We start from the raw sequence: 69,517 nt of genomic DNA, 5'->3' as shown, positions 1-69,517 counted from the left end.
GATTTCCTAACAATGTACACAACTTTTGTTAAAAGGTGAAATACTTTGCATAAAACACAACCAGGTACACACCTGTGGCCTAAAGCTAAAAATAGAGACCATGACAAGATAGCCAACTTTGGTTGGCAAAGGTATATACTGTTGGTACAGAAGGTACACAAGTTTGGTTGGGCACAAATCTTTCACACTCTGTCATCCTGCCAGTGTACTCTGCCTTGAGGTGACATAAAGTATAGTGCAAAATTGTCCCTCATTACTGAAACCGTCACAGAACTTCTAGTGGTAATGTCATGGTAATCTTGCAAGGTGGTTTCTTCAGAGGTGTCCTCAATGGAAATGGGTTCCTTGCAGATAACAAAATTGTGGAGTACCACGCACGCTTTGATCACCTCGTCCACAGTTTCTGTCTTGAGGTTGATCGCAGTCAATAGGACCCGCCATTTGGCTGTCAGAATACCAAAGGTACATTCAACCATTCTTCTTGCTCTTGTGAGGCGGTAATTAAAAATGCGTTTTGGACTTGTCAATCCTCTGCTAGAGTACGGTTTCAAAAGGTGTTCTGACAGCTGGAAGGCTTCATCCCCTACACAGACAAATGGCATAGGTGGACCAGATGTTTGCGGCAGCGGTCTAGGTGGTGGGAACTGGAAGGTGTTTCCATACAGTTTACGCCCCATGGCAGACAGTTTGAAAACTTGAGAGTCATTGGAGCGGCCATAGGCCCCAATATCAACCGCAATAAATTTGTATTCCGCGTCAGCGATGGCCATGAGGACAATTGAAAAATATTTCTTGTAATTGAAATATTCCGATCCCGATCCAGCTGGCTTTACAATGTGGATATGTTTCCCGTCCACAGCGTCCAAGCAGTTTGGAAACTGACATATCTGTTGAAACTTGTCAGCAACTTCAATCCACCTCTCTGTTGTGGGCTCTGGTAAAAACTCTTCAGCTAAGGAGTCCCACAGTGCACGGCATGTGTACTTCACAATTCCAGATATGGTGGAAATCCCGAGTCTGTACTGGAAATGCAGTGACGAAAGGGATTCTCCAGTTGCAAGAAATCTGTGGGGAATTAAAAAACAATAAATTAGTTTTAAATCACAGCATTACATACCAAAACTGAGCTATAACACTTGGAGATACAAACTACCACCAACAAGATTGCAGCGAAAGTGTGCTCTGATGCGAGCATATCCAATAAATGTGGCTTACCTTAAAGTCACCATCAGACGCTCTGCGGGTGAAACAGAGAAGCGGCAATAGGTGTCCGCTTTTCTTATGAGGTGTGCAATGCGCTCCACCAAGTAATCAAAATTCTCCATTTTCATCCTAACATATCCAAAAAATTTATCCGGGTTTCGTCGAAGGTCCATGCATAGTGTAGAATAGACCCCACGCGTCATTCTCTTGGCTGTGATGGGGTGGATCCACAAACGTCGTCTACGATGCCTGATGCGCTGCTGTCTCGCTCTCTCCTTCTCCAGAACAATCACCCTCAAACGATTTGCCTCCGCTGTAAAATCCGCCAAATTCTTCAAAATATTTCCAATGACAACATCCATCTTCGCCAGTAACTTGCTCTTCTCTCCAACCTGCACTTTCTCCTCTACAACCTGTCAAAGAAGGGCTGTAGGAACATGCTATATATAGTTTTCCAGTAGCCAATCCCGTTCGGAAGGCCACAAGGGTCAATTTTAAAAACCGGATCCGGCGTAATCCGTCGAAAAACGGATAGAAAAACGGATGAACCGGATGAGACGGATCCGGTTTTGTCTGTCAAGAAAAAGACGGATCCGGCACGACGCCGGATCGCGCCTGACGCCGAAAACCTGATGTGTGAAAGTAGCCTTAATCAACTTTGGCGGACATTTTCTCACAGGGGCATGTGTCATGTGATGAAGCTAGATTTGCATTTGTGCTGTGGGTTACGCTTTAAGAGCTGATATTATGTGGCAGAAGCTCTGTCCTCGGGGTGTCATGTGACATTCGTAGGCGTTGGCATAGTAACTGGGTGTGCCTGCGCATATCAATGAGCTCAACTGCCATTTCAATCGCCTCAGGGCACGTTTTGCCATTTACCATTGAAAAGCATTGGAGACAGTGCATTCCAATGACGGGAAAAAAAATTTTCAAATGCAAATTGCGCAAAAACTAAAAATCCGATCGACACGAAAAATACTTAGCACACCTCTCGTGGAAGCTGGCTTCGAAACGACACCTCAATGGAGTCTGTGCGTGTAGCGGTTCGGGCCGCATTAATTGCGGAAATCAACTTAATAATAATAACTAGATGTGTATTTCCTGAAGGAAGTACAGATAGTGGTTTGAAATGCTGCCCAGGCTGCCCCTTTAAGAGAGACTTGCCTGCTGCACCTGCAAGACTTTCAACTCAGGATCCGTTTTAACTGTGGGTGCCTCTCAGGGGCCACTTTGGTCTCAGGGTCCGATTTTGTGGGTGGGGCCACTCTGGGTCCGATTTCGAGGCCTGGGTGGCTCAGCCTCCGATTTGTAGGCCACGGTCGATCAGATTTGCATTTGTGCTTGGGTTTCCCTTTAAGAGCTGATATTATTTGGCAAAAATGCTGTCCTGCTGGGGTCATGCAAAGTTCGTAGGCGTTGGCATAGTAACTGGGTGTGCCTGTGCATATCAATGAGCTTAACTGCCACCTCACCACTGCCCCATGTTTTCCCTATGGCAAAATTGTCCCATTGAAATGCATTGACACAGTGCATTCCAATGACAGGAAAATGTTTTTTCAAATGCAAATTGCGCAAAAACTACAAATCTGATCGACACGAAAAATACTTAGCACACCACTCGTGGATGCTGGCTTCGAAACGACGCCTCAACGGAGTCTGTGCGTGTAGCGGTGCGGGCCGCATTAATTGCGGAAATCAACTGAATAATAATACTAGATGTGTATTTCCTGAAGGAAGTACAGATAGTGGTTTGAAATGGTGCCCGGGCTGCTCCTTTAAGAGAGACTTGTTTGCTGCCCCTGCAAAACTTTCAACTCGCGATCTGTTTTAACTGTGGGTGCCTCCCAGGGGTCACTTTGGCCTGTGGGGCCCTCAGGGTCCATTTTGGTGGGCGGGGCCACTCTGGGTCCGATTTGGTGGGCGGGGCCCCTCAGGGTCAGATTTGGTGGGCGGGGCACCTCTGGGTCCGATTTGTTGAGCGGGGCCCCTCAGGTTCCGATTTGTTGAGCGGGGCCCCTCAGGTTCCGATTTGGTGGGCGGGGCCCCTCAGGGTCCGAATTGGTGAGCGTGGACCCTCAAGGTCCAATTTGGTGGGCGGGGGCCCCTCAGGGTCTGATTTTGTGGCTGGGGCCCCTCGGGGTCCGATTTTGTGGCCGGGGCCCCTCGGGGTCCGAATTGGTGGGCTGGGCTTCTCAGGGACCGATTTTGTGGCCGGGGCCCCTCAGGGTCCGATTTTGAGTTTGGGGCCACTCTGGGTCTAAATTGGTGGGCGGGGCCCTTCAGGGTCCGATTTGGTGTGCGGGGCCACTCTAGGTCTGATTTTGTGGGCGGGGCCCCTCAGGGTCCTATTTGGTGGGCGGGGCCACGCTGGGTCCGATTTGGAGGCCTTGGTGGCTCAGCCTCCGATTTGTAGGCCAGGGTCGATCAGCCTCTGATTTGGAGCCTGGGGTCACTCAGCTTTCGATTTGGCGCGCCGGCCCTTTAAAGCTCATTTTGGTGCGCCGGCCCTTTAAGAATCACTTAGGCGCATTGGCCGTTTAAGAGCTAGTTTGGCGCACTGGGCATCTAAATCCACTTTGGCGTACTTTCTCTCTCAGGGGCATGTGTCATGTGATGAAGCTAGATTTGCATTTGTGCTGTGGGTTTCGCTTTAAGAGCTGATATCTGCCAGAAACTGTGTCCTGGGAGCGTCATGTAAAGTTCGTAGGCGTTGGCATAGTAACTGGGTCTGCCTGTGCATATCAATGAGCTTAACTGATATTTGCATCGTCTCAGGGCATGTTTTCTCTATGGCAAAATTTCCCCATTGAAAAGCATTGAGACAATACATTCCAATGACGGGAAAAAAAATTCTAGCGCAAATTGCGCAAAAACTACAAATTCGATCGACACGAAAATTACTTAGCACACCTCTCGTGGATGCTGGCTTCAAAACGACACCTCAACGGAGTCTGTGCGTGTAGCGCTTCGGGCCGCATTAATTGCGGAAATCAACTGAATAATAAGAATAAGTTAGCAGCGTTCGGATTACAACATTAATACTAGATGTGTATTTCCTGAAGGAAGTACAGATAGTGGTTTGAAATGCTGCCCAGGCTGCCCCTTTAAGAGAGACTTGCCTGCTGCACCTGCAAGACTTTCAACTCAGGATCCGTTTTAACTGTGGGTGCCTCTCAGGGGCCACTTTGGCCTCAGGGTCCGATTTTGTGGGTGGGGCCCTCAGGGTCCGATTTGGTGGCCGGGTCCCCTCAGGGGCTGATTTCATGGGTGGGGCCCCTAAGGGTCCGATTTGGTGAGCGGGGCCCCTCAGAGTCCAATCTTGTGGCCAGGGCCCCTCAGGGTCCGATTTTGTGGGTGGGGCCCCTCAGGGTCCGATTTTGTGGCCGGGGCCCCTCAGGGTCCGATTTGGTGGGTGGGGCCCCTCAGGGTCCGATTTGGTGAGCGGGGCCCCTCAGGGTCCGATTTGGTGAGCGGGGCCCCTCAGGGTCCAATTTGGTGGGCGGGGACACTCAGGGTCCGATTTGGTGGGCGGGATCCCTCGGGGTCCGATTTGGTGGGCGGGGCCCCTCAGGGTCTGATTTTGTGGGTGGGGCCCATCAGGGTCCGATTCTGTGGGTGGGGCCCCTCAGGGTCCAATTTTGTGACCGGGGACCCTCAGGGTCTGATTTTGTGGGTGGGGCCCCTCAGGGTCCGATTTTGTGGCTGGGGTCCCTCAGGGTCTGATTTTGTGGGTGGGGCCCCTCAGGGTCCGATTTTGTGGCCGGGGCCCCTTAGGGTCTGATTTTGTGACTGAGGCCCCTCTGGGTTCGATTTTGTGGCCGGGGTCTCTCAGGGTCCGATTTTGTGGGTGGGGCCCCTCAGTGACCGATTTTGAGGGTGGGGCCCCTCAGGGTCTAATTTGGTGGGCGGGGCCCCTCAGGGTCCGATTTTGTGGGTGTGGTCCCTCATGGTTTGATTTTGTGGGTGGGGCCCCTCAGGTTCTGATTTTGTGGTTGGGGCCACTCAAGTTCTGATTTTGTGGGTGGGGCCCATCAGGGTCCGATTCTGTGGGTGGGGCCCCTCAGGGTCCAATTTTGTGACCGGGGACCCTCAGGGTCTGATTTTGTGGGTGGGGCCCCTCAGGGTCCGATTCTGTGGCCGGGGCCCCTCAGGGTCTGATTTTGTGACTGAGGCCCCTCTGGGTTCGATTTTGTGGCCGGGGTCTCTCAGGGTCCGATTTTGGGGGTGGGGCCCCTCAGCGACCGATTTTGAGGGTGGGGCCCCTCAGGGTCTAATTTGGTGGGTGGGGCCCCTTAGGGTCCGATTTTGTGGGTGGGGCCCCTCAGGTTCTGATTTTGTGGTTGGGGCCCCTCAAGTTCTGATTTTGTGGCTGGGGTCCCTCAGGGTCTGATTTTGTGGGTGGGGCCCCTCAGGGTCCGATTTTGTGACTGGGGCCCCTCAGGGTCTGATTTTGTGGTTGGGGCCCCTCAGGGTCCGATTTTGTGGCCGGGGTCTCTCAGGGTCCGATTTTGTGGCCGGGTCCCCTCAGGGTCTGGATTTGTGGGTGGGGCCCCTCAGGGTCCGATTTTGTGGCCGAGGCCCCTCAGGGTCCGATTATGTGGCCGGGGCCCCTCAGGGACCAATTTTGAGGGTGGGGCCCCTCAGGGTCTAATTTGGTGGGCATGGCCCCTCAGGGTCCGATTTTGTGGGTGGGGCCCCTCAGGGTCCGATTTTGTGGGTGGGGCCCCTCAGGGTCCGATTTTGTGGGTGGGGCCCCTCAGGGTCTGATTTTGTGGGTGGGGTCCCTCAGGGTCTGATTTTGTTGGTGGGGCCCCTCAGGGTCCGATTTTGTGACCAGGGCCCCTCAGGGTCTGATTTTGTGGTTGGGGCCCCTCAGGGTCCGATTTTGTGGCCGGGGTCTCTCAGGGTCCGATTTTGTGGCTGGGGCCCCTCAGGGTCTGGATTTGTGGGTGGGGCCCATCAGGGTCCGATTTTGTGGGTGGGGCCCATCAGGGTCCGATTTTGTGGCTGGGGCCCCTCATGGTCTGATTTTGTGGCTGTGGCCCCTCAGGGTCTGATTTTGAGGGTGGGGCCCCTCAGGGTCTAATTTGGTGGGCGGGGCCCCTCAGGGTCTGATTTTGAGGGTGGGGCCCCTCAGGGTCCAATTTTGTGACCGGGGACCTTCAGGGTCTGATTTTGTGGGTGGGGTCCCTCAGGGTCCGATTTTGTGGCCGGGGCCACTTAGGGTCTGATTTTGTGACTGAGGCTCCTCTGTGTTCGATTTTGTGGCTGGGGTCTCTCAGGGTCCGATTTTGTGGGTGGGGCCCCTCAGGGTCTAATTTTGTGGCCGGGCCCACTCAGGATCTGATTTTGTGGCCGGGGTCTCTCAGGGTCCGATTTTGTGGTTGGGGCCCCTCAGGGTCTGATTTTGTGGCCGGGCCCACTCAGGGTCCGATTTTGTGGGTGGGGTCCCTTAGGGTCTGATTTTGTGATTGGGGACCCTCAGGGTCCGATTTTGTGGGTGGGGCCCCTCAGATTCCGATTTGGTTGGCGGGGCCCCTCAGGGTCCGATTTGGTGGGCGGGGCCTCTCAGGGTCCGATTTTGAGGGCGGGGCCCCTCAGGGTCCGATTTGGTGGGCGGGGCCCCTCAGGGTCGAATTTTGTGGGTGGGGCACCTCTGGGTTCGATTTTGTGGCCGGGGTCTCTCAGGGTCCGATTTTGTGGTTGGGGCCCCTTAGGGTCCGATTTTGTGATTGGGGCCCCTCAGGGTCCGATTTTGTGGTTGGGGCCCCTCAGGGTCCGGTTTTGTTGTTGGGGGCCCTCAGGGTCCGATTTTGTGGCCGGGGCCCCTCAGGGTCTGATTTCGTGGTTGGGGCCCCGCAGGGTCCCATTTTGTGGCCAGCGCCCCTCAGTGTCCGATTTCGTGGCCGGGGCCCCTCAGGGTCCGATTTTGTGGATGGGCCGCTCAGGGTCCGATTTTGTGGCCAGGGCCCTTCAGGTTCCGATTTTGTGGCCGGGGCCCCTCAGGGTCCGATTTTGTGGGTGGGGCCCTCAGGGTCCGATTTTGTGGCCGGGGCCCCTCAGGGTCCGATTTTGTGGTTGGGGACCCTCAAGGGTCCGATTTTGTGGCCTGGGCCCCTTAGGGTCCGATTTTGTAGGCGGGGCCCCTCAGGGTCCAATTTTGTGGGTGGGGCCCTTCAGGGTTCGATTTGGTGGGCGGGGCCTCTCAGGGTCTGATTTTGAGGGCGGGGCCCCTCATTGTCCGATTTTGAGGGCGGGGCCCCTCAGGGTCCGATTTTGTGGGCGGGGCCCCTCAGGGTCCAATTTTGTGGGTGGGGCCCCTCTGGGTTCAATTTGGTGGCCGGGGTCTCTCAGGGTACGATTTTGTGGCCGGGGCCCCTCAGGGTCCGATTTTGTGGTTGGGCCCCTCAGTGTCCGATTTGGTGTGCTGTGCCACTCTGGGTCCGTTTTTGGTGGGCGGGGCCACTCTGGGTCCGATTTGGAGGCCAGGGTGGCTCAGCCTCCGATTTTAAGGCCGGGGTGGCTCAGCCTCCGATTTGGAGTCTTGGGTCACTCAGCTTTCGATTTGGCGCGTCGGCCCTTTAAGACTCATTTCGGTGTGGCGGCCCTTTAAGAATCACTTTTGCACTTCGGCCCTTTAAGAGCCAGTTTGGGTCACTGGGCTTCTAAATACACTTTGGCGCACATTCTCTCTCAGGTGCATGTGTCATGTGATGAAGCTAGATTTGCATTTGTGCTGTGGGTTTCGCTTTAAGAGCTGATATTATGTGGCAGAAGCTCTGTTCTGGAGATGTCATGTGACGTTCGTAGGCATTGGCATAGTAACTGGTTCTGCCTGCGCATATCAATGAGCTCAACTGCCATTTCAATCGCCTCAGGGCACGTTTTGCCATTTCCCCATTCAAATGCATTGGAGACAGTGCATTCCAATGACGGGAAAAAAAATTTTCTAACGCAAATTGCGCAAAAACTACAAATCTGATCGACACGAAAAATACTTAGCACACCTCTCGTGGACGCTGGCTTCGAAACAACACCTCAACGGAGACTGTGCGTGTAGCGGTTCGGGCTGTATTAATTGCGGAAATCAACTTAATAATAATAATAATAAGAAGAATAAGTTAGCAGCGTTCGGATAACAATATAGTGGTTTTTTCAAACCACTATAACTAGATGTGTATTTCCTGAAGGAAGTACAGATAGTGGTTTGAAATGGTGCCCGGGCTGCCCCTTTAAGAGAGACTTGTCTGCTGCCCCTGCAAGACTCTCAACTCAGGATCCGTTTTAACTGTGGGTGCCTCTCAGGGGCCACTTTGGCCTCAGGGTCCGATTTTGAGGGTGGGGCCCCTCAGGGCCCGATTTTGTGGGTGGGGTACCTCAGGGTCTGATTTGGTGGGTGGGGCCCCTCAGGGTCTGATTTGGTGGCCGGGGCCCCTCAGGGGCTGATTTGGTGGGTGGGGCCCCTCAGGGTCCGATTTTGTGGTCGGGTCCCCTCAGGGTCCGATTTTGTGGTCGGGTCCCCTCAGGGTTCGATTGTGTGGGTGGGGCCCCTGGGTCTGATTTGGTGGGCGGGGCCACTCTGGGTCCAATTTGGTGGGGGCCCCTCAGGGTCCGATTTGGTGGGCGGGGCCCCTTAAGGTCCGATTTTGTGGCCAGGTCCCCTCAGGGTCTGATTTTGTGATTGGGTCCCCACAGGTTCCGATTTTGTGGGTGGGGCCACTCTGGGTCTGATTTGGTGGGCGGGGCCCCTCAGGGTCCGATTTTCTGGCCGGGGCCCCTCAGGGTCCGATTTTGTGGGTTGGGCCCCTCAGGGTCTGATTTTGTGGCCGGGGCCCCTCAGGGTCCGATTTTGTGGTTGGGACCCCTCAGGGTCCGATTTTGTGGTTGGGGCCCCTCAGGGTCCGATTTTGTCGCCGGTGCCCCTCAGGGTCTGATTTTGTGACTGGGGCCCATCAGGGTCCGATTTTGTGGCCGAGGCCCCTCAGGGTCTGATTTTGTTGGGGCCCCTCAGGGTCCGATATTGTGGGTGGGGCCCCTTAGGGTCTGATTTTGTGGGCGGAGCCCCTCTGGGTCCAATTTGGTGGGCGGGACCACTCTGGGTCCGTTTTGGTAGGCGGGACAACTCTGGGTCTAATTTGGTGGGCGGGGCCACTCGGGGGCCGATTTGGTGGGCGGGGCTACTCGGGGGTCGATTTGGTGGGCGTGGCCACTCGGGAGTCGATTTGGTGGGCGGGGCCACTCGGGAGTCGATTTGGTGGGCGGGGCCACTCGGGAGTCATTTGGTGGGCGGGGCCACTCGGGGCCCGATATGGTGGGTGGGGCCACTTGGGGGCCGATTTAGTGGGTGGGGCCACTCGGTGGGCCGATTTGGTGGGCGGGGTCACTCGGGGGCCGATTTGGTGGGCGGGGCTACTCTGGGTCCGATTTTCTGGGTGGGGCCACTCTGGGTCTGATTTGGTGAGCCTAGCCCCTCTGGGTCCGATTTCTTGAGCGGGGCCACGCTGGGTCCGATTTGGAGGCCCGGGTCGATCAGCCTTCAATTTGGAGGCCGGGGTGGCTAAGCCTCCGATTTGGAGCCTGGGGTCACTCAGTTTTCGATTTGGCGCGCAGGCCCTTTAAGAATCACTTTTGCGCGTCGGCCGTTTTAGAGACAGGGTGGCTCACTGGGCTTCTAAATCCACTTTGGCGCACATTCTCTCTCAGTGGCATGCGTCATGTGATGAAGCTAGATTTGCATTTATGCTGTTGGTTTCGCTTTAAGAGCTGAAATTATCTGCCAGAAACGCTGTGCTAGAGAGGTCATGTGAAGTTCGTAGGCGTTGGCATAGTAACTTGGTGAGCCTGCGCATATCAATGAGCTTAACTGCCACCTCACGACTGTCCCATGTTTTCCCTATGGCAACATTTTCCCATTGAAATGCATTGAGGAAAATGTTTTTTTCAAACGCAAATTGTGCAAAAACTCTAAATCCGATCTACATGAAAAATACTTAACACACCTCTCATGGACGCTGGCTTCGAAACGAGGCCTCAACGGAGTCTGTGCGTGTAGCGGTTAAGGCCGCATTAATTGCGGAAATCAACTGAATAGTAATAATAATACTAGATGTGTATTTCCTGAAGGAAGTACAGATAGTGGTTTGAAATGGTGCCCGGGCTGCCCCTTTAAGAGAGACTTGCCTGCTGCCCCTGCAAGACTTTCAACTCAGTATTCATTTTAACTGTGGGTGCCTCTCAGGGGACACTTTTGGCCTCAGGGTCTGATTTGGTGGGTGGGGCCCTCAGGGCCCGATTTTGTGGGTGGGGCACCTCAGGGTCAGATTTGGTGGGTGGGGCCCCTCAGGGTCCGATTTGGTGGCCGGGTCCCCTCAGGGGCTGACTTGGTGGGTGGGGCCCGTAAGGGTCCGATTTTGTGGCCGGGGCCCCTCAGGGTCTGATTTGGTGGTTGGGGCCCCTCAGGGTCCAATCTTGTGGCTGGGGCCCCTCAGGGTCCAATTTTGTGGGTGGGGCCCCTCAGGGTCCGATTTTGTGGCCGGGGCCCCTCAGGGTCCGATTTGGTGAGTGGGGCCCCTCAGGGTCTGATTTGGTGAGCGGGGCCCCTCAGGGTCCGATTTGGTGAGCGGGGCCCCTCAGGGTCTGATTTGGTGGGCGGGATCTATCAGAGTCCGATTTGGTGGGCGGGGCCCCTCAGGGTCCAATTTGGTGGGCGGGGACCCTCGGGGTCCGATTTGGTGGGCGGGATCCCTCGGGGTCCGATTTGGTGGGCGGGGCCCCTCGGGGTCCGATTTGGTGGGCGGGGACCCTTGGCGTCCGATTTGGTGGGTGGGGCCCCTCGGGGTCCGATTTGGTGAGCGGGGCCACTTTAGGTCTGATTTGGTAGGCGGGCCACTCTGGGTCCGATTTGGTGGGCGGGGTCCCTCAGAGTTCAATTTGGTCAGCGGGGCCCCTCAGGGTCCGATTTTGTGGTTGGGGCCTTTCAGAATGCGATTTAGTGGGCGGGGCCCCTCAGGGTCCGATTTGGTGGGCGGGGCCCCTCAGGGTCCGATTTTGTGGCCGGGTCCCCTCAGGGTCCAATTTGGTGGGCGGGGCCCCTCAGGGTCCAATTTGGTGGGCGGGGACCCTCGGGGTCCGATTTGGTGGGCGGGATCCCTCGGGGTCCGATTTGGTGGGCGGGGCCCCTCGGGGTCCGATTTGGTGGGCGGGGACCCTCGGGGTCCGATTTGGTGGGTGGGGCCCCTCGGGGTCCGATTTGGTGAGCGGGGCCACTCTAGGTCTGATTTGGTAGGCGGGCCACTCTGGGTCCGATTTGGTGGGCGGGGCCCCTCAGTTTAATTTGGTCAGCGGGGCCCCTCAGGGTCCGATTTTGTGGTTGGGGCCTTTCAGAATCCGATTTAGTGGGCGGGGCCCCTCAGGGTCCGATTTGGTGGGCGGGGCCCCTCAGGGTCCGATTTTGTGGCCGGGTCCCCTCAGGGTCTGGATTTGTGGGTGGGGCCCCTCAGGGTCTGATTTTGTGGGTGGGGCTCCTTAGAGTCCGATTTTGTGGTTGGGGCCCCTCAGGGTCCGATTTTGCGGCCGGAGCCTCTCTGGGTCCGATTTTATGGTTGGGGCCCCTCAGGATCTGATTTTGTGGCCGGGGTCCCTCAGGGTCCGATTTTGTGGCCGGGCCCCTGAGGGTCCAATTTTGTGGGTGGGGCCCCTCAGGGTCCGATTTTGTGGTTGGGTCCCCTTAGGGTTCAATTTTGTAGGTGGGGTCCCTCAGGGTCCGATTTTATGGCCGGGGCCCGTCAGGGTCCGATTTTGTGGTTGGGGCCTCTCAGGGTCCGATTTTGTGGGTAGGGCCCCTCAGGGTCCGATTTTGTGAGTGGGGCCACTCAGGGTCCGATGTTGTGGCCGGATCCCTTCAGGGTCCGATTTTGTGGGTGGGGCCCCTCAGGGTCCAATTTTGTGGCTGGGGCCCCTCAGGGTCCAATTTTGTGGGTGGGGCCCCTCAGGGTCCGATTTTGTGAGTGGGGCCACTCTGGGTCTGATTTGGTGGGCGGGGCCACTCTGGGTCTGATTTGGTGGGCGGGGCCACTCTGGGTCCGATTTGGTGAGCTGGGCCCCTCAGGGTCTGATTTGGTGGGCGGGATCTATCAGAGTCCGATTTGGTGGGCGGGGCCCATCAGGGTCCAATTTGGTTGGCGGGGACCCTCGGCGTCCGATTTGGTGGGCGGGATCCCTCGGGGTCCGATTTGGTGGGCCGGGCCCCTCAGGGTCCGATTTGGTGGGCGGGGCCTCTCGGGGTCCGATTTGGTGGGCGGGGCCCCTCAGAGTTCAATTTGGTCAGCGGGGCCCCTCAGGGTCCGATTTTGTGGGTGGGGCCCCTCAGGGTCCGATTTTGTGGTTGGGGCCTTTCAGAATCCGATTTAGTGGGCGGGGCCCCTCAGGGTCCGATTTGGTGGGCGGGGCCCCTCAGGGTCCGATTTGGTGGGCGGGGCCACTCTGGGTCTGATTTGGTGGGCGGGGCCACTTTGGGTTCGATTTGGTGGACGGGGCCCTTCAGGGTCCAACTTGGTGGGCGGGGACACTGAGTCTGATTTTGTGGGTTGGGCCCCTCAGGGTCCGATTTTGTGGCCAGGGCCCCTCAGGGTCCGATTTTGTGTCCGGGGCCCCTCAGGGTCCGATTTTGTAGCCGGTGCCTCTCAGGGTCCGATTTTGTGGTTGCGGCCCCTCAGGGTCCGATTTTGCGGGTGGAGCCCCTCAGGGTCCGATTTTGCGGGTGGGGCCCCTCAGGGTCCGATTTTGCGGGTGGGGCCCCCCAGGGTCCAATTTTGCGGGTGGGGCCCCTTAGGGTCCGATTTTGCGGGTGGGGCCCCTCAGGGTCCGATTTTGTGGCCGGGGCCCCTTAGGGTCCGATTTTGCGGGTGGGGCCCCTCAGGGTCCGATTTTGTGGCCGGGGCCCCTCAGGGTCCGATTTTGTGGCCGGGGCCCCTCAGGGTCTGATTTTGTGGCCGGGGCCCCTTAGGGTCTGATTTTGTGACTGAGGCCCCTCTGGGTTCGATTTTGTGGCCGGGGTCTCTCAGGGTCCGATTTTGTGGGTGGGCCCCTCAGTGACCGATTTTGAGGGTGGGGCCCCTCAGGGTCTAATTTGGTGGGCGTGGCCCCTCAGGGTCCAATTTTGTGGGTGGGGTCCCTCATGGTCTGATTTTGTGGGTGGGGCCCCTCAGGTTCTGATTTTGTGGTTGGGGCCCCTCAGGTTCTGATTTTGTGGCTGGGGTCCCTCAGGGTCTGATTTTGTGGGTGGGGCCCCTCAGGGTCCGATTTTGTGACTGGGGCCCCTCAGGGTCTGATTTTGTGGTTGGGGCCCCTCAGGGTCCGATTTTGTGGCCGGGGTCTCTCATGGTCCGATTTTGTGGCCGGGTCCCCTCAGGGTCTGGATTTGTGGGTGGGGCCCCTCAGGGTCCGATTTTGTGGGTGGGGCCCCTCAGAGTCCGATTTTGTGGCTGGGGCCCCTCAGGGTCTGATTTTGAGGGTGGGGCCCCTCAGGGTCTAATTTGGTGGGCGGGGCCCCTCAGGGTCTGATTTTGTGGGTGGGGCCCCTCAGGGTCCGATTTCGTGACCTGGGCCCCTTAGGGTCTGATTTTGTGACTGGGGCCCCTCTGGGTTCGATTTTGTGGCCGGGGTTTCTCAGGGTCCGATTTTGTGGGTGGGGCCCCTCAGGGTCTTATTTTGCGGCTGGGGCCCCTCAGGGTCTGGATTTGTGGGTGGGGCCCCTCAGGGTCTGATTTTGTGGGTGGGGCCCCTCAGGGTCCGATTTTGTGACCGGGGCACCTCAGGGTCTGATTTTGTGGTTGGGGCCCCTGAGGATCCTATTTTGTGACTGGGGCCCCTCTAGGTTCGATTTTGTGGCCGGGGTCTCTCAGGGTCCAATTTTGTGGTTGGGGCCCCTCAGGGTCTGATTTTGTGGCCGGGCCCACTCATTGTCCGATTTTGTGGGTGGGGCCCGTTAGGGTCTGATTTTGTGGGTGGAGCCCCCTGGGTCCATTTTGGTGGGCGGGGCCACTCTGGGTCCGATTTAGTGGGCGGTGCCCCTCATGGTCCGATTTGGTGGGCGGGGCCCCTCATGGTCCGATTTGGTGGACGGGGCCCCCTGGGTCAGATTTGGTGGGCGGGGCCCCTCTGGGTCCGATTTGGTGGGCGGGGCCCTTCAGGGTACAATTTGGTGGGCGGGGCACCTCTGGGTCCGATTTGGTGGGCGGGGCCCTTCAGGGTCCGATTTGGTGGGCGGGGTCAATCTGGGTCCGATTTGGTGGGCTGGGCTCCTCTGGGTCCGATTTGGTGGGCGGGGTCAATCTGGGTCCAATTTGGTGGGTGGGGCGCCTCAGGTTCCGATTTGGTGGGCGGGGCCCCTCAGGGTCCGATTAGATGGGCAGGGCCCCTCTGGGTCCGATTTGGTGGGCGGGGCCACTTTGGGTCCGATTTGATGGGCGGGGCCCTTCAGGGTCCGATTTGGTGGGTGGGGTCACTCTGGGTCCGATTTGGTGGGCGGGGCTTCTCAGGGTCTGATTTGGTGGGCGGGGCTCCTCAGGGTCCGATTTGGTGGACGGGGCCCTTCAGGGTCCGATTTGGTGGGCGGGGCCACTCCGAGTCTGATTTGGTGGGTGGGGCCCCTCAGGATACGATTTGGTGGGCTGTGCTACTCTGGGTCTGATTTTTTGAGCGGGGCCACACTGGGTCCGATTTGGAGGCCATGGTGGCTCAGCCTCCGATTTGGAGGCCGGGGTGGTTCAGCCTACGATTTGGAGGCCGGGGTGGCTCAGCCTCCGATTTGGAGGCCGGGGTCACTCAACTTTCGATTTGGCGTGCCGGCCCTTTAAGACTCATTTCGGTGCGCTGGCCCTTTAAGATTCACTGTGGCACGTCAGCCGTTTAAGAGCCAGGGTGGCTCACTGGGCTTCTAAATCCACTTTGTCGCACATTCTATCTCAGGGGCATGTGTTATGTGATGAAGCTAGATTTGCATTTGTGCTGTGGGTTTCACTTTAAGAGCTGATATTATGTGGCAGAAGCTCTGTCCTTGGGATGTCATGTGACGTTCGTAGGCGTTGGCATAGTAACTGGGTCTGCCTGCGCATATCAATGAGCTCAACTGCCATTTCAATCGCCTCAGGGCACGTTTTGCCATTACCCATTGAAAAGCATTGGAGACAGTGCATTCCAATGACGGGAAAAAAAAAATTCAAATGCAAATTGCGCAAAAACTACAAATCCGATCGACACGAAAAATACTTAGCACACCTCTCGTGGACGCTGGCTTCGAAACAACACCTTAACGGCGTCTGTGCGTGTAGCGGTTCGGGCTGTATTAATTGCGGAAATCAACTTAATAATAATAATAAGAAGAAGAAGAATCAGTTAGCAGCGTTCGGATTACAATATAGTGTTTTTTTCAAACCACTATAATAATAAGAAGAATAAGTTAGCAGCGTTCGGATTACAATATAGTGGTTTTTTCAAACCACTATAACTAGATGTGTATTTCCTGAAGGAAGTACAGATAGTGGTTTGAAATGGTGCTCGGGCTACCCCTTTAAGAGAGACTTGCCTGCTGCCCCTGCAAGACTTTCAACTCAGGATCCGTTTTAACTGTGGGTGCCTCTCAGGGGCCACTTTGGCCTCAGGGTCCGATTTTGTGGGTGGGGCCCCTTAGGGCCCGATTTTGTGGGTGGGGCCCCTCAGGGTCCGATTTTGTCGCTGGGGCACCTCAGGATCCGATTTGGTGGGTGGGGCCCCTCAGGGTCTGATTTGGTGGCCGGGGCCCCTCAGGAGCTGATTTGGTGGGTGGGGCCCCTCAGGGTCCGATTTTGTGGCCGGGGCCCCTCAGGGTCTGATTTGGTGGTTGGGGCCCGGGCTACCCCTTTAAGAGAGACTTGCCTGCTGCCCCTGCAAGACTTTCAACTCAGGATCCATTTTAACTGTGAGTGCCTCTCATGGGCCACTTTGGCCTCAGTGTCTGATTTTGTAGGTGTGGCCCCTCAGGGTCTGATTTTCTGGGTGGGACCCCTCAGGTTCCGATTTTGTGAGTGGGGGCCCTCAGGGTCCGATTTTGTGGCTGGGGCCCCTCAGGGTCTGATTTTGTGGCCGGATCCCCTCAGGATCTGATTTTGTGGGTGGGGCCCCTCATGGTCCAATTTTGTGGGTGGGGCCCTTCAGGGCCCGATTTTGTAGCCAGGGTTCATCAGGGTCCAATTTTGTGGTTGGGGCCCCTCAGGGTCTGATTTTGTAAGTGGGGCCACTCTGGGTCCGATTTGGTGGGTGGGGCCACTCTGGGTCCGATTTGGTGGGCGGGGCCACTCTGGGTCCGATTTGGTGGGCGGGGCCACTCAGGGTCCGATTTGGTGGGCGGGGCCCCTCAGGGTCAGATTTGGCAGGCGGGTCCCCTCAGGGTCCGATTTGGTGGGCGGGGCCCCTCAGGGTCCAATTTGGTGGGCGGGGCCCCTCAGTGTCCAATTTGGTGGGCGGGGCCCCTTGGGGTCCGATTTTCTGGCCGTGGCCCCTCAGGGTCCGATTATGTGGGTTGGGCCCCTCAGGGTCCGATTTTGTGGCCGGGGCCCCTCAGGGACCGATTTTGTGTCCGAGGCCCCTCAGGGTCCGATTTTGTGGTTGGGGCCCCTCAGGGTCCGATTTTGTGGTTGGGACCAATCAGGGTCCGATTTTGTGGTTGGGGCCCCTCAGGGTCAGATTTTGTGGGTGGGGCCCCTTAGGGTATGATTTTGTGGGCGGAGACCCTCTGGGTCCAATTTGGTGGGCGGGACCACTCTGGGTCCGATTTGGTGGGCGGGGCCTCTCAGGGTCCGATTTGGTGGGCGGGGCCTCTCAGGGTCCGATTTGGTGGGCGGGGCCTCTCCGGGTCCGATTTGGTGGGCGGGGCCTCTCAGGGTCCGATTTGGTGGGCGGGGCCTCTCAGGGTCTGATTTGGTGGGCGGGGCCACTCTGGGTCCGATTTGGTTGGCGGGACCACTCTGGGTCCGATTTAGTGGGCGGGGCCCCACAGGGTCCGATTTGTTGGGTGGGGCCCCTCAGGGTCCGGTTTGGTGGGCAGGGCCTCTCTGGGTAAGATTTGGAGGCTGGGGTCGCTCAGCCTCCAATTTGGAGGCCGGGGTTGATGACCTTCCGATTTGGAGGCCGAGGTCAAAGAGCCTCCGATTTGGAGGCCGGGGTGGCTCAGCCTCCGATTTGGAGGCCGGGGTGGCTTAGCCTCCGATTTGGAGGCCGGGGTCGATCAGCCTCCGATTTGGAGGCAGGGGTGGCTCAGCCTCCGATTCGGAGGCCGGGGTGGCTCAGCCTCCGATTTGGAGGCCGGGGTGGCTCAGCCTCCGATTTGGAGGCCAGGGTGGCTCAGCCTCCGATTTGAAGGCCGAGGTGGCTCAGCCTCCGATTTTGGAGGCCGGGGTCGCTAAGCCTCCGATTTGGAGGCCGGGGTGGCTCAGCATCCTATTTGGAGGCCGGGGTGGCTCAGCCTCCGATTTGGAGGCCGGGGTGGCTCAGCCTCCGATTTGGAGGCCGGGGTGGCTCAGGCTCCGATTTGGAGGCCGGGGTGGCTCAGCCTCCGATCTGGAGGCCGGGGTGGCTCAGCCTCCGATCTGGAGGCCGGGGTGGATCAGCCTCCGATTTGGAGGCCGGGGTGGCTCAGCCTCCGATTTGGAGGCCGGGGTGGCTCATCCTCCGATTTGGAGGCCGGGGTGGCTCAGCCTCCTATTTGGAGGCCGGGGGGTCAATCAGCCTCCCATTTTGAGCCTGGGGGGTCGATCAGCCTCCCATTTGGAGCCTGTGGTCACTCAGCTTTCGATTTGGCGTGTCGGCCCTTTAAGACTCATTTCGGTGCGCTGGCCCTTTAACAATCATCTTGGCGCGTCGGCCCTTTAAGAGCTAGTTTGGCTCACTGGCCTTCTTCTAAATCCACTTTGGCGGACATTCTCTCTCAGGGGCATGTGTCATGTGATGAAGCTAGATTTGCATTAGTGCTGTGGGTTTCGCTTTAAGAGCTGATGTTATGTGGCAGAAGCTCTGTCCTCGGGGCGTCATGTGACGTTCGTAGGCGTTGGCATAGTAACTAGGTGTGCCTGCGCATATCAATGAGCTTAACTGCCATTTCAATCACCTCAGGGCACGTTTTGACATTTCCCATTGAAAAGCATTGGAGACAGTGCATTCCAATGACGGGAAAAAAAAATTTCAAACGCAAATTGCGCAAAAACTACAAATCCGATCGACACGAAAAATACTTAGCACACCTCTCATGGATGCTGGCTTCGAAACGACACCTCAACGGAGTCTGTGCGTGTAGCGGTTCGGGCCGCATTAATTGCGGAAATCAACTTAATAACTAGATGTGTATTTCCTGAAGGAAGTACAGATAGTGGTTTGAAATGGTACCCGGCTGCCTCTTTAAGAGAGACTTGCCTGCTGCCCCTTCAAGACTTTCAACTCAAGATCCGTTTTAACTGTGGGTGCCTCTCAGGGGCCACTTTGGCCTCAGAGTCCGATTTTGTGGCCGGGGCCCCTCTGGGTCCGATTTGGTGGTTGGGGCCACTCAGGGTCCGACTTTGTGGCCGGGGCTCCTCAGGGTCCGTTTTTGTGGCCGGAACGCCTCAGGGTACGATTCTGTGGCCGGGGCCCCTCAGGGTCCAATTTGGTGGGTGGGGCCCCTCAGGGTCCGATTTTGTGGCCGGGGCCCCTCAGGGTCCGATTTTGTGGGTGGGGCCCCTCAGGGTCCGATTTGGTGGGTGGGGCACCTCAGGGTCCGATTTGGTGGGTGGGGCCTCTCAGGGTCCAATTTTGTGGTCGGGGCCCCTCAGGGTCCGATTTGGTGAGTGGGGCCCCTCAGGGTCCGATTTTGTGGGTGGGGCCCCTCAGGGATGGATTTGGTGGGCGGGGCCCTCAGGGTCCAATTTGGTGGGCGGGGCCCCTTAGGGTCCGATTTGGTGGGCGGGGCCCCTTGGGGTCCGATTTGGTGGGTGGGGCTTCCTAGGGTCCGATTTTGTGGTTGGGGCCCTTCAGAATCCGATTTGGTGGGCGAGGCCCCTCTGGGTCCGATTTGCTGGGCGGGGCCCCTCATGGTCCGATTTGGTGGGTGGGGCCCCTTAGGGTCCGATTTGGTGGGTGGGGCTCCTCAGGGTCCGATTTTGTGGTTGTGGCCCTTCAGAATCCGATTTGGTGGGCGAGGCCCCTCTGGGTCCGATTTGGTGGCCGGGGCCCCTCATGGTCCGATTTTTTGGGTGGGGCCCCTCAGGGTCTGATTTGGTATGTGGGGCCCCTCATGGTCCGATATTGTGGCCGGGTCCCCTCAGGGTCCAATTTTGTGGTCGGGGCCCCTCAGGGTCCAATTTGGTGGCCGGGGCCCCTCAGGGTCCGATTTGGTGGGCCGGGCCCCTCAGGGTCCGATTTGGTGGGCGGGGCCCCTTAGGGTCCAATTTGGTGGGTGGGGCTCCTCAGGGTCCGATTATGTGGTTGGGGCCCTTCAGAATCCGATTTGGTGGGCGGGGCCCCTCAGGGTCCGATTTGGTGGGTGGGGCCACTCAGGGTCCGATTTGGTGGGCGGGGCCCCTCAGGGTCTGATTTGGTGTGCGGGGCCACTCAGAATCCGATTTTGTGGTCGGGTCCCCTCAGGGTTCGATTTGGTGAGTGGGGCCCCTCAGAGTTCAATTTGGTGAGCTGGGCCCCTCAGGGTCCGATTTCGTCAGTGGGGCCCCTCAGGGTCCGATTTGGTCAGCAGGGCCCCTCAGGGTCTGATTTTGTGGATGGAGCCACTCAGGGTCTGATTTTGTGTCTGGGGGCCCCTCAGGGTCAGATTTTGTGCTTGGGGCCTTTCAGAATCCGATTTGGTGGTCGTGGCCCCTCAGGGTTCGATTTGGTGAGCGGGGCCTCTCATAGTTCAATTTGGTGAGCGGGGCCCCTCAGGGTCCGATTTGGTGAGCGGTGCTCCTCAGGGTCTGATTTGGTGGGCAGGGCCCCTCAGGGTCTGATTTGGTGGGTGGGGCCCCTCAGGGTCCGATTTGGTGGGCGGGGGCCTTTCTGGGTCTGATTTTGTGGCCGGGGCCACTCAGGGAATGATTTTGTGGCCGGGGCCCCTCAGGGTCCGATTTTGTGGGTGGGGCCCTTCAGGGTCCGATTTTGTGGGTGGGGCCCCTCAGGGTCCGATTTGGTGGGCTGGGCCACTCTGGGTTCGATTTTGTGGTTGGGGCCCCTCAGGGTCCGATTTTGTGGGTGGGGCCCCTCAGGATCCGATTTTGTGTCTGGAGCCCCTCAGGGTCCGATTTTGTGGTTGGGGCCTTTCAGAATCCGATTTGGTGGGCGGGGCCGCTCAGGGTCCGATTTGGTGAGCGGGGCCCCTCAGAGTTCAATTTTGTGAGCAGGGCCCCTCAGGGTCCGATTTGGTGAGCGGGGCCCCTCAGGGTCCGATTGGTGAGCGGGGCCCCTCAGGGTCCAATTTGGTGGGCTGGGCCCCTTAGGGTCCAATTTGGTGGGTGGGGCTCCTCAGGGTCCGATTATGTGGTTGGGGCCCTTCAGAATCCGATTTGGTGGGCGGGGCCCCTCAGGGTCCGATTTGGTGGGTGGGGCCACTCAGGGTCCGATTTGGTGGGCGGGGCCCCTCAGGGTCTGATTTGGTGTGCGGGGCCACTCAGAATCCGATTTTGTGGTCGGGTCCCCTCAGGGTTCGATTTGGTGAGTGGGGCCCCTCAGAGTTCAATTTGGTGAGCTGGGCCCCTCAGGGTCCGATTTCGTCAGTGGGGCCCCTCAGGGTCCGATTTGGTCAGCAGGGCCCCTCAGGGTCTGATTTTGTGGATGGAGCCACTCAGGGTCTGATTTTGTGTCTGGGGGCCCCTCAGGGTCAGATTTTGTGCTTGGGGCCTTTCAGAATCCGATTTGGTGGTCGTGGCCCCTCAGGGTTCGATTTGGTGAGCGGGGCCTCTCATAGTTCAATTTGGTGAGCGGGGCCCCTCAGGGTCCGATTTGGTGAGCGGTGCTCCTCAGGGTCTGATTTGGTGGGCAGGGCCCCTCAGGGTCTGATTTGGTGGGTGGGGCCCCTCAGGGTCCGATTTGGTGGGCGGGGGCCTTTCTGGGTCTGATTTTGTGGCCGGGGCCACTCAGGGAATGATTTTGTGGCCGGGGCCCCTCAGGGTCCGATTTTGTGGGTGGGGCCCTTCAGGGTCCGATTTTGTGGGTGGGGCCCCTCAGGGTCCGATTTGGTGGGCTGGGCCACTCTGGGTTCGATTTTGTGGTTGGGGCCCCTCAGGGTCCGATTTTGTGGGTGGGGCCCCTCAGGATCCGATTTTGTGTCTGGAGCCCCTCAGGGTCCGATTTTGTGGTTGGGGCCTTTCAGAATCCGATTTGGTGGGCGGGGCCGCTCAGGGTCCGATTTGGTGAGCGGGGCCCCTCAGAGTTCAATTTTGTGAGCAGGGCCCCTCAGGGTCCGATTTGGTAAGCGGGGCCCCTCAGGGTCCGATTGGTGAGCGGGGCCCCTCAGGGTCCAATTTGGTGGGCGGGGCCCCTCAGGGTCTGAATTGGTGGGCGGGGACCCTCGGGGTGCGATTTGGTGGGCGGGGCCCCTCAAGGTCCAATTTGGTGAGCGGGGCCCCTCAGAGTTCAATTTAGTGAGCAGGGCCCCTCAGGGTCCGATTTGGTGAGCGGGGCCCCTCAGAGTCCGATTGGTGAGCGGGGCCCCTCAGGGTCCAATTTGGTGGGCGGGGCCCCTCAGGGTCTAAATTGGTGGTCGGGGACCCTCGGGGTCCGATTTGGTGGGCGGGGCCCCTCAAGGTCCGATTTTGTGGATGGGGCCCCTCAGGGTCCGATTTGGTGAGCGGGGCCCCTCAGAGTTCAATTTGGTGGGCGGGGCCCCTCAGGGTCTGAATTGGTGGCGGGGACCCTCGGGGTCCTATTTTGAGGGCGGGGCCCCTCAGGGTCCGATTTGGTGGGCGGGGCCCCTCAGGGTCCGATTTGGTGGAAGGGGCCCCTCAGGGTCTGATTTGGTGGGCGGGGCCCCTCAGGGTCCAATTTTGTGGGTGGGGCCCCAAGGGTCCAATTTTGTGGGTGGGGCCCCTCTGGGTTCGATTTTGTGGCCGGGGTCTCTCAGGGTCCGATTTTGTGGCCGGGGCCCCTCAGGGTCCGATTTTGTGGCCGGGGCCCCTCAGGGTCCGATTTTGTGGGTGGGGCCCCTCAGGGTCCAATTTTGTGGCCGGGTCCCCTCAGGGTCCAATTTTGTGGGTGGGGCCCCTCAGGGTCCAATTTTGTGGGGGGCCCCTCAGGGTCCGATTTTGTGGTTGGGGCCCCTCAGGGTCCGATTTTGTGGTTGGGGCCCCTCAGGGTTCGATTTTGTGGTTGGGGCCCCTCAGGATCCTATTTTGTGACCGGGGCCCTCAGGGTCTGATTTTGTGGGTGGGGCCCCTCAGGGTCCGATTTTGTGGTTGGGGCCCCTCAGGATCCGATTTTGTGGTTGGGGCCCCTCAGGATCCGATTTTGTGGGTGGGGCCCCTCAGGATCCAATTTTGTGGTTGGGGCCCCTCAGGGTCCGATTTTGTGGCCGGGGCCCGTGAGGGTCCGATGTTGTGGCCGGGGCCCCTCAGGGTCCGATTTTGTGGGTGGGGCCCCTCAGGGTCCGATTTTGTGGCCGGGGCCTCTCAGGGTCCGATTTTGTGGGTGGGGCCCCTTAGGGTCAGATTTTGTGGGCGGGGCCCCTCAGGGTCCAATTTGGTGGGTGGGGCCACTCTGGGTCTGATTTGGTGGGCGGGGCCACTCTGGGTCCGATTTGGTGGGCGGGGCCACTCTGGGTCTGATTTGGATGCCAGGGTGGCTCAGCCTCCTTTTTGTAGGCCAGGGTCTATCAGCCTCCGATTTGGAGCCTTGGGTCACTCAGCTTTCGATTTGGCGCGCCGGCCCTTTAAGACTCATTTTGGTGCGCCGGCTCTTTAAGAATCACTTTGGCGCGTCGGCCCTTTAAGAGCCAGGGTGGCTCACTGGGCTTCTAAATCCACTTTGGCGCACATTCTCTCTCAGGGGCATGCGTCATGTGATGAAGCTAGATTTGCATTTGTGCTGTGGGTTTTGCTTTAAGAGCTGATATTATGTGGCAGAAGCTCTGCCCTCAGGGTTCGATTTGGTGAGTGGGGCCCCTCAGAGTTCAATTTGGTGAGCTGGGCCCCTCAGGGTCCGATTTCGTCAGTGGGGCCCCTCAGGGTCCGATTTGGTCAGCGGGGCCCCTCAGGGTCTGATTTTGTGGATGGAGCCACTCAGGGTCTGATTTTGTGTCTGGGGGCCCCTCAGGGTCAGATTTTGTGCTTGGGGCCTTTCAGAATCCGATTTGGTGGTCGTGGCCCCTCAGGGTTCGATTTGGTGAGCGGGGCCTCTCATAGTTCAATTTGGTGAGCGGGGCCCCTCAGGGTCCGATTTGGTGAGCGGTGCTCCTCAGGGTCTGATTTGGTGGGCAGGGCCCCTCAGGGTCTGATTTGGTGGGTGGGGCCCCTCAGGGTCCGATTTGGTGGGCGGGGGCCTTTCTGGGTCTGATTTTGTGGCCGGGGCCACTCAGGGAATGATTTTGTGGCCGGGGCCCCTCAGGGTCCGATTTTGTGGGTGGGGCCCTTCAGGGTCCGATTTTGTGGGTGGGGCCCCTCAGGGTCCGATTTGGTGGGCTGGGCCACTCTTGGTTCGATTTTGTTGTTGGGGCCCCTCAGGGTCCGATTTTGTGGGTGGGGCCCCTCAGGATCCGATTTTGTGTCCGGAGCCCCTCAGGGTCCGATTTTGTGGTTGGGGCCTTTCAGAATCCGATTTGGTGGGCGGGGCCGCTCAGGGTCCGATTTGGTGAGCGGGGCCCCTCAGAGTTCAATTTTGTGAGCAGGGCCCCTCAGGGTCCGATTTGGTGAGCGGGGCCCCTCAGGGTCCGATTGGTGAGCGGGGCCCCTCAGGGTCCAATTTGGTGGGCGGGGCCCCTCAGGGTCTGAATTGGTGGGCGGGGACCCTCGGGGTGCGATTTGGTGGGCGGGGCCCCTCAAGGTCCAATTTGGTGAGCGGGGCCCCTCAGAGTTCAATTTAGTGAGCAGGGCCCCTCAGGGTCCGATTTGGTGAGCGGGGCCCCTCAGAGTCCGATTGGTGAGCGGGGCCCCTCAGGGTCCAATTTGGTGGGCGGGGCCCCTCAGGGTCTGAATTGGTGGTCGGGGACCCTCGGGGTCCGATTTGGTGGGCGGGGCCCCTCAAGGTCCGATTTTGTGGATGGGGCCCCTCAGGGTCCGATTTGGTGAGCGGGGCCCCTCAGAGTTCAATTTGGTGGGCGGGGCCTCTCAGGGTCTGAATTGGTGGCGGGGACCCTCGGGGTCCTATTTTGAGGGCGGGGCCCCTCAGGGTCCGATTTGGTGGGCGGGGCCCCTCAGGGTCCGATTTGGTGGAAGGGGCCCCTCAGGGTCTGATTTGGTGGGCGGGGCCCCTCAGGGTCCAATTTTGTGGGTGGGGCCCCTCAGGGTCCAATTTTGTGGGTGGGGCCCCTCTGGGTTCGATTTTGTGGCCGGGGTCTCTCAGGGTCCAATTTTGTGGCCGGGGCCCCTCAGGGTCCGATTTTGTGGCCGGGGCCCCTCAGGGTCCGATTTTGTGGGTGGGGCCCCTCAGGGTCCAATTTTGTGGCCGGGGCCTCTCAGGGTCCAATTTTGTGGGTGGGGCCCCTCAGGGTCCAATTTTGTGGGGGGCCCCTCAGTGTCCGATTTTGTGGTTGGGGCCCCTCAGGGTCCGATTTTGTGGTTGGGGCCCCTCAGGGTTCGATTTTGTGGTTGGGGCCCCTCAGGATCCTATTTTGTGACCGGGGCCCTCAGGGTCTGATTTTGTGGGTGGGGCCCCTCAGGGTCCGATTTTGTGGTTGGGGCCCCTCAGGATCCGATTTTGTGGTTGGGGCCCCTCAGGATCCGATTTTGTGGGTGGGGCCCCTCAGGATCCAATTTTGTGGTTGGGGCCCCTCAGGGTCCGATTTTGTGGCCGGGGCCCGTGAGGGTCCGATGTTGTGGCCGGGGCCCCTCAGGGTCTGTTTTTGTGGCCGGATCCCCTCAGGGTCCGATTTTGTGGGTGGGGCCCCTCAGGGTCCGATTTTGTGGCCGGGGCCTCTCAGGGTCCGATTTTGTGGGTGGGGCCCCTTAGGGTCAGATTTTGTGGGCGGGGCCCCTCAGGGTCCAATTTGGTGGGTGGGGCCACTCTGGGTCTGATTTGGTGGGCGGGGCCACTCTGGGTCCGATTTGGTGGGCGGGGCCACTCTGGGTCTGATTTGGATGCCAGGGTGGCTCAGCCTCCTTTTTGTAGGCCAGGGTCTATCAGCCTCCGATTTGGAGCCTTGGGTCACTCAGCTTTCGATTTGGCGCGCCGGCCCTTTAAGACTCATTTTGGTGCGCCGGCTCTTTAAGAATCACTTTGGCGCGTCGGCCCTTTAAGAGCCAGGGTGGCTCACTGGGCTTCTAAATCCACTTTGGCGCACATTCTCTCTCAGGGGCATGCGTCATGTGATGAAGCTAGATTTGCATTTGTGCTGTGGGTTTTGCTTTAAGAGCTGATATTATGTGGCAGAAGCTCTGTCTTGGAGAGGTCATGTGACGTTTGTAGGCGTTGGCATAGTAACTGGGTGTGCCTGCGCATATCAATGAGCTCAACTGCCATTTCTTTTCCAAAGATTTTATTTGGATTTTAAAATAACAGGCAAGAATAGGGAGTAAGGGCAGGAGAGGAAGGAGGGGGGGGGAGAGGATAGGGATGGGGAGGGAAAGAAAAAAAAAAAAAAAAAAAGAGGAGGGACATAGGTAAAATAACAATGCAACAATATAACAAGAGTGATATTACACTTATAGGGTACATAATGCCCAGGTCACTGGGGGTGTAAAAGGTATAAACAAAACGGCTGCGAACAAACGCATAACGAGAGATTGTAAGCCAATTAAGGCCAATCATAAGTGAGCAAATATTTAACAAGGATTAGTAGACGAAATATACAATTAAATGGTAGCGCCTAGAAGTTGGTGGTGAGAGAAATTAAGTTATAGGGGACGGAAAGGCCTTGTCCCATTTGTTCCATTTTTTATAAAATTTTCCAAACTGATTATTAATCAGAGCAAAATTCAGTTCATGTGCTCTATGTTGCTGGACTAGGTGGAAGATAACCTCTGGATTTGGGAGTATTTTGTTTTTCCAGTGGAAAGTGATGAAGTTTTTTGCTACAAGACAAAGATGAATGAATATGGGTTGGAGTGTCAAGTCTAGTTCGTCTAGGTTAAGGGAAAGAAGGGCCATTTGAGGGGTGAGGGTTAAAGTTTTGTTAGAGAGTTTATTGAGAGAGGTAGAGATCCAAGACCAGACTGTTTTGACCCTGGGACATTCCCAAAATATATGCAATAGGTCTCCCTTGAAGCCGCAGTCTCTCCAGCAAAGGGGTGAGGATGAGTTTGAAGGACCGAAGTGTGCTAATTTTGCCGGAGTAAGGTACCAATTACTAATAGTTTTAAAGTATGTCTCTTGAAGTGGAAATGAGATTGTGGAGTTGTACGTTTTGGAGAGAGCCTCTTCCCATTGTTCAGGAGAAAAGGTGGATTTTAGGGTTTTTTCCCAGGTAACCATATAAGGGCTTTTTGACAAACTATCGTCGTTGTTGAAGGAGTCATAGAGAAAGCCATGACTCCAAAAGATTTTATGATGAGGATTGAGTAAGACTTTTATGGAAGCGTGAGTAAAGTTCATTTTTGACTTAAGAAAAGCGAGGACATTATCTTTTAAGAGGATGAATTCTAAGAATAAGGAATGAGGGACGTTAAAGTTTTTTCTTAGCGATGCAAAGTCTACGAAATTGGAGCCGTTGTGGATATCTCCCAATTTTGTGATTTTTAATTCTGGCCAAATAGTAGGGAGGGTTACGTTAGAGAGGCTAAAAATAAGAGTAAGGGGTATGTTTTTTAGAATGGGGAATTTGTGTGTCCGTCTGCTTGGTTTGGAGAATTTACACCAAGCTTGAGCAATGGCCAGGAATAGAGGGTGAGCGTTAAAGTTAGGAAGATGATTTGAGATTGCTTGAGTGATGATGTTGCTTAACTGTTTACCATTATTTAAAAATAGTTCCAAGTCAAACCAGGCCGGAGGTTCACGTTGGGAAATCCAATGGACACTTTGTTTAATCAGAAGAGTTTGATAATGGGCAATAATGTTGGGAAGGCCCATCCCCCCATTCCCTTTTTTCCTGTGTAATGATGAGGAAGAAGTCCTAGCTTTTTTTCCTCCCCACAGGAAGGTTTTGAACAAAGATTGGATGTTTGTCAGAAGTATGACCGGGATGGGCAGAGGGAGGCATCGGAGAACATATAGAATTTTTGGAAGGATGTGTGTTTTAAGGATATAATTTTTTCCCCACCAAGAGAGATTTTTCTCTTTAAAGATTAAGCAATCTTTGCTTATTGAATCTCTCAAATTTCTCAGATTTATCTTCCCCATAAGGTGGAGATTATTACAGAGGGAAATACCTAGGTAAGGAATCTCTCTGTTGCACCAGTTAAGGGATGTTTTTTCCTTTATTGCATCTGTTTGTTTAGTGTCAAGATTAAGGGGAAGGATGTTCGATTTTGACTGGTTGATTTTGTAGTTAGATAGGTCCGAGAATTTGTCTAGTTCATTGAAAACCTCAGATGAAGAGTTTTGGGGGTCAGTTAAAGTCAAAATGATGTCATCTGCGAATAGGCTGATTTTGTGTTCCTTGTGTTGGGTATGGATACCTTTAATTTTGGCATTGTTACGAATGTGTTCGGCTAAGGGTTCGAGGGCCAAGTTGAAAAGTAGGGGTGATAGAGGGCACCCCTGTCTGGTGCCGTTCGAGATAGCAAAGGGGTTTGAGATATGATTGTTGGAGGTTATTTTCGTGCTTGGGTTTGAGTATAGTGCCATAATAGTGGTCACTAATTTTTGATTGAATCCAAATTTGAAAAGAGTGTGTCTAAGGAAGTCCCAATTTATGCGGTCAAAGGCCTTCTCGGCATCTAGTGATATTAAAGTTGTTGGAGTTTTAGTAGAGTTGGCGTACCTAATAACGTTTATTAATCTCCTTGTGGCGTCTGCGGGTTGTCTCCCATGGGTGAATCCCATTTGGTCATTGGCCAGAAGATACGGGAGAAAGTTACTCAACCTATTGGCTATTATTTTGGAGAACAGTTTTATGTCTGTGTTGATGAGGGAAATGGGGCGATAATTGGTCATTAGTTCAGGGTTACCTTTAGGTTTTGGAATCAGGACAATCGAGGCCTCAAGCATTTCCTTTGGAAATAGCCCCCGGACTGCGGCAAAGTTGAATACTTCTGCAAGGTGAGGAGATAAGAGTTTACTGAAGGTTTTGTAGTATGAATTGTTGAAGCCGTCGGGGCCTGGGGATTTGTGGAGGGGGAATTTGTTAATAGTATCTTCTATTTCAATAGGGGAGAAAGGGGCAGACATAAAGGCCAGGTCGTCGGTTGATAAAGAGGGAAGATTGATTGAGTTGAGGTAGTCATTGATATCTTGCGAGTTAGGTTGGGAAGAGGAAGAAGTTGGTTTGAGGTTATATAATTTTTGGTAAAATTGGGCGAATTCGTTAACTATGTCTTGGGGGTGGGATAGAATGCCATTTTTGGAGGTGGCTACTATTCTGTTGATTCTATTGTGAACTCTTTTATTCTTTACCCTATTTGACATGAAAGAAGTTGGTTTATTTAGTGCAGAATAATATTTAAATTTTGAGGATTTTACTACAGCATCATAAGGAGTGCTGATAAGTGATTTGAGCTTTTGTCTCAGAGTCAAGAGTTCAAGTTGGAGAGAGGAAGATTGGGAATGATGGGCTAATAATTCGGATTCTTTATTGTGGATTTTGGTTTGGACTTCCAAGATATTCCTTCTATTCTCTTTTTTAATTTTTGATGAAATATCAATGAAAATACCTCTAAGTACAGCCTTGTGGGTGCACCAATTATTGAAAGGGTTGGTTGAGGAGGATTTGTTATCTAGGAAGAATTGGGAAATGGCCTTTTCTATTTTTTGCTTGTGAAAGGTGTCGTGAAGGATGTTGGAGTTACATCTCCACATATTAGCTTTCTTAAGAGGGGGACCTAATTGAATAAGACTGTGTACTGGTGAATGATCAGAGAAGGACTTTTTGCCTATAGAAACCTCCTGGAGTCTGGGGAGAGTGAACACGTCTGTAAGGATTAGATCAATCCGGGATGCGGACTGATGTACGTATGAAAAGAAAGTGTACTCTCTTGACGACGTGTTTAGACACCTGAAGACGTCGAAAAGTTCGTTTTTAAAGATCCACTGATTTAGGTTGTTTGAGGGACTACGGGTGTGTGAGGAAGAGTCAACAGTGCTATCCGGTGTAATGTTGAAATCTCCAGCAAGAATTAGTTCACCTTTTCTAACCTTGGAAATGATTTTCAGGAGCTTATTTAGAAAGCGAAGCTGGTGCCGGTTGGGGGCGTATAGGTTAACTAGGGTACAGATTTGTTCATTAATTTTGCAGATCAAGATGAGGTATCTACCGTTGGTATCTTTATGTTCATCTATGATTTCAAAGGGAGTTGAAGAACTTATCATAGTGATTACACCTGCTTTTTTCTGAGGGCCACAAGATGTAAAAATGTGGGGGAACTTTTTGTGGTGGAGGTGTGGATGGTTGTTAATCATGAACTTAGACTCCTGAATACATGCAATGTCAATGTGTGATCTTTCTAGTTCCCTCCAGAGGGAGAACCTCTTCCATGGGCTATTTAGGCCTTTCACATTGTAGGAGGTGAGTTTAAAACTCATGATAGATCTAATTTGGATTAGGTATGGGGATGATCAGTAAGGAGCTATGTAGCTTGGAACCTGGAGCAAATGAATACAATGAGAGAGAATAAACCAATACTCGAATACAATCGGTATGTATCGGCAAAAGAAACAACCTGTAAAGAGAAAAGTAGATTGTGAACAATAAACAGTAAACATAAGCAGAACACTAAATAATGAACTGCTACTAAGCACTCGGGGTATTACACATGGACGGGTAATAGTGAAACCCAATGTAAACGTGAAAAGAACCTAGTAGACATTAAAGTTATTTATCATTTTCCAGTATTTTGTCTTGGTCTGGAGATGGATTTTAGAAAATTGGCGCCTTCCTCTGGGGTGAAGACAGGGATAACTTTGCCCTGGTGGCGGATTAGGAGCTTGAGGGGGAACCCCCAATTGTACGGGATTCCTTTATCTCTGAGGGCAGAGGTGACGCTGGAAAAGGAGCGTCTAGCGTCCAGTGTGAATTTTGACAGGTCAGGAAAGACCTTCAGATCACTGTACGGGTCCGGGAATGTTTTTTGGTCCTTTAGGTACTTTAGAATTTTTTCCTTCGTTTGGAAGAAGTGTACCCTCAGGATTGTATCCCTGGGGATATCAGCTGCTAGTTTTGATGGCCGTGGAAGTCTATGAGCCCTGTCTATCTCGAGATCGGAAGTAGAGAGGTTTGGGATAGCTGTTTTGAAGATATCTTTAATATGGTCAGAGAGATGTTCTGGAGGAATGCTTTCCGGGATGCCACGTATCTTTAGATTGTTGCGGCGGCTTCTATCCTCCACGTCTGAGAGTTTGAGTTTGAGTTTGTAGACCTCAGCAGAAAGTTCCTTTAAGTCAAAGGACGAATCAGTTGATTTGCGTTCGAGTTTTTGTAGTCTCTCTTCATGATTGATAATTTTTTCAGAGAACTTTTCGAAGATTGAATTTAATTTGAGGTCAAGCTGTTTACTGTGGTCTTTGAAGTTTTTGTCCATATCCCTTCCCATTTTTTCCATTTTTTCAGATAGATTAACCAAGTATGAAAGTACGTCTCCCTGTAGCGATTCGAGACTTGCTTTGGAACCCTTTAAAGATGGAAAATCTTCTTCATAATTGTAACTTGGGAGATTTTTCTTGGCCTTGGATTTCGCGGGGGAGGAATTCGGAGAGATAACCTCTGACTCTTCGTCCAAGCCAAATTGTTCGTGTGAAGAGGTATGAACATTTCCCCACACTCCTGGAGCGCTTCTTTTAAGTCTCTGAGAAGTGTCCATCTCCACGAGGAACTGGTTATTTTTACCAGTATTTAGGGGTATGTGTTGGGGGTAGTAGGTTTGCTTTGTGGGAGAGTTAAGCCTGCGTGGTGAGCGGGATCTGCTTCTATTAGTAGTAGTAGCTCTATCGCTGTTAACTTGGCGTTGTGGGAGAGCTTTGTTGCCTCTTGGTAGGTTAGGGATTTTTGAGGCAGGAGAGGAACCTTTGTTTCTAGTGGTGCTCATTCTGGAGATAAGGAGAGATTTTATGGATGTGTAAAGCGTTGTCCGACTCACCCCCCTTGTTTGTTTTTATGTTTCCCCCTTTTTACTTGAGTAGTGGTGGCTGATTTAGAAGATATAGGTTCACAAAGAGTATGGGAAAAAGAGCTTCACCTTTTAAGATATAAGCCACCAGGTGGTGCTATTGTGCTGAGTGTTCCCCAGACCAGTCTCTCTAATAGGAATTGTGTGCTTTGAGCTTGTTGTTATCACAACTTAGCTCTCTGACCATTTAAGGGAGTGAGATTAACCCTTGCTTTTATAGTAACACAACAGGGCTTCCCACTCAGGCAGTGTGGTTAACCCCTCCTCAGATTTTAGTATTTCTTGGGGCAAGAGGGATGTGAGGGTCTGTTATCCTCAGTATATACAACCACAGCGGCTCCCTGCTAATAAAGTTTGTGGTAAGTATTAAGTATTATTACTAGTCCGCTTCTTAAGCTCCCAGCCGTCTATTAAGGAAAGACCTTTCCCTGATGTTGGCACAATTAGAACCACAGCATTGCTCCTTGGCTCATAGTGAGCGGTGATCCTTGTCTCTATATCAGCGCTGGCTAGCTGATCTTTCAGAGCTTTTTCAGAGCCTGCTGTGCTCGTCAGCTCTAGGGGGATTCTGTGCCACTGCAGATGACCCACCTCTTTAGCTGCTGGCGTGGCAGGCGTGGCAGTGTCCCGGTGACGAGAATTCGGCAGTGGCGCCTGCTCCTCCCGGTCTTCCTCTCCTGGTCTGCGGCGTCTCCAATGGTTGTAGATCTCCTAGGAGAGAGGGGAGGAGGAGCCAGGCCTCATGTAGAAAATTTAGTCCCTGGCTTCAGGTCTGCAATGAGGTATAGGCCGCAACATCTTCAATAAGGGCCAAAATTAGTCCAAAAAGATCTTGAAAGATCCTGTAGCTTTTTGGGAAGCTAATAAAGAGGAATCTAAGCTTGGATGGTTCAAAACCGCCGCAGATTAAGTCGGATTTTGCGGGTTTCACTGGAGCACCCGGTTCCTATGTCCTCATGGTACAAGGCATAGGCCACGCCCTCAACTGCCATTTCAATCGATTCAGGGCACGTTTTGTCTATAGCAAAATTTCCCCATTCAAAAGCATTGGAGACAGTGCATTCCAATGACGGGAAAAAAAATGTTCAAATGCAAATTGCGCAAAAACTACAAATCCGATCGACACGAAAAATACTTAGCACACCTCTCATGGGCGCTGGCTTCGAAACGACACCTCAACGGTGTCTGTGCGTGCAGCGGTTCGGGCCGTATTAATTGCGGAAATCAACTTAATAACTAGATGTGTATTTCCAGAAGGAAGTACAGATAGTGGTTTGAAATGGTGCCCGGGTTGCCACTTTAAGAGAGACTTGCCTGCTGCCCCTGCACGACTTTCAACTCAGTATCCGTTTTACCTGTGGGTGCCTCTCAGGGGCCACTTTGGCCTGTGGGGCCCCTCAGGGTCTGATTTGGTGGGTGGGGCCCCTCAGGATCTGATTCATTGGACTGGGCTCCTCAGGGCTTTAATTGGTGGGCCGATTTGGTGGGTGAGGACTCTCAGGGTCCGGTTTGGTGGGCACGGCCCCTCAGGGTCTGATTTGGCGGGTGGAACCCCTCTGGGTGGGCGGGGCCCCTAAGAGTTTGATTTGGTGGGTGTGGCACCACAGGGTCCGATTTGATGGGCGGGGCCTCACAGGGTCTGATTTGGTGGGAGGGGCCACTCTGGGTCAAATTTGGTGGGTGGGGCCCCACAGGGTCCGATTTGGTGAGTGGGGCCCCACATGTCCAATTTCGTGGGCGGGGCTCCTCTGGTTCCGATTTGGTAGATGGGGCCTCTCAGGGTCCGATTTGGTGAGCGGGGCTCTTCAGGGTATGATTTGGCAGGCGGGGCCCATGAGGGTCTGATTTGGTGGGCGGCGCCCCTCATGGCCTGATTTGGTGGGCGGGGCCACTCTGGGTCCAATTTGATGGGCGGGGCCCTTCAGGGTACAATTTGGTAGGTGGGGCCACTCTGGGTCTGATTTGGTGAGCGGGGCCCCTCAGGTCCAATTTGGTGGGCGGGGCCTCTCTGGGTCCGATTTGGTGGGCGGGGCCACCCCGGGGCCGATTTGTTGCCCTGGGTAGCTCAGCCTCCGATTTGTAGGCCAGGGTTGATCAGCCTCCGATTTGGAGCCTGGGGTCACTCAGCATTCGATTTGGCGCGCCGGCCCTTTAAGGCTCATTTTGGTGCGCCGGCCCTTTAAGATTCACTTAGGCGCGTTGGCTGTTTAAGAGCTAGTTTGGCGCATTGGGCTTCTAAATTCACTTTGGCGTACATTCTCTCTCAGGGGCACGCGTCATGTGATGAAGCTAGATTTGCATTTGTGCTGTGGGTTTCGCTTTAAGAGCTGATATTATCACCAGAAACTGTGTCCTGAGGGGGTCATGTGAAGTTCTTTGGCGTTGGCATAGTAACTGGGTCTGCCTGCGCATATCAATGAGCTAAACTGCCATTTGAATCGCCTCAGGGCATATTTTCTCTAAGGCAAAATTTCCCCATGGAAAAGCATTGAGACAATACATTCAAAAGACGGGGAAAAAAATTTTCTAATGCAAATTGCGCAAAAACTACAAATCCAATCGACACAAAAATTATTTAGCACACCTCTCGTGGACGCTGGCTTCGAAACGACACCTCAAGGGAGTCTGTGCGTGTAGCGGTTCGGGCCGCATTAATTGCGGAAATCAACTGAATAATAAGAATGAGTTAGCAGCGGTCGGATTACAACATTAATACTAGATGTGTATTTCCTGAAGGAAGTACAGATAGTGGTTTGAAATGCTGCCCAGGCTGCCCCTTTAAGAGAGACATGCCTGCTGCACCTGCAAGACTTTCAACTCAGGATCCGTTTTAACTGTGGGTGCCTCTCAGGGGCCACTTTGGCCTCAGGGTCCGATTTTGTGGGTGGGGCCCTCAGGGCCCGATTTTGTGGGTGGGGCACCTCAGGGTCAGATTTGGTGGGTGGGGCCCCTCAGGGTCCGATTTGGTGGCCGGGTCCCCTCAGGGGCTGATTTGGTGGGTGGGGCCCCTAAGGGTCTGATTTTGTGGCCGGGGCCCCTCAGGGTCTGATTTGGTGGTTGGGGCCCCTCAGGGTCCAATCTGGTGGCCGGGGCCCCTCAGGGTCCAATTTTGTGGGTGGGGCCCCTCAGGGTCCGATTTTGTGGCCGGGGCCCCTCAGGGTCCGATTTGGTGGTTGGGGCCCCTCAGGGTCCGATTTGGTGAGAGGGGCCCCTCAGGGTCCGATTTAGTGAGCGGGGCCCCTCGGGGTCCGATTTGGTGGGCGGGGCCCCTCGGGGTCCGATTTGGTGGGCGGGGACCCTCGGGGTCCGATTTGGTGGGTGGGGCCCCTCGGGGTCCTATTTGGTGAGCGGGGCCACTCTAGGTCTGATTTGGTAGGCGGGCCACTCTGGGTCCGATTTGGTGGGCGGGGCCCCTCAGAGTTCAATTTGGTCAGCGGGGCCCCTCAGGGTCTGATTTTGTGGTTGGGGCCTTTCAGAATCTGATTTAGAGGGCGGGGCCCCTCAGGGTCCGATTTGGTGGGCGGGGCCCCTCAGGGTCCGATTTGGTGGCCGGGTCCCCTCAGGGTCTGGATTTGTGGGTGGGGCCCCTCAGGGTCCGATTTTGTGGGTGGGGCCCCTCAGAGTCCGATTTTGTGGCTGGGGCCCCTCAGGGTCTGATTTTGTGGCTGGGGCCCCTCAGGGTCTGATTTTGAGGGTGGGACCCCTCAGGGTCTAATTTGGTGGGCGGGGCCCCTCAGGGTCTGATTTTGTGGGTTGGGCCCCTCAGGGTCTGATTTTGTGGCCGGGGCCCCTCAGGTCCGATTTTGTGTCCGGGGCCCCTCAGGGTCCGATTTTGTGGCCGGTGCCTCTCAGGGTCCGATTTTGTGGTTGGGGCCCCTCAGGGTCCAATTTTGTGGGTGGGGCCCCTCAGGGTCCGATTTTGTGGGTGGGGCCCCTCAGGATCCGATTTTGTGGCCGGGGCCCCTCAGGGTTCAATTTTGTAGGTGGGGTCCCTCAGGGTCCGATTTTGTGGCCGGGGCCCCTCAGGGTCCGATTTTGTGGCCGGGGCCCATCAGGGTCGGATTTTGTGGTTGGGGCCCCTCAGGGTCCCATTTTGTGGGTAGGGCCCCTCAGGGTCCGATTTTGTGAGTGGGGCCACTCAGGGTCCGATGTTGTGGCTGGATCCCCTCAGGGTCCGATTTTGTGGGTGGGGCCCCTCAGGGTCCAATTTTGTGGCCGGGGCCCCTCAGGGTCCAATTTTGTGGGTGGGGCCCCTTAGGGTCCGATTTTGTGGGTGGGGCCCCTCAGGGTACAATTTGCTGGGCGGGGCCACTCTGGGTCTGATTTGGTGGGCGGGGCCACTCTGGGTCCGATTTGGTGGGCGGGGCCACTCTGGGTCCGATTTGGTGAGCTGGGCCCCTCAGGGTCTGATTTGGTGGGTGGGATCTATCAGAGTCTGATTTGGTGGGCGGGGCCCATCAGGGTCCAATTTGGTTGGCGGGGACCCTCGGGGTCCGATTTGGTGGGCGGGATCCCTCGGGGTCCGATTTGGTGGGCGGGGCCCCTCGGGGTCCGATTTGGTGGGTGGGGCCCCTCGGGGTCCGATTTGGTGAGCCGGGCCACTCTAGGTCTGATTTGGTGGGCGGGCCACTCTGGGTCCGATTTGGTGGGCGGGGCCCCTCAGAGTTCAATTTGGTCAGCGGGGACCCTCAGGGTCCGATTTTGTGGGTGGGGCCCCTCAGGGTCCGATTTTGTGGTTGGGGCCTTTCAGAATCCGATTTAGTGGGCGGGGCCCCTCAGGGTCCGATTTTGTGGGTGTGGCCCCTCAGGGTCCGATTTTGTGGGCGGAGCCCCTCAGGGTCCCATTTGGTGGGCGGGGCCCCTCAGGGTCTGATTTGGTGGGCGGGGCCACTCTGGGTCTGATTTGGTGGGCGGGGCCACTTTGGGTCCGATTTGGTGGACGGGGCCCTTCAGGGTCCAATTTGGTGGGCGGGGACACTGAGTCTGATTTTGTGGGTTGGGCCCCTCAGGGTCCGATTTTGTGGCCGGGGCCCCTCAGGGTCTGATTTTGTGGGTGGGGCCCCTCAGGGTCCGATTTTGTGATCGGGGCTCCTCAGGGTCTGATTTTGTGGTTGGGGCCCCTCAGGGTCCGATTTTGTGGCGGGGGTCTCTCAGGGTCCGATTTTGTGGCTGGGGCCCCTCAGGGTCTGGATTTGTGGGTGGGGCCAATCAGGGTCCGATTTTGTGGGTGGGGCCCCTCAGGGTCCGATTTTGTGGCTGGGGCCCCTCATGGTCTGATATTGTGGCTGTGGCCCCTCATGGTCTGATTTTGAGGGTGGGGCCCCTCAGGGTCTAATTTGGTGGGCGGGGCCCCTCAGGGTCCGATTTTGTGAGTGGGCCCCTCAGGGTCCGATTTTGTGGGCGGAGCCCCTTAGCGTCCGATTTTGTGGGCGGGGCCCCTCAGGGTCCCATTTGGTGGGCGGGGCCCCTCAGGGTCCCATTTGGTGGGCGGGGCCCCTCAGGGTCCCATTTGGTGGGCGGGGGCCCTCTGGGTCCGATTTTGTGGGCGGGGTCACTCTGGGTCCGATTTGGTGGACGGAGCTCCTCAGGGTCCGATTTGGTTGGTGGGGCCACTCTGAGCCTGATTTGGTGGGCGGGGGCCCTCAATGTCTGATTTGGTGGGCTGTGCCACTCTGGGTCCGTTTTTGGTGGGCGGGGCCACTCTGGGTCTGATTTGGAGGCCAGGGTGGCTCAGCCTCCGATTTTAAGGCCGGGGTGGCTCAGCCTCCGATTTGGAGCCTGGGGTCACTCAGCTTTCGATTTGGCGCGTTGGCCCTTTAAGACTCATTTCGGTGCGGCGGCCCTTTAAGAATCACTTTGGCGCTTCGGCCCTTTAAGAGCCAGTTTGGCTCACTGGGCTTCTAAATACACTTTGGCGCACATTCTCTCTCAGGGGCATACGTCATGTGATGAAGCTAGATTTGCCTTTGTGCTGTGGGTTTTGCTTTAAGAGCTGATATTATGTGGCAGAAGCTCTGTCTTGGAGAGGTCATGTGACATTCGTAGGCGTTGGCATAGTAACTGGGTCTGCCTGCGCATATCAATGAGCTCAACTGCCATTTCAATCGCCTCAGGGCACGTTTTGCCATTTCCCCATTCAAATGCATTGGAGACAATGCATTCCAATGACGGGAAAAAAAATTTTCAAACGCAAATTGCGCAAAAACTACAAATCCGATCGACACGAAAAATACTTAGCACACCTCTCATTGACGCTGGCTTCGAAACGACACCTCAACGGAGTCTGTGCGTGTAGCGGTTCGGGCCGTATTAATTGCGGAAATCAACTTAATAAGAAGAAGAAGAATAAGTTAGCAGCGTTCGGATTACAATATAGTAGTTTTTTCAAACCACTATAACTAGATGTGTATTTCCTGAAGGAAGTACAGATAGTGGTTTGAAATGGTGCCCGGGCTGCCCCTTTAAGAGAGACTTGCCTGCTGAACCTGCAAGACTTTCAACTCAGGATACGATTTAACTGTGGGTGCCTCTCAGGGGCCACTTTGGCCTCAGGGTCTGATTTTGTGGGTGGGGCCCCTCAGGGCCTGATTTGGTGGCCGGGGCCCCTCAGGGTCTGATTTGGTGGGTGGGGCCCCTCAAGGTCCGATTTTGTGGCTGGGGCCCCTCAGGGTCCGATTTTGTGGCCGGGGCCCCTCAGGGTCTGATTTGGTGGCCGGGGCCCCTCAGGGTCTGATTTGGTGGGTGGGGCCCCTCAAGGTCCGATTTTGTGGCTGGGGCCCCTCAGGGTCCGATTTTGTGGCCGGGGCCACTCAGGATCCGATTTTTGTGGCCGGAACCCCTCAGGGTCCAATTTTGTGGGTGGGTCCCCTCAGGGTCCGATTTTGTGGCCGGGGCCCGTCAGGGTCCGATTTTGTGGGTGGGGCCTCTCAGGGTCCGATTTGGTGGGCGGGGCCCCTCAGGGTCCAATTTGGTGGGCAGGGCCCCTCACGGTCCGATTTTGTGGCCGGGGCCCCTCAGGGTCCGATTTTGTGGCCGGGGCCCCTCAGGGTCCGATTTTGTGTCAGGGGCCCCTCAGGGTCCGATTTTGTGGTGGGTCCCCTCAGGGTCCGATTTTGTGGTTGGGGCCCCTCTGGGTCCAATTTTGTGGGTGGGGCCCCTCTGGGTCCAATTTGGTGGGCGGGGCCTCTCAGGGTCCGATTTTGTGGTTGGGTCCCCTCAGGGTCCGATTTTGTGGTTGGGGCCCCTCAGGGTCCGATTTTGTGGCCGGGGCCTATCAGGGTCCAATTTTGTGACCGGGGCCCATCAGGGTCCGATTTTGTGGCCGCGGCCCCTCAGGGTCTGATTTTGTGGCAGGGACCCCTCTGGGTCTGATTTTGTGGGCGGAGCCCCACTGGGTCCAATTTGGTGGGCGGGACCACTCTGGGTCCAATTTGGTGGGCGGGACCACTCTGGGTCCAATTTGGTGGGCGGGACCACTCTGGGTCCAATTTGGTGGGCGGGGCCTCTCAGGGTCCGATTTGGTGGGCGGGGCCCCACAGGGTCCGATTTGGTGGGCGGGGCCCCTTAGGGTCCGATTTGGTAGGCAGGGCCTCTCTGGGTCTGATTTGGTGGGTGGGGCCACTCTGGGTAAGATTTGGAGGCTGGGGTCGCTCAGCCTCCAATTTGGAGGCCGGGGTCGTTGAGCTTCCGATTTGGAGGCCGAGGTCAAAGAGCCTCCGATTTGGAGGCAGGGGTCGATGAGCTTCCGATTTGGAGGCCGGGGTCGATGAGCCTCCGATTTGGAGGCCGGGGTGGCTCAGCCTCCGATTTGGAGGTCGGAGTGGCTCAGCCTCCGATTTGGAGGCCGGGGTGGCTCAGCCTCCGATTTGGAGGCCGGGGTGGATCAGCCTCCGATTTGGAGGCCGGGGTGGATCAGCCTCCGATTTGGAGGCCGGGGTGGCTCAGCCTCCGATTTGGAGGCCGGGGTGGCTCACCTCCGATTTGGAGGCCGGGATGGATCAGCCTTTGATTTGGAGGCCGGGGTGGCTCAGCCTCCGATTTGGAGGCCGGGGTCGCTCAGCCTCCGATTTGGAGGTCGGGGTCGCTCAGCCTCCGATTTGGAGGCCGGGGTCGCTCAGCCTCCGATTTGGAGGCCGGGGTGGCTCATTGTCCGATTTGGAGGCCGGGGTGGCTCAGCCTCCGATTTGGAGGCCGGGGTGGCTCAGCCTCCGATTTGGAGGCCGGGGTGGCTCAGCCTCCGATTTGGAGGCCGGGGTGGCTCAGTCTCCGATTTGGTGTGTCGGCCCTTTAAGACTCATTTGGGAGCGCTGGCCCTTTAACAATCACTTTGGCGCGTTGGCCCTTTAAGAGCTAGTTTGGCTCACTGGGCTTCTTTTAAATCCACTTTGGCGCACACATTCTCTCTCAGATGCATGTGTCATGTGATGAAGCTAGATTTGCATTTGTGCTGCGAGTTTCGCTTTAAGAGCTGATATTATGTGGCAGAGGCTCTGTGCTGGGGTTCAAGTGAAGTTCGTAGGCATTGGCATAGTAACTGGGTCTGCCTGCGCATATCAATGAGCTCAACTGTCATTTCAATCGCCTCAGGGCACGTTTTGCCATTTCCTATTGAAAAGCATAGGAGACAGTGCATTCCAATGATGGGAAAAAAAAATTTCAAACGCAAATTGCGCAAAAACTACAAATCCGATCGACACGAAATATACTTAGCACACCTCTCGTGGACGCTGGCTTCGTAACAACACCTCAACGGAGTCTGTGCGTGTAGCGGTTCGGGCCGCATTAATTGCGGAAATCAACTGAATAAAAAGAAAAAGTTAGCAGCGTTCGGATTACAACATTAATACTAGATGTGTATTTCCTGAAGGAAGTACAGATAGTGGTTTGAAATGGTGCCCAGGCTGCCCCTTTAAGAGAGACTTGCCTGATGCCCCTGCAAGACTTTCAACTCAGGATCCGTTTTAACTGTGGGTGCCTCTCAGGGGCCACTTTGGCCCCAGGGTCCGATTTTGTGGGTGGGGCCCCTCAGGGTCCGATTTTGTGGCCGGGGCCCCTCAGGGTCCGATTTGGTGGGTGGGGCCCCTCAGGGTCCGATTTGGTGGCCGGGGCCCCTCAGTGTCCGATTTGGTGGGTGGGGCCCCTCAGGCTCCGATTTTGTGTCCGGGGCCCCTCAGGGTCCGATTTGGTGGGTGGGGCCCCTCAGGGTCCAATTTTGTGGCCGGGGCCCCTCAGGGTCCGATTTTGTGGCCGGAACCCCTCAGAGTCTGTTTTTGTGGGTGGCCCCTCAGGGTCCAATTTTGTGGCCAGGGCCCCTCAGGGTCCGATTTGGTGGGTGGGGCCCCTCAGGGTCTGATTTTGTGGCCGGGGCCCCCCAGGGTGTGATTTTGTGGCCGTGGCCCCTCAGGGTCTGATTTGGTGGGTGGGGCCTCCTAGGATCCGATGTGGTGGCGGGGCCCCTCAGGGTCCGATTTTGTGGCCGGGGCCCCTCAGGGTCCAATTTTGTGGTCGGGGCCCCTTAGGGTCCGATTTTGTGGCCGGAACCACTCAGGGTCCGATTTGGTGGGTGGGGCCCCTCAGGGTCCGATTTGGTGGGTGGAGCTCCTCAGGGTCCGATTTGGTGGGCGGGGCCACTCTTAGTCCGATTTAGTGGGTGGGGCCCCTCAGGGTCCGATTTTGTGACTGGGGCCCCTCTGGGTTCAATTTTGTGACCGGGGTCTCTCAGGGTCCGATTTTGTGGCCGGGGCCCCTCAGGGTCCGATTTTGTGGTTGGGGCCCCTCAGGTTCCAATTTTGTGGTTTGGGCCCCTCAGGGTCCAGTTTTGTGGTTGGGGTCCCTCAGTATCCGATTTTGTGGCCGGGGCCCTTGAGGGTCTGATTTTGTGAGTTGGGGCTCAGGGTCCGATTTTGTGACTGGGGTCCCTCTGGGTTCGATTTTGTGGCCGGGGTCTCTCAGGGTCCGATTTTGTGGTCGGGGCCCCTCAGGGTCCGAGTTAGTGTTTGGGGCCCCTCAGGGTCCGATTTTGTGGTTGGGGCACCTCAGGGTCCGATTTTGTGGCCGGGGCCCCTCAGGGTCTGATTTAGTGGTTGGGGCCCCTCAGGGTCTGATTTGGTGGTTGGGGCCCCTCAGGATCTGATTTTGTGGCCGGGGCCCCTGAGGGTCCAATTTTGTGGGTGGGGCCCCTCAGGGTCCGATTTTGTGGGTGGGGCCCCTGAGGGTCCTATTTTGTGACTGGGGCCCCTCTACGTTCGATTTTGTGGCCGCTTGTCTCTCATGGTCCGATTTTGTGGTTGGGGCCCCTCAGGGTCTGATTTTGTGGCCGGGCCCACTCAGGGTCCGATTTTGTGGGTGGGGCCCATTAGGGTCTGATTTTGTGGGTGGAGCCCCCTGGGTCCATTTTGGTGGGCGGGGCCACTCTGGGTCCGATTTAGTGGGCGGAGTCAATCTGGGTCCGATTTGGTGGGCGGGGCTCCTCAGGTTCCGATTTGGTGGGCGGGGCCCCTCAGGGTCCGATTTGATGGGCGGGGCCCCTCTGGGTCTGATTTGGTGGGCGGGGCCACTCTGGGTCCGATTTGATGGGCGGGGCCCTTCAGGGTCCGATTTGGTGGGCGGGGTCACTCTGGGTCCGATTTGGTGGGCGGGGCTTCTCAGGGTCTGATTTGGTGGGCGGGGCCCTTCAGGGTCCGATTTGGTGGGCGGGACCACTCGGAGTCTGATTTGGTGGGCGGGGCCCCTCAGGATCCGATTTGGTGGGCTGTGCTACTCTGGGTGTGATTTTTTGAGCGGGGCCACACTGGGTCCGATTTGGAGGCCAGGGTGGCTCAGCCTCCGATTTGGAGGCCGGGGTGGTTCAGCCTCCGATTTGGAGGCCGGGGTGGCTCAGCCTCCGATTTGGAGGACGGGGTCGCTCAGCATTCGATTTGGCGCGCCGGCCCTTTAAGACTAATTTCGGTGCGCTGGCCCTTTAAGAGCCAGGGTGGCTCACTGGGCTTCTAAATCCACTTTGTCGCACATTCTATCTCAGGGACATGTGTCATGTGATGAAGCTAGATTTGCATTTGTGCTGTGGGTTTCACTTTAAGAGCTGATATTATGTGGCAGAAGCTCTGTCCTTGGGATGTCATGTGACGTTCGTAGGCGTTTGCATAGTAACTGGGTCTGCCTTCGCATATCAATGAGCTCAACTGCCATTTCAATCGCCTCAGGGCACGTTTTGCCATTACCCATTGAAAATCATTGGAGACAGTGCATTCCAATGACGGGAAAAAAAAATTTCAAACGCAAATTGCGCAAAAACTACAAATCCGATCGACACGAAAAATACTTAGCACACCTCTCGTGGACCCTGGCTTCGAAACAACACCTCAACGGAGTCTGTGCGTGTAGCGGTTCGGGCCGCATTAATTGCGGAAATCAACTGAATAAAAAGAAAAAGTTAGCAGCCTTCGGATTACAACATTAATACTAGATGTGTATTTCCTGAAGGAAGTACAGATAGTGGTTTGAAATGGTGCCCGGGCTGCCCCTTTAAGAGAGACTTGCCTGCTGTCCCTGCAAGACTTTCAACTCAGGATCCGTTTTAACTGTATGTGCCTCTCAGGGGCCACTTTGGTCTCAGGGTCTGATTTGGTGGGTGGGGCCCCTAAGGATCTGATTCCTTGGCCTGGGCTCCTCAGGGCTTGAATTGTTGGCTGGGATCCCTCAGGCTCCTATTTTGTGGGTGTGGCCCCTCAGGGTCCGATTTTGTGGGTGTGGCCTGTCAGGGTCTGATTTTGCAGGTGTGGCCCCTCTGGGTCCGATTTTGTGGGTGGGCCCCTCAGGGTCCAATTTTTTGAGTGGGGCCCCTCGGTCCGATTCTGTGGCCGGGGCCCCTCAGGGTCTGATTCTGTGGCCGGATCCCCTCAGCGTCCGATTTTGTGGGTGGGGACCCTCAGGGTCCGATTTTGTGGCCGGGGCCCCTCAGGGTCCAATTTTGTGGGTGGGGCCCTTCAGGGCCCGATTTTGTGGCCGGGGCTCCTCAGGGTCCGATTTTGTGGTTGGGGCCCCTCAGGTTCCGATTTTGTAGGTGGGGCCACTCTTTGTCTGATTTGGTAGGCGGGGCCCCTCAGGGTCTGAATTTCTGGCCGGGGCCCCTCAGGGTCCGATTTTGTGGGTTGGGCCCCTCAGGGTCCGATTTTGTGGTTGGGACCCCTCAGGGTCCGATTTTGTGGCCGGGGCCCCTCAGGGTCCGATTTTGTGGCCGGGGCCCCTCAGGGTCCGATTTTGTGGCCGGGGCCCCTCAGGGTCCGATTTTGTGGCCGGGGCCCCTCAGGGTCTGATTTTGTTGGGGCCCCTCAGGGTCTGATTTTGTGGCCGGGGCCCCTCGGTCCGATTTTGTGGGTGGGGCCCCTTAGGGTCTGATATTGTGGGCGGAGCCCCTCTGTGTCCAATTTGGTGGGCGGGACCACTCGGGGCCGATTTGGTGGGCGGGGCCACTTGGGGCCGATTTGGTGGGCGGGGCCTCTCAGGGTTCGATTTGGTGGACGAGGCTACTCTGGGTCCGATTTGCTGGGCGGGGCCACTCTGGGTCTGATTTGGTGAGCGGAGCCCTTTAACAATCACTTTGGCGCGTCAGCCCTTTAAGAGCTAATTTGGCTCACTGGGCTTCTACTAAATCCACTTTGGCGCACATTCTCTCTCAGGGGCATGTGTCATGTGATGAAGCTAGATTTGCATTTGTGCTGTGGGTTTCACTTTAAGAGCTGATATTATGTGGCAGAAGCTCTGTCCTTGGGATGTCATGTGACGTTCGTAGGCATTTGCATAGTAACTGGGTCTGCCTTCGCATATCAATGAGCTCAACTGCCATTTCAATCGCCTCAGGGCACGTTTTGCCATTACCCATTGAAAATCATTGGAGACAGTGCATTCCAATGACGGGAAAAAAAAATTTCAAACGCAAATTGCGCAAAAACTACAAATCCGATCGACACGAAAAATACTTAGCACACCTCTCGTGGACGCTGGCTTCGAAACGACACCTCAACGAAGTCTGTGCGTGTAGCGGTTTGGGCCGCATTAATTGCGGAATTCAACTGAAAAAAAAGAAAAAGTTAGCAGCGTTCGGATTACAACATTAATACTAGATGTGTATTTCCTGAAGGAAGTACAGATAGTGGTTTGAAATGGTGCCCGGGCTGCCCCTTTAAGAGAGACTTGCCTGCTGCCCCTGCAAGACTTTCAACTCAGGATTCGTTTTAACTGTGGGTGCCTCTCAGCGGCCACTTTGGCCTCAGGGTCTGATTTTGTGGGTGGGGCCCATCAGGGCCTGATTTTGTGGGTGGGGCCCCTCAGGGTCCGATTTTGTGGCCGGGGCCCCTCAGGGTCCGATTTGGTGGCCGGGGCCCCTCAGGGTCCGATTTGGTGGCCGGGGCCCCTCAGGGTCGGATTTGGTGGGTGGGGCCCCTCAGGGTCTGATTTTGTGGCTGGGGCCCCTCAGGGTCCGATTTGGTGGTTGGGGCCCCTCAGGGTCCGATTTTGTGGCCGGGGCCCCTCAACATCCGATTTTTGTGGCCGGAACCCCTCAGGGTCCAATTTTGTGGGTGGGGCCCCTCAGGGTCCGATTTTGTGGCTGGGGCCCCTCAGGGTCTGATTTTGTGGGTGGGGCCTCTCAGGGTCCGATTTGGTGGGTGGGGCCCCTCAGGGTCCGATTTGGTGGGTGGGGCCTCTCAGGGTCCGAAGTGGTGGGAGGGCCCAGCAGGGTCCGATTTGGTGGCCGTGGCCCCTCAGGGTCTAATTTTGTGGTTGGGGCCCCTCAGGGTCCGATTTGGTGGCCGTGGCCCCTCAGGGTCCAATTTTGTGGATGGGGCCCCTCAGGGTCTAATTTGGTGGCCGGGGCCCCTCAGGGTCTAATTTGGTGGGTGGGGCCATCTGGGTCTGATTTGGTGGGCGGGGCCACTCTGGGTCCAATTTGGTGGGGGCCCCTCAGGGTCCAAGTTGGTGGGCGGGGCCCCTCAGGGTCTGATTTGGCGGGCGGGGCCCCTCAGAGTCCGATTTGGTGGGTGGGGCTCCACAGGGTCCGATTTGGTGGGCAGGATCCCTCAGGGTCCGATTTGGTGGGCGGGGCCCCTCAGGGTTTGATTTGGTGGGCGGGGCCCCTCAGGGTCTGATTTGGTGGGCGGGGCCCCTCAGGGTCTGATTTGGTGGGTGGGGCCCCTCAGGGTCCGATTTGGTGGGCAGAGCCCCTCAGGGTTCGATTTGGTGGGAGGTGCCCCTCAGGATCTGATTTGGTGGGCGGGGCCCCTCAGGGTCCAATTTGGTGAGCGGGGCCCCTCAGAGCTCAATTTGGTGAGAAGGGCCCCTCAGGGTCCGATTTGGTGAGCGGGGCCCCTCAGGGTCTGATTTGGTGGGCGGGATCTCTCAGTGTCCGATTTGGTGGGCGGGGCCCCTCAGGGTCCGATTTGGTGGGCGGGGGCGCACTTTGGCGCACATTCTCTCTCAGGGGCATGCGTCATGTGATGAAGGTAGATTTGCATTTGTGCTGTGGGTTTCGCTTTAAGAGCTGATATTATGTGGCAGAAGCTCTGTCCTGGGGGAGTCATGTGACGTTCGTAGGCGTTGGCATAGTAACTGGGTGTGCCTGCGCATATCAATGAGCTTTACTGCCATTTTTATCACCACAGGGCACGTTTTGCCATTTCCCATTGAAAAGCATTGGAGACAGTGCATTCCATTGACGGGAAAAAACAATTTGAAATGCAAATTGCGCAAAAACTACAAATCCGATCGACACAAAAAATACTTAGCACACCTCTCGTGGACGCTGGCTTCAAAACGACACCTCAACGGAGTCTGTGCATGTAGCGGTTCGGGCCGCATTAATTGCGGAAATCAACTGAATAACTTGTGATTGGCGCATTATAATTGTAATACTAGATGTGTATTTCCTGAAGGAAGTACAGATAGTGGTTTGAAATGGTGCCCGGGCTGCCCCTTAAGAGAGACTTGCCTGCTGCCCCTGCAAGACTTTCAACTCAGGATCCATTTTAAATGTGGGTGCCTCTCAGGGGCCACTTTGACCTCAGGGTCCGATTTCGTGGGTGGGGCCCCTCAGGGCCCGATTTTGTGGGTGTGGCCCCTTAGGGTCCGATTTTGTGGCCGGGGCCCCTCAGGGTCCGATTTGGTGGGTGGGGCCCCTCAGGGTCCGATTTGGTGGCCGGAGCCCCTCACGGTCTGATTTGGGTGGTGGGGCCCCTCAGGGTCTGATTTGGTGGTTGGGGCCCTTCAGAATCCGTTTTGGTGGGCGGGGTCCCTCAGGGTCCGATTAGGTGGGCGGGGCCCTTTAGGGTCCTATTTGGTGGGTGGGGCTCCTCAGGGTCCGAATTTGTGGTTGGGGCCCCTCAGGGTCTGATTTTGTGGGTGGGGCCCCTCATGGCCTGATTTTGTGTCCGGGACCCCTCGGGGTCCGATATTCTGGTTGAGGCCCTTCAGAATCCAATTTGGTGGGCGGGGTCCCTCAGGGTCCGATTTGGTGGGCGGGGCCACTCAGGGTCCGATTCAGTGGGCGGGGCCCCTCAGGGTCCAATTTGGTGGGCAGGGCCACTCAGAATCTGATTTGGTGGGCGGGGCCCCTCAGGGTCCGATTTGGTGAGCGGGGCCTCTCAGAGTTCAATTTGGTGAGCAGGCCCTTTCAGGGTCCGATTTGGTGGGCGGGGCCCCTCAGGGTCTGATTTGGTGGGTGGGGCCCCTCAGGGTCCGATTTGCTGGGCAGGGGCCATTCTGGGTCTGATTTGGTGGGCGGAGCCCCTCAGGGTCCCATTTTGTGGGTAGGGCCCATCAGGGTCTGATTTTGTGGCCGGGGCCCCTCAGGGAACGATTTTGTGGCCGGGGCCCCTCTTGGTCCGATTTTGTGGGTGGGGACCCTCAGGGTTCGATTTTGTGGGTGGGGCCCCTCAGAGTCCGATTTGGTGGGCTGGGCCACTCTGGGTTCGATTTTGTGGTTGGGGCCCCTCAGTGTCCGATTTTGTGGGTGGGGCCCCTCAGGGTCCGATTTTGTGGGTGGGGCCTTTCAGAAATCGATTTGGTGGGCGGGGTCGCTCAGGGTCCGATTTGGTGGGCGGGGGCGCACTTTGGCGCACATTCTCTCTCAGGGGCATGCGTCATGTGATAAAGCTAGATTTGCATTTGTGCTGTGGGTTTCGCTTTAAGAGCTGATATTATGTGGCAGAATCTCTGTCCTGGGGGCGTCATGTGACGTTCGTAGGCGTTGGCATAGTAACTGGGTGTGCCTGCGCATATCAATGAGCTTTACTGCCATTTCAATCGCCTCAGGGCACGTTTTAAGTTTCCCATTCAAATCCAATGAGACAGTGCATTCCAATGACAGGAAAAAAAATTTTCAAATGCAAATTGCGCAAAAAATACAAATCCGATCGACAAGAAAAATGCATAGCACACCTCTCGTGTATGCTGGCTCCGAAACGACACCTCAACGGAGTCTGTGCGTGTAGCTGTACGGGCCGCATTAATTGCGGAAATCAACTGAATAATAAGAATAAATTAGCATCGTTCGGATTACAACATTAATACTAGATGTGTATTTCCTGAAGGAAGTACAGATAGTGGTTTGAAATGGTGCCTGGGCTGCCCCTTTAAGAGAGACTTGGCTGCTGCCCCTGCAAGACTTTCAACTCAGTATCCGTTTTAAATGTGGGTGCCTCTCAGGGGCCACTTTGGCCTCAGGGTCTGATTTGGTGGGTGGGGCCCCTCAGGATCCGATTCATTGGCCTGGGCTCCTCAGGATTTGAATTAGTGGCCGGGATTCCTCAGGGTCCAATTTTGTGGGTGGGGCCCCTCAGGGTCTGATTTTGTGGGTGTGGCCTCTCAGGGTCCGATTTTGTGGGTGTGGACCCTCAGGGTCCGATTTTGTGGGTGGGTCCCCTCAGGGTCCGATTTTATGGGTGGGGCCCCTCAGGGTCCGATTTTGTGGGTGGGGCCCCTCATGGTCTGATTTTGTGGGTGGGGCCCCTCAGGGTACGATTTTGTGGCCGGGGCCCCTCAGGGTACGATTTTATGGCCGGGGCCCCTCAGGGTACGATTTTATGGCCGGGGCCCCTCAGGGTCTGATTTTGTGGGTGGGGCCCCTCAGGGCCTGATTTTGTGGCCAGGACCCCTCAGGGTCCGATTTTGTGGCCGGGGCCCCTCAGGCTCCGATTTTGTGGCCGGGGCCCCTCATGGTCCGATTTTGTGGCGATTTTCTTGGTTGGACCCCTCAGGGTCCGATTTTGAGGGTGGGGCCCCTCAGGGTCCGATTTTGTGGGTGGGGCCCCTCAGGGTCCGATTTTGAGGGCGGGGCCCCTCAGGGTCCGATTTTGTGGGCGGGGACCCTCAGGGTCCGATTTGGTGGGCGGGGCCACTCAGGGTCCAATTTTGTGGGTGGGGCCCCTCTGGGTTCGATTTTGTGGCAAGGGTCTCTCAGGGTCCGATATTGTGGCCGGGGCCCCTCAGGGTCCGATTTTGTGGTTGGGGCCCCTCAGGGTCCGATTTTGTGTTTGGGCCCCTCAGAGTCCAGTTTTGTGGTTGGGGGCCCTCAGGGTCCGATTTTGTGGCGGGGCCCCTCAGGGTCTGATTTTGTGGTTGGGGCCCTCAGGGTCCGATTTTGTGGCCGGCGCCCCTCAGGGTCTGATTTCGTGGCTGGGGCCCCTCAGGGTCCGATTTTGTGGTTGGGGCCCCTCAGTGTCCGATTTTGTGGCCGGGGCCCCTCAGGGTCCGATTTTGTGGTTGGGGTCGCTCAGGGTCTGATTTTGTGACTGGGGCCCCTCAGGGTCTGATTTTGTGGTTGGGACCCCTCAGGGTCTGATTTTGTGGCCGGCACCCCGCAGGGTCCGATTTTGTGGCCGGGGCCCCTCAGGGTCCGATTTTGTGGCCGGGTCCTCTCAAGGTCCGATTTTGTGGCCGGGGCCCCTCAGGGTCCGATTTTGTGGCCGGGGTCTCTCAGGGTCCGATTTTGTGGTTGGGGCCCCTCAGGGTCCGATTTTGTGGTTGGGGGCCCTCACGGTCCGATTTTGAGTCCGGGGCCCCTCAGGGTCTGATTTCGTGGTTGGGACCCCTCAGGGTCCGATTTTGTGGCCGGGGCCCCTCAGGTTCCAATTTTGTGGCCGGGGCCCCTCAGGGTCCGATTTTGTTGGTTGGGCCCCTCAGGATCCGATTTTGAGGGTGGGGCCCCTCAGGGTTTGATTTTGTGGTTGGGACCCCTCAGGGTCCGATTTTGTGGGTGGGGCCCCTCAGGGTCCGATTTTGTGGCCGGGTCTACTCAGGGTCCGATTTTGAGGGTGGGGCCCCTTAGGGTCCTATTTTGTGGTTGGGGGCCCTCAGGGTCTGATTTTGTGGGTGGGGCCCTTTAGAGTCCGATTTGGTTGGCGGAGCCCCTCAGGGTCTGATTTGGTGGGCGGGGCCTCTCAGGGTCCGATTTTTGAGGGAGGGGCAGCTCAGGGTCCGATTTTGAGGGCGGGGCCCCTGAGGGTCCGATTTTGTGGCCGGGGCCCCTCAGGGTCCGATTTTGGGGTTGGGGCCCCTCAGGGTCCGATTTTGTGGTTGGGGGCGCTCAGGGTCCAATTTTGTGGGTGGGGCCCCTCTGGGTTCGATTTTGTGGCCGGGGTCTCTCAGGGTCCGATTTTGTGGCCGGGGCCCCTCAGGGTCCGATTTTGTGGGTGGGGCCCCTCAGGGTCCGATTTTGTGGGTGGGGCCTTCACGGTCCGATTTTGTGGGTGGGGCTCCTCAGGGTCCAATTTGGTGGGCGGGGCCACTCTGGGTCTGATTTGGTGGGCGAGGCCACTCTGGGTCCGATTTCGTGGGCGGGGCCACTCTGGGTCCGATTTGGATGCCAGGGTTGCTCAGCCTCCTTTTTGTAGGCCAGGGTCTATCAGCCTCCGATTTGGAGCCTTGGGTCACTCAGCTTTCGATTTGGCACGCCGGCCCTTTAAGACTCATTTTGGTGCGCCGGCTCTTTAAGAATCACTTTGGCGCGTCGGCCCTTTAAGAGCCAGGGTGGCTCACTGGGCTTCTAAATCCACTTTGGCGCACACATTCTCTCTCAGGGGCATGCGTCATGTGATGAAGCTAGATTTGCATTTGTGCCGTGGGTTTAGCTTTAAGAGCTGATATTATGTGGCAAAAGCTCTGTTCTGGAGATGTCATGTGACGTTCGTAGGCGTTGGCATAGTAACTGGGTCTGCCTGCGCATATCAATGAGCTCAACTGCCATTTCAATCGCCTCAGGGCACGTTTTAAGCTTCCCATTGAAAAGCATTGACACAGTGCATTCCAATGACGGGAAAAAAAATTTTCAAACGCAAATTGCGCAAAAACTACAAATCTGATCGACACGAAAAATACTTAGCACACCTCTCATGGACGCTGGCTTCGAAACGACACCTCAACGGAGTCTGTGCGTGTAGCGGTTCGGGCCGCATTAATTGCGGAAATCAACTTAATAATAATAAGAAGAAGAAGAAGAAGAATAAGTTAGCAGCGTTCGGATTACAATATAGTGGTTTTTTCAAACCACTATAACTAGATGTGTATTTCCTGAAGGAAGCACAGATAGTGGTTTGAAATGGTGCCCGGGCTGCCCCTTTAAGAGAGACTTGGCTGGTGCCCCTGCAAGACTTTCAACTCAGGATCCGTTTTAACTGTGGGTGCCTCTCAGGGGCCACTTTGGCCTCAGGGTCCGATTTTGTGGGTGGGACCCCTCAGGGCCCGATTTTGTGGGTGGGGCCCCTCTGGGTCCGATTTTGTGGCCGGGGCACCTCAGGGTCTGATTTTGTGGGTGGGGCCCCTTAGGGTCCGATTTGGTGGGCGGGGCCACTCAGGGTCCGATTTGGTGGGCGGAGCCACTCAGGGTCCGATTTGGTGAGTGGGGCCCCTCAGAGTTCAATTTGGTCAGCGGGGCCCCTCAGGGTCCGATTCTGTGGGTGGGGCCCCTCAGGGTCCGATTTTGTGGTTGGGGCCTTTCAGAATCTGATTTAGTGGGCGGGGCCCCTCCGGGTCTGAATTGGTGGGCGGGGCCCCTCAGGGTCCGATTTGGTGGGCGGGGCCCTTCAGGGTCCGATTTGGTGGGTTGGGCCCCTAAGGGTCCGATTTTGTGGGTTGGACCACTCAGGGTCCGATTTTGTGTCTGGGGCCCCTCAGGGTCCGATTTTGTGAGTGGGGCCACTCAGGGTCCGATGTTGTGGCCGGATCCCCTCAGGGTCCGATTTTGTGGGTGGGGCCCCTCAGGGTCCGATTTTGTGGTTGGGGCCCCTCAGGGTCCGATTTTGTGAGTGGGTCCCCTCAGGGTCCGATTTTGTGGGAGGGGCCCCTCAGGGTCCGATTTTGTGGCCGGGGTCCCTCAGGGTCCGATTTTGTGGCCGGGGCCCCTCAGGGTCAAATTTTGTGGGTGGGGCCCCTCAGGGTCCAATTTTTTGGCCGGGGCCCCTCAGGGTCCAATTTTGTGGGTGGGGCCCCTCAGGGTCCGATTTTGTGGCCGGGGTCCCTCAGGATCCAATTTTGTGACCGGGCCCTCAGGGTCTGATTTTGTGGGTGGGCCCCCTCAGGGTCCGATATTGTGGGTGGGGCCCCTCAGGATCCGATTTTGTGGGTGGGGCCCCTCAGGATCTGATTTTGTGGTTGGGGCCCCTCAGGGTTCAATTTTGTAGGCGGGGCCCCTCAGGGTCCAATTTTGTGGCCGGGGCCCCTCAGGGTCCGATTTTGTGGGTGGGGCCCCTCAGGGTCCAATTTGGTGGGTGGGGCCACTCTGGGTCTGATTTGGTGGGCGGGGCCACTCTGGGTCCGATTTGGTGGGAGGGGCCACTCTGGGTCCAATTTGGATGCCAGGGTGGCTCAGCCTCCTTTTTGTAGGCCAGGGTCTATCAGCCTCCGATTTGGAGCCTTGGGTCACTCAGCTTTCGATTTGGCGCGCCGGCCCTTTAAGACTCATTTTGGTGCGCCGGCTCTTTAAGAATCACTTTGGCGCGTCGGCCCTTTAAGAGCCAGGGTGGCTCACTGGGCTTCTAAATCCACTTTGGCACACATTCTCTCTCAGGGGCAAGTGTCATGTGATGAAGCTAGATTTGCATTTGTGGTGTGGGTTTTGCTTTAAGAGCTGATATTATGTGTCAGAAGCTCTGTCTTGGAGAGGTCATGTGACGTTCGTAGGCGTTGGCATAGTAACTGGGTCTGCCTGTGCATATCAATGAGCTCAACTGCCATTTCAATCGCCTCAGGGCATGTTTTGCCATTTCCCATTCAAAAGCATTGAGACAGTGCATTCCAATGACGGGAAAAAAAATTTTCAAACGCAAATTGCGCAAAAACTACATATCCGATCGACACGAAAAATACTTAGCACACCTCTCATGGACGCTGGCTTCGAAACGACACCTCAACGGAGTCTGTGCGTGTAGCGGTTCGGGCCGCATTAATTGCGGAAATCAACTTAATAATAATAATAAGAAGAAGAAGAATAAGTTAGCAGCGTTCGGATTACAATATAGTGGTTTTTTCAAACCACTATAACTAGATGTGTATTTCCTGAAGGAAGTACAGATAGTGGTTTGAAATGGTGCCCGGGTTGCCCCTTTAAGAGAGACTTGCCTGCTGCCCCTGCAAGACTTTCAACTCAGGATCCGTTTTAACTGTGAGTGCATCTCAGGCGCCACTTTGGCCTCAGGGTCCGATTTTGTGGGTGGGGCCCCTCTGGGTCCAATTTGGTGGGCGGGGCCTCTCAGGGTCCGATTTTGTGGTTGGGTCCCCTCAGGGTCCGATTTTGTGGTTGGGGCCCCTCAGGGTCCGATTTTGTGGCCGGGGCCTATCAGGGTCCAATTTTGTGACCGGGGCCCATCAGGGTCCGATTTTGTGGCCGCGGCCCCTCAGGGTCTGATTTTGTGGCAGGGACCCCTCTGGGTCTGATTTTGTGGGCGGAGCCCCACTGGGTCCAATTTGGTGGGCGGGACCACTCTGGGTCCAATTTGGTGGGCGGGACCACTCTGGGTCCAATTTGGTGGGCGGAACCACTCTGGGTCCAATTTGGTGGGCGGGGCCTCTCAGGGTCCGATTTGGTGGGCGGGGCCCCACAGGGTCCGATTTGGTGGGCGGGGCCCCTTAGGGTCCGATTTGGTAGGCAGGGCCTCTCTGGGTCTGATTTGGTGGGTGGGGCTACTCTGGGTAAGATTTGGAGGCTGGGGTCGCTCAGCCTCCAATTTGGAGGCCGGGGTCGTTGAGCTTCCGATTTGGAGGCCGAGGTCAAAGAGCCTCCGATTTGGAGGCAGGGGTCGATGAGCTTCCGATTTGGAGGCCGGGGTCGATGAGCCTCCGATTTGGAGGCCGGGGTGGCTCAGCCTCCGATTTGGAGGCCGGAGTGGCTCAGCCTCCGATTTGGAGGCCGGGGTGGCTCAGCCTCCGATTTGGAGGCCGGGGTGGATCAGCCTCCGATTTGGAGGCCGGGGTGGATCAGCCTCCGATTTGGAGGCCGGGGTGGCTCAGCCTCCGATTTGGAGGCCGGGGTGGCTCACCTCCGATTTGGAGGCCGGGATGGATCAGCCTTTGATTTGGAGGCCGGGGTGGCTCAGCCTCCGATTTGGAGGCCGGGGTCGCTCAGCCTCCGATTTGGAGGTCGGGGTCGCTCAGCCTCCGATTTGGAGGCCGGGGTCGCTCAGCCTCCGATTTGGAGGCCGGGGTCGCACATTGTCCGATTTGGAGGCCGGGGTGGCTCAGCCTCCGATTTGGAGGCCGGGGTGGCTCAGCCTCCGATTTGGAGGCCGGGGTGGCTCAGCCTCCGATTTGGAGGCCGGGGTGGCTCAGTCTCCGATTTGGTGTGTCGGCCCTTTAAGACTCATTTGGGAGCGCTGGCCCTTTAACAATCACTTTGGCGCGTTGGCCCTTTAAGAGCTAGTTTGGCTCACTGGGCTTCTTTTAAATCCACTTTGGCGCACACATTCTCTCTCAGGGGCATGTGTCATGTGATGAAGCTAGATTTGCATTTGTGCTGTGAGTTTCGCTTTAAGAGCTGATATTATGTGGCAGAGGCTCTGTGCTGGGGTTCAAGTGAAGTTCGTAGGCGTTGGCATAGTAACTGGGTCTGCCTGCGCATATCAATGAGCTCAACTGTCATTTCAATCGCCTCAGGGCACGTTTTGCCATTTCCTATTGAAAAGCATAGGAGACAGTGCATTCCAATGACGGGAAAAAAAATTTCAAACGCAAATTGCGCAAAAACTACAAATCCGATCGACACGAAATATACTTAGCACACCTCTCATGGACGCTGGCTTCGAAACGACACCTCAACGGAGTCTGTGCGTGTAGCGGTTCGGGCCGCATTAATTGCGGAAATCAACTTAATAATAATAATAATAAGAAGAAGAATAAGTTAGCAGCGTTCGGATTACAATATAGTGGTTTTTTCAAACCACTATAACTAGATGTGTATTTCCTGAAGGAAGTACAGATAGTGGTTTGAAATGGTGCCCGGGTTGCCCCTTTAAGAGAGACTTGCCTGCTGCCCCTGCAAGACTTTCAACTCAGGATCCGTTTTAACTGTGAGTGCATCTCAGGCGCCACTTTGGCCTCAGGGTCCGATTTTGTGGGTGGGGCCCCTCAGGGTCCGATTTAGTGGCCAGGGCCCCTCAGGGTCCGATTTGGTGGGTGGGGCCCCTCAGGGTCCGATTTAGTGGCCGGGGCCCCTCAGGGTCTGATTTGGTGGGTGGGGACCCTCAGGGTCCGATTTTGTTGCCGGGGCCCCTCAGGGTCCGATTTGGTGGTTGGAGCCCCTCAGGGTCTGACTTTGTGACCAGGGCCCCTAAGGGTCCGATTTTGTGATTGGGGACCCTCATGGTCCGATTTTGTGGCCGGGGCCCCTCAGGGTCCAATTTGGTAGGTAGGGCCCCTCAGGGTTCGATTTTGTGGGTGGGGCCCCTCAGGGTCCGATTTGGTGGATGGGGCCCCTCTGGGTCCGATTTTGTGGCCGGGGCCCCACAGGGTCCGGTTTTGTGGGTTTAGCCCCTCAGGGTCCGATTTGGTGGCTGGGGCCCCTCAGGGTCCGATTTGGTGGGCGGGGACACTCAGGGTCCGATTTGTTGGGCGGGGCCCCTAACGGTCCAATTTGGTGGGCTGGGCCCCTCAGGGTCCGATTTGGTGAGCGAGGCCCCTCAGAGTTCAATTTGGTGAGCGGGGCCCCTCATTGTCCGATTTGGTCAGCATCGCCCCATAGGATCAGATTTGGTGACCCAGACCCCCCCAGGGTCTGATTTTGTGGTTGGGGCCCCTCAGGGTCCGATTTTGTGGGTGGAGCCCCTTAGGGTCCGATTTTGTGTCCGGGGCCCCTCAGGGTCCGATTTTGTGTCCGGGGCCCCTCAGGGTCCGATTTTGTGGTTGAGGCCTTTCAGAATCCGATTTGGTGGGCGGGGCCCCTCAGGCTCCGATTTGGTGAGCGGGGCCCCTCAGGGTTCGATTTGGTGAGCGGGGCCTCTCAGAGTTCAATTTCGTGAGCGGGGCCCCTCAGGGTCCGATTTGGTGAGCGGGGCACCTCAGGGTCCGATTTTGTGGTTGGGGCCTTTTAGAATCCGATTTGGTGGGTGGAGCCGCTCAGGATCCGATTTGGTGAGCGGGGCCCCTCAGAGTTCAATTTGGTGAGCGGGGCCCCTCAGGGTCCGATTTGGTGGGCGGGGCCCATCAGGGTCCGATTTGGTTTGTGGGGACCCTCAGGGTCCGATTTGGTGGGCAGGGCCCCTCAGGGTCTGATTTGCTGGGCGTGGTCCCTCAGGGTCCTATTTGGTGGGCGGGGCCCCACAGGGTCCGATTTGGTGAGCGGGGCACATCAGAGTCAGATTTGGTGGGCGGGGACCCTCAGGGTCCGATTTGCTGGGCGGGGTCCCTCAGGGTACTATTTGGTGGGTGGGGCCCCTCAGGGTCCGATTTGGTGGGCGGGGACCCTCAGGGTCCGATTTGCTGGGCGGGGTCCCTCAGGGTCCTATTTGGTGGGTGGGGCCCCTCAGGGTCCTATTTGGTGGTTGGGGCCTTTCAGAATCCGATTTGGTGAGTGGGGCCCCTCAGGGTCCGATTTGGTGAGCGGGGCCCCTTAGGGTCCGATTTGGTGAGCGGGGACCCTCAGGGTCTGATTTGGTGGGCGGGGCCACTCAGGGTCCGATTTGGTGGGCGGGATCTCACAGAGTCTGATTTGGTGGGCGGGGCCCCTCAGGGTCCGATTTGGTGGGCGGGGCCCCTCAGGGTCCGATTTGGTGGGCGGGGCCCCTCAGGGTCCGATTTGGTGAGCGGGGCATGCGTCATGTGATGAAGCTAGATTTGCATTTGTGCTGTGGGTTCCGCTTTAAGAGCTGATATTATGTGGCAGAAGCTCTGTCCTTGGGGCGTCATGAGACGTTCGTAGGCGTTGGCATAGTAACTGGGTGTTCCTGCGCATATCAATGAGCTTAACTGCCATTTCAATCGCCTCAGGGCACGTTTTGCCATTTCCCATTCAAATGCATTGAGACAGTGCATTTCAATGACGGGAAAAAAAAATTTCAAACTCAAATTGCGCAAAAACTACAAATCCGATCGACACGAAAAATACTTTGCACACCACTCGTGGAAGCTGGCTTCAAAACAACACCTCAACGGAGTCTGTGCGTGTAGCGGTTCGGGCCGCATTAATTGCGGAAATCAACTGAATAGTAATAATAATACTAGATGTGTATTTCCTGAAGGAAGTACAGATAGTGGTTTGAAATGGTGTCCGGGCTGCCCCTTTAAGAGAGACTTGCCTGCTGCCCCTGCAAGACTTTCAACTCAGGATACGATTTAACTGTGGGTGCCTCTCAGGGGCCACTTTGGCCTCAGGGTCTGATTTTGTGGGTGGGGCCCCTCAGGGTCCGATTTGGTGGCCGGGGCCCCTCAGGGTCCGATTTGGTGGCCGGGGCCCCTCAGGGTCCGATTTGGTGGGTGGGGCCCCTCAGGGTCCGATTTGGTGGGTGGGGCCCCTCAAGGTCCGATTTTGTGGGCGGGGCCCCTCAGGGTCCGATTTTGTGGCCGGGGCCACTCAGGGTCCAATTTGGTGGGCGGGGCCCCTCAGGGTCCAATTTGGTGGGCGGGGCCCCTCAGGGTCCGATTTGGTGGGCTGGGCCTCTCTGGGTCTGATTTGGTGGGCGGGGACACTCTGGGTAAGATTTGGAGGCCGAGGTCAAAGAGCCTCCGATTTGGAGGCCGAGGTCAAAGAGCCTCCGATTTGGAGGCCGAGGTCAAAGAGCCTCCGATTTGGAGGCCGGGGTGGCTCAGCCTCCGATTTGGAGGCCGGGGTGGCTCAGCCTCCGATTTGGAGGCCAGGGTGGCTCAGCCTCCGATTTGGAGGCCGGGGTGGCTCAGCCTCCGATTTGGAGGCCGGGGTCGATCGGCCTCCGATTTGGAGGCCGGGGTCGATCAGCCTCCGATTTGGAGGCCGGGGTGGCTCAGCCTCCGATTTGGAGGCCGGGGTGGCTCAGCCTCCGATTTGGAGGCCGGGGTGGCTCAGCCTCCGATTTGGAGGCCGGGGTGGCTCAGCCTCCGATTTGGAGGCCGGGGTGGCTCAGCGTCCGATTTGGAGGCCGGGGTGGCTCAGCGTCCGATTTGGAGGCCGGGGTGGCTCAGCGTCCGATTTGGAGGCCGGGGTGGCTCAGCCTCCGATTTGGAGGCCGGGGTGGCTCAGCCTCCGATTTGGAGGCCGGGGTGGCTCAGTCTCCGATTTGGTGTGTCGGCCCTTTAAGACTCATTTGGGTGCGGTGGCCCTTTAACAATCACTTTGGCGCGTTGGCCCTTTAAGAGCTAGTTTGGCTCACTGGGCTTCTTTTAAATCCACTTTGGCGCACACATTCTCTCTCAGGGGCATGTGTCATGTGATGAAGCTAGATTTGCATTTGTGCTGTGAGTTTCGCTTTAAGAGCTGATATTATGTGGCAGAGGCTCTGTGCTGGGGTTCAAGTGAAGTTCGTAGGCGTTGGCATAGTAACTGGGTCTGCCTGCGCATATCAATGAGCTCAACTGTCATTTCAATCGCCTCAGGGCACGTTTTGCCATTACCCATTGAAAAGCATTGGAGACAGTGCATTCCAATGACGGGAAAAAAAATTTTCAAACGCAAATTGCGCAGAAACTACAAATCCGATCGACACGAAAAATACTTAGCACACCTCTCGTGGACGCTGGCTTCGAAACGACACCTCAACGGCGTCTGTGTGTGTAGCGGTTCGGGCTGTATTAATTGCGGAAATCAACTTAATAATAATAATAATAAGAAGAAGAAGAATAAGTTAGCAGCGTTCGGATTACAATATAGTGTTTTTTTCAAACCACTATAACTAGATGTGTATTTCCTGAAGGAAGTACAGATAGTGGTTTGAAATGGTGCCTGGGCTGCCCCTTTAAGAGAGACTTGCCTGCTGCCCCAGCAAGACTTTCAACTCAGGATCCGTTTTAAGTGTGGGTGCCTCTCAGGGGCCACTTTGGCCTCAGGGTCTGATTTGGTGGGTGGGGCCCCTCAGGATCCGATTCGGTGGCCTGGGCTCCTTAGGGTTTGAATTGGTGGTCGGGATCCCTCAGGGTCCAATTTTGTTGGTGTGGCCCCTCAGGGTCTGATTTTGTGGGTGGGGCCCCTCAGGGTCCGATTTTGTGGGTGGGGCCCATCATGGTCTGATTTGCTGGGTGGGGCCCCTCAGGGTTCTATTTGGTGGGCGGGGCCCCTCAGGGTCTGATTTTGTGGGTGGGACCCCTCAGTGCCTGATTTTGTGGGTGGGGCCACTCAGGGTCCGATTTTGTGGCCGGGGCACCTCAGGGTCCGATTTGGTGGGTGGGGCCCCTCAGGGTCCGATTTTGTGGCCAGGGCACCTCAGGGTCCGATTTGGTGGGTGGGGCCCCTCAGGGTCCGATTTGGTGGGCGGGGCCACTCAGGGTCCAATTTGGTGGGCGGGGCCCCTCAGGGTCTGATATTGTGGGTGGGGCCCCTCAGGGTCCGATTTTGTGGGAGGGGCCCCTCAGGGTCCGATTTTGTGTCCGGGCCCCTCAGTGTCCGATTTTGTGGTTGGGGCCTTTCAGAATCCGATTTGGTGGGAGGGGCCTCTCAGGGTCCGATTTGGTGGGTGGGGCCCCTCAGGGTCCGATTTGGTGGGCGGGGCCCCTCAGGGTCCGATTTGGTGGGCGGGGCCCTTCAGGGTCCGATTTGGTGGGCGGGGCCCCTCAGGGTCCGATTTGGTGGGCTGTGCCACTCTGGGTTCGTTTTGGTGGGCGGGGCCACTCAGGGTCTGATTTTTTTAGCGGGGCCACGCTGGGTCCGATTTGGAGGCCAGGGTGGATCAGCCTCCGATTTGGAGGTCTGGGTGGCTCAGCCTCCGATTTGGAGCCTGGGGTCACTCAGCTTTCGATTTGGCGCCCCGGCCCTTTAAGACTCATTTCGGTGTGTCGGCCCTTTAAGAATCACTTTGGCGCGTCGGCCCTTTAAGAGCCAGTTTGGTTCACTGGGCTTCTAAATCCACTTTGGCGCACATTCTCTCTCAGTGGCATGCGTCATGTGATGAAGCTAGATTTGCATTTAAGCTGTTGGTTTCGCTTTAAGAGCTGAAATTATCTGCCAGAAACGCTGTCCTAGAGAGGTCATGTGACGTTCGTAGGCGTTGGCATAGTAACTGGGTGAGCCTGCGCATATCAATGAGCTTAACTGCCACCTCAAGACTGTCCCATGTTTTCCCTATGGCAACATTTTCCCTTTGAAATGCATTGAGGAAAATGTTTTTTCAAGCGCAAATTGCGCAAAAATTCCAAATCCGATCTACATGAAAAATACTTAGCACACCACTCGAGGACGCTGGCTTCGAAACGAGGCCTCAACGGAGTCTGTGCGTGTAGCGGTTCGGGCCGCATTAATTGCGGAAATCAACTAAATAGTAATAATAATACTAGATGTGTATTTCCTGAAGGAAGTACAGATAGTGGTTTGAAATGGTGCCCAGTCTGCCCCTTTAAGAGAGACTTGCCTGCTGCCCCTGCAAGACTTTCAACTCAGGATACGATTTAACTGTGGGTGCCTCTCAGGGGCCACTTTGGCCTCAGGGTCTGATTTTGTGGGTGGGGCCCCTCAGGGCCTGATTTTGTGGGTGGGGCCCCTCAGGGTCCGAATTTGTGGGTGGGGCCCCTCAGGGTCCGAATTTGTGGCTGGGGCCACTCAGGGTCCGATTTGGTGGCCGGGGCCCCTCAGGGTCCGATTTGGTGGCCGGGGCACCTCAGGGTCTGATTTGGTGGGTGGGGCCCCTCAAGGTCCGATTTTGTGGCTGGGGCCCTTCAGGGTCCGATTTTGTGGCCGGGGCCACTCAGGATCCGACTTTTGTGGCCGGAACCCCTCAGGGTCCAATTTTGTGGGTGGGGCCCCTCAGGGTCCGATTTTGTGGCCGGGGCCCATCAGGGTCCGATTTTGTGGGTGGGGCCTCTCAGGGTCCGATTTGGTGGGTGGGGCCCCTCAGGGTCCAATTTGGTGGGCGGGGACCCTCAGGGTCCAATTTGGTGGGCAGGGCCCCTCAGGGTCCGATTTTGTGGCCGGGGCCCCTCAGGGTCCGATTTTGTGGCCGGGGCCCCTCAGGGTCCGATTTTGTGTCAGGGGCCCCTCAGGGTCCGATTTTGTGGTTGGGGCCCCTCAGGGTCCGATTTTGTGGCCGCGGCCCCTCAGGGTCTAATTTTGTGGCAGCGGCCCCTCAGGGTCTGATTTTGTGGCAGGGGCCCCTCTGGGTCTGATTTTGTGGGTGGGGCCCCTCTGGGTCCAATTTGGTGGGCGGGACCACTCTGGGTCCAATTTGGTGGGCGGGGCCTCTCAGGGTCCGATTTTGTGGTTAGGTCCTCACAGGGTCCGATTTTGTGGTTGGGGCCCCTCAGAGTCCGATTTTGTGGCCGGGGCCTATCAGGGTCCAATTTTGTGACTGGGGCCCATCATCCGATTTTGTGGCCGCGGCCCCTCAGGGTCTGATTTTGTGGCAGGGGCCCCTCTGGGTCTGATTTTGTGGGCAGAGCCCCTCTGGGTCCAATTTGGTGGGCGGGACCACTCTGGGTCCAATTTGGTGGGCGGGACCACTCTGGGTCCAATTTGGTGGGCGGGGCCTATCAGGGTCTGATTTGGTGGGCGGGGCCCCACAGGGTCTGATTTGGTGGGCGGGGCCCCTCAGGGTCCGATTTGGTGGGCAGGGCCTCTCTGGGTCTTATTTGGTGGGTGGGGCCACTCTGGGTAAGATTTGGAGGCTGGGGTTGCTCATCCTCCAATTTGGAGGCCGGGGTCGTTGAGCTTCCTTTTTGGAGGCCGAGGTCAAAGAGCCTCCGATTTGGAGGCCGGGGTCGATGAGCTTCCGATTTGGAGGCCGGGGTCGATGAGCCTCCGATTTGGAGGCCGGGGTGGCTCAGCCTCCGATTTGGAGGCCGGGGTGGCTCAGCCTCCGATTTGGAGGCCGGGGTGGCTCAGCCTCCGATTTGGTGGCCGGGGTGGCTCAGCCTCCGATTTGGAGGCCGTGGTGGCTCAGCCTCCGATTTGGAGGCCGGGGTGGCTCAGCCTCCGATTTGGAGGCCGGGGTGGCTCAGCCTCCAAATCGGAGGCCGGGGTGGCTCAGCCTCCGATTTGGAGGCCGGGGTGGCTCAGCCTCCGATTTGGAAGCCGAGGTGGCTCAGCCTCCGATTTGGAGGCCGGGGTGGCTCAGCCTCCGATTTGGAGGCCGGGGTGGCTCAGCCTCCGATTTGGAGGCCGGGGTCGATCAGCCTCCGATTTGGAAGCCGGGGTGGCTCAGCCTCCGATTTGGAGGCCGGGGTGGCTCAGCCTCCTATTTGGAGGCCGGGGTGGCTCAGCCTCCGATTTGGAGGCCGGGGTGGCTCAGCCTCTGATTTGGAAGTCTGGGTCGATCAGCCTCCGATTTGGAGGCCGAGGTGGATCAGGCTCCGATTTGGAGGCCGGGGTGGATCAGGCTCCGATTTTGAGGCCGGGGTGGATCAGGCTCCGATTTGGAGGCCGGGGTGGATCAGGCTCCGATTTGGAGGCCGGGGTGGATCAGCCTCCGATTTGGTGTGTCGGCCCTTTAAGACTCATTTGGGTGCGCTGGCCCTTTAACAATCACTTTGGCGCGTTGGCCCTTTAAGAGCTAGTTTGGCTCACTGGGCTTCTTTTAAATCCACTTTGGCGCACACATTCTCTCTCAGGCGCATGTGTCATGTGATGAAGCTAGATTTGCATTTGTGCTGTGGGTTTCACTTTAAGAGCTGATATTATGTGGCAGAGGCTCTGTGCTGGGGTTCAAGTGAAGTTCGTAGGCGTTGGCATAGTAACTGGGTCTGCCTGCGCATATCAATGAGCTCAACTGTCATTTCAATCGCCTCAGGGCACGTTTTGCCATTTCCTATTGAAAAGCATTGGAGACAGTGCATTCCAATGACGGGAAAAAAAATTTTCAAACGCAAATTGCGCAAAAACTACAAATCCGATCGACACAAAAAATACTTAGCACACCTCTCATGGACGCTGGCTTCGAAACGACACCTCAACGGAGTCTGTGCGTGTAGCGGTTCGGGACGCATTAATTGCGGAAATCAACTTAATAATAATAACTAGATGTGTATTTCCTGAAGGAAGTACAGATAGTGGTTTGAAATGGTGCCCGGGCTACCCCTTTAAGAGAGACTTGCCTGCTGCCCCTGCAAGACTTTCAACTCAGGATCCGTTTTAACTGTGGGTGCCTCTCAGGGGTCACTTTGGCCTCAGGGTGTGATTTTGTGGGTGGGGTACCTCAGGGTCCGATTTGGTGGGTGGGGCCCCTCAGGGTCTGATTTGGTGGCCGGGGCCCCTCAGGGGCTGATTTGGTGGGTGGGGCCCCTCAGGGTCCGATATTGTGGCCGGTGCCCCTCAGGGTATGATCTGGTGGTTGGGGCCCCTCGGTGTCCGATTTTGTGGCCGGGGCCCCTCAGGGTCCGATTTTGTGGCCGGAACCCTTCAGGGTCCGATTTTGTGGGTGGGTCCCCTCAGGGTCCGATTTTGTGGCCGGGGCCCCTAGGGGTCAAATTGTGTGGGCAGGGCCCTTCAGGGTCTGATTTTGTGATTGGGGCTCCACAGGTTCCGATTTTGTGGGTGGGGCCACTCTGGGTCTGATTTGGTGGGCGGGGCCCCTCAGGGTCCGATTTTCTGGCTGGGGCCCCTCAGGGTCCGATTTTGTGGGTTGGGCCCCTCAGGGTCTGATTTTGTGGCCGGGGCCCCTCAGGGTCCAATTTTGTGGTTGGGACCCCACAGGGTCCGATTTTGTGGTTGGGGCCCCTCAGGGTCCGATTTTGTGGCCGGTGCCCCTCAGGGTCCGATTTTGTGACTGGGGCCCATCAGGGTCTGATTTTGTGGCCGAGGCCCCTCAGGGTCTGATTTTGTGGCCGGGGCCCCTCAGGGTCTGATTTTGTGGGTGGGGCCCCTTAGGGTCTGATTTTGTGGGCGGAGCCCCTCTGGGTCCAATTTGGTGGGCAGGACCACTCTGGGTCCGTTTTGGTAGGCGGGACCACTCTGGGTCCAATTTGGTGGGCGGGGCCACTCGGGGGCCGATTTGGTGGGTGGGGCCACTCGGGGCCCGATATGGTGGGTGGGGCCACTTTGGGGCCGATTTAGTGGGCGGGGCCACTCGGTGGGCCAATTTGGTGGGCGGGGCAACTTGGGGGCTGATTTGGTGGGCGGGGGCCACTCTGGGGCCGATTTGGTGGGCGGGGCCACTCGGGGCCAATTTTCTGGGCGGGGCCACTCTGGGTCTGATTTCTTGAGCGGGGCCACGCTGGGTCCGATTTGGAGGCCCGGGTCGATCAGCCTCCAATTTGGAGGCCGGGGTGGCTAAGCCTCCGATTTGGAGCCTGGGGTCACTCAGTTTTCGATTTGGCGCGCTGGCCCTTTAAGAATCACTTTTGCGCGTCGGCCATTTTAGAGACAGGGTGGCTCACTGGGCTTCTAAATCCACTTTGGCGCACATTCTCTCTCAGTGGCATGCTTCATGTGATGAAGCTAGATTTGCATTTGTGCTGTGGGCTTCGCTTTAAGAGCTGATATTATGTGCCAGAAGCTCTGTCCTGGGGGCGTCATGTGATGTTCGTAGGCGTTGGCATAGTAAATGGGTGTGCCTGCGCGTATCAATGAGCTTTATTGCCATTTGAATTGCCTCAGGGCACGTTTTAAGTTGCCCATTGAAAAGCATTGAGACATGCATTCCAAAGACGGGGAAAAAAAATTTCAAAAGCAAATTGCGCAAAAACTACAAATTCGATCGACACGAAAAATACTTAGCACACCTCTCATGGACGTTGGCTTTGAAATGACATCTCAATGGAGTCTGTGCGTGTAGCGGTTCGGGCCGCATTAATTGCGGAAATCAACTGAATAAAAAGAAAAAGTTAGCAGCGTTCGGATTACAACATTAACTAGATGTGTATTTCCTGAAGGAACTACAGATAGTGGTTTGAAATGCTGCCCAGGCTGCCCCTTTAAGAGAGACTTGCCTGCTGCACCTGCAAGACTTTCAACTCAGGATCCGTTTTAACTGTGGGTGCCTCTCAGGGGCCACTTTGGCCTCAGGGTCCGATTTTGTGGGTGGGGACCTCAGGGCCTGATTTTGTGGGTGGGGCACCTCAGGGTCCGATTTGTTGGATGGGGCCCCTCAGGGTCCGATTTGGTGGCCGGGTCCCCTCAGGGGCTGATTTGGTGGGTGGGGCCCCTAAGGGTCCGATTTTGTGGGTGGGGCCCCTCAGGGTCCGATTTTGTGGCCGGGGCCCATTAGGGTCCGATTTTGCGGGTGGGGCCCCTCAGGGTCCGATTTTGTGGCCGGGGCCCCTCAGGGTCAGATTTTGTGGCCGGGTCCCCTCAGGGACCGATTTTGAGGGTGGGGCCCCTCAGGGTCTAATTTGGTGGGCGGGGCCCCTCAGGGTCCGATTTTGTGGGTGAGGCCCCTCAGGGTCCGATTTTGTGGGTGGGGCCCCTCAGGGTCCGATTTTGTGGCTGGGGCCCCTCAGGGTCTGATTTTGTGGCTGGGGCCCATCAGGGTCTGATTCTGTGGGTGGGGCCCCTCAGGGTTCGATTTTGTGACCGGGGACCCTCAGGGTCTGATTTTGTGGGTGGGGCCCCTCAGGGTCCGATTTTGTGGCTGGGATCCCTCAGGGTCTGATTTTGTGGGTGAGGTCCCTCAGGGTCTGATTTTGTGGCCGGGGACCCTTAGGGTCTGATTTTGTGACTGAGGCCCCTCTGGGTTCGATTTTGTGGCCGGGGTCTCTAAGGGTCCGATTTTGTGGGTGGGGCCCCTCAGCGACCGATTTTGAGGGTGGGGCCCCTCAGGGTCTAATTTGGTGGGCGGGGCCCCTCAGGGTCCGATTTTGTGGGTGGGGTCCCTCATTGTCTGATTTTGTGGGTGGGGCCCCTCAGGTTCTGATTTTGTGGTTTGGGCCCCTCAGGTTCTGATTTTGTGGCTGGGGTCCCTCAGGTTCTGATTTTGTGGGTGGGGCCCCTCAGGGTCCGATTTTGTGGCCGGGGTCTCTCAGGGTCCGATTTTGTGGCCGGGGTCTCTCAGGGTCTGATTTTGTGGCCGGGTCCCCTCAGGGTCTGGATTTGTGGGTGGGGCCCCTCAGGGTCAAATTTTGTGGGTGGGGCCCCTCAGAGTCCGATTTTGTGGCTGGAGCCCCTCAGGGTCTGATTTTGTGGCTGGGGCCCCTCAGGGTCTGATTTTGAGGGTGGGGCCCCTCAGGGTCTAATTTGGTGGGCGGGGCCCCTCAGGGTCTGATTTTGTGGGTGGGGCCCCTCAGTGTCCGATTTCGTGACTTGGGCCCCTTAGGGTCTGCATTTGTGTCTGGGGCCCCTCTGGGTTCGATTTTGTGGCCGGGGTCTCTCAGGGTCCGATTTTGTGGGTGGGGCCCCTCAGGGTCTCATTTTGCGCCTGGGGCCCCTCAGGGTCTAGTTTTGTGGGTGTGGCCCCTCAGGGTCTGATTTTGTGGGTGGGGCCCCTCAGGGTCCGATTTTGTGACCGGGGCACCTCAGGGTCTGATTTTGTGGTTGGGGCCCCTGAGGGTCCTATTTTGTGACTGGGGCCCCTCTAGGCTCGATTTTGTGGCCGGGGTCTCTCAGGGTCCGATTTTGTGGTTGGGGCCCCTCAGGGTCTGATTTTGTGGCCGGGCCCACTCAGGGTCCGAGTTTGTGGGTGGGGCCCCTTAGGGTCTGATTTTGTGGGTGGAGCCCCCTGTGTCCATTTTGGTGGGCGGGGCTCCTCAGGGTCCAATTTGGTGGATGGGGCCCTTCAGGGTTCGATTTGGTGGGTGGGGCCACTCAGAGTCTGATTTGGTGGGCGGGGCCCCTCAGGATCCGATTTGGTGGGCTGTGCTACTCTGGGTCTGATTTTTTGAGCGGGGCCCCTCAGGGTCCGATTTGGTGGCCGGGGCCCCTCAGGGTCTGATTTGGTGGGTGGGGCCCCTCAAGGTCCGATTTTGTGGCTGGGGCCCCTCAGGGTCCGATTTTGTGGGTGGGGCCCCTCTGGGTCCAATTTGGTGGGCGGGACCACTCTGGGTCCAATTTGGTGGGCGGGGCCTCTCAGGGTCCGATTTTGTGGTTGGGTCCCCACAGGGTCCGATTTTGTGGTTGGGGCCCCTCAGAGTCCGATTTTGTGGCCGGGGCCTATCAGGGTCCAATTTTGTGACTGGGGCCCATCATCCGATTTTGTGGCCGCGGCCCCTCAGGGTCTGATTTTGTGGCAGGGGCCCCTCTGGGTCTGATTTTGTGGGCGGAGCCCCTCTGGGTCCAATTTGGTGGGCGGGACCACTCTGGGTACAATTTGGTGGGCGGGACCACTCTGGGTCCAATTTGGTGGGCGGGACCACTCTGGGTCCAATTTGGTGGGCGGGGCCTCTTGGGGTCCGATTTGGTGGGCGGGGCCCCACAGGGTCCGATTTGGTGGGCGGGGCCTCTCTGGGTCTTATTTGGTGGGTGGGGCCACTCTGGGTAAGATTTGGAGGCTGGGGTTGCTCAGGCTCCAATTTGGAGGCCGGGGTCGTTGAGCTTCCTTTTTGGAGGCCGAGGTCAAAGAGCCTCCGATTTGGAGCCCGGGGTCGATGAGCTTCCGATTTGGAGGCCGGGGTTGATGAGCCTCCGATTTGGAGGGCGGGGTGGCTCAGCCTCCGATTTGGAGGCCGGGGTGGCTCAGCCTCCGATTTGGAGGCCGGGGTGGCTCAGCCTCCGATTTGGAGGCCGTGGTGGCTCAGCCTCCGATTTGGAGGCCGTGGTGGCTCAGCCTCCGATTTGGAGGCCGGGTTGGCTCAGCCTCCGATTTGGAGGCCGGGGTGGCTCAGCCTCCTATTTGGAGTCTGGGGTGGCTCAGCCTCCGATTTGGAGGCCGCGGTGGCTCAGCCTCCGATTTGGAGGCCGGGGTGGCTCAGCCTCCAATTTGGAGGCCGGGGTTGATCAGCCTCCGATTTGGAGGCCGGGGTGGCTCAGCCTCCGATTTGGAGGCCGGGGTGGCTCAGCCTCCTATTTGGAGGCCGGGGTGGCTCAGGCTCCGATTTGGAGGCCGGGGTGGCTCAGGCTCCGATTTGGAGGCCGGGGTGGCTCAGCCTCTGATTTGGAGGTCTGGGTCGATCAGCCTCCGATTTGGAGGCCGGGGTGGATCAGGCTCCGATTTGGAGGCCGGGGTGGATCAGGCTCTGATTTGGAGTCCGGGGAGGATCAGGCTCCGATTTGGAGGCCAGGGTGGCTCAGCCTCCGATTTGGAGGCCGGGGTGGATCAGCCTCCGATTTGGAGGCCGGGGTGGCTCAGCATTCGATTTGGAGGCCGGGGTGGCTCAGTCTCCGATTTGGTGTGTCGGCCCTTTAAGACTCATTTGGGTGCGCTGGCCCTTTAACAATCACTTTGGCGCGTTGGCCCTTTAAGAGCTAGTTTGGCTCACTGGGCTTCTTTTAAATCCACTTTGGCGCACACATTCTCTCTCAGGGGCATGTGTCATGTGATGAAGCTAGATTTGCATATTTTCCCTATGTCAACATTTTCCCATTGAAATGCATTGAGGAAAATGTTTTTTCAAACGCAAATTGCGCAAAAACTACAAATCCGATCGACACGAAAAATACTTAGCACACCACTCGTGGATGCTGGTTTCGAAACGTCGCCTCAACGGAGTCTGTGCGTGTAGCGGTTCGGGCCGCATTAATTGCGGAAAATCAACTGAATAGTAATAATAATACTAGATGTGTATTTCCTGAAGGAAGTACAGATAGTGGTTTGAAATGGTACCCGGCTGCCCCTTTAAGAGAGACTTGCCTGCTGCCCCTGCAAGATTTTCAACTCCTGATCCGTTTTAACTGTGAGTGCCTCTCAGGGGCCACTTTGGCCTCAGGGTCTGATTTGGTGGGTGGGGCTCCTCAGGATCTGATTCCTTGGCCTTGGCTCCTCAGGGCTTGAATTGTTGGCCGGGATCCCTCAGGCTCCTATTTTGTGGGTGTGGCCCCTCAGGGTCCGATTTTGTGGGTGTGGCCTGTCAGGGTCCGATTTTGTGGGTGGGGCCCCTCAGGGTCCGATATTGTGAGTGGGGCCCTCAGGGTCCGATATTGTGAGTGGGGCCCCTCAGGATCCGATATTGTGGTTGGGGCCCCTCAGGGTCCGTTTTTGTGGGTTGGGCCCCTCAGGGTCCGATTTTGTGGCCGGGGCCCCACAGGGTCCGATTTTGTGTCCGGGGCCCCTCAGGGTCCGATTTTGTAGCTGGGGCGCCTCAGGGAACGATTTTGTGGCCGGGGCCCCTCAGGGTCCAATTTTGTGTCCGGGGCCCCTCAGGGTCCGATTTGGTGATTGGGGCCCCTCAGGGTCCGATTTGGTGGGCTGGGCCACTCTGGGTTCGATTTTGTGGTTGGGGCACCTCAGGGTCCGATTTTGTGGGTG

This window comes from Dendrobates tinctorius, unplaced genomic scaffold (genome assembly GCF_039654945.1).
Source record: "Dendrobates tinctorius isolate UK_male_01 unplaced genomic scaffold, ASM3965494v1 ptg000086l, whole genome shotgun sequence".
Classification (NCBI taxonomy): Eukaryota; Metazoa; Chordata; class Amphibia; order Anura; family Dendrobatidae; genus Dendrobates; species Dendrobates tinctorius.
Note: the sequence above shows the minus strand (reverse complement) of the source record.